Genomic DNA, 69,873 nt, shown 5'->3' with positions numbered 1-69,873 from the left:
GATTAGAGTGGTGCTGGAAAAGCACAGCAGGTCAGGCAGCATCCGAGGAGTAGGAAAATCGATGTTTCAGGCAAAAGTCCTTCATCAGGAGTGAGCCTCCGGGGTGGAGAGATAAATCAGACGGGTGTGGGGCTGGGGAGAAGGTAGCCAAGAGTACAATAGGTGGATGGAGGTGGGGATGAATGTGATAGGTCAGAGGGGAGGGTGGAGTGGATAGTTGGAAAGGAAGATTGACAGGTGGGACAGGTCATGAGTGCGGTGCTGAGCTGGAAGTGGGGTAAGGTGGGGGGAGGGGAAATGAGGAAACTGGTGAAGCCCACATTGATGCCCTGGAGTTGAAGTGTTCCGAGGCGGAAGATGAGGCGTACTTCCTCCAGGCGTCGGGTGGTGAGGGAGTGGCAGTGGAGGAAGCCCAGGATGTCCTCGGCAGAGTGGGAGGGGGAGTTGAAATGTTCGGCCATGGGGCAGTGGGATTGATTGGTGCGCATGTCCTGGAGGTGTATATGGAGGTATACATCACATCATCCGCCGACATTTCTGCCACCTGCAACCCGGACCCCACCACCAGGGATATATTTCACTCCCCACCCCTATCTGCTTTCCTTAAAGACTGTTGCCTCAATGAGTACCTGTTCAGGTCCACAACCCCAAACAGCCCACCCTACCCTCCTGGGACCTTCCCCTGCCACCACAGGAATTGCAAACCCTGTGCCCACATCTTCCCACCCCTCCTCACCTCTGTCCAAGGCCCCAAAGGAGCCTTCTACATCCATCAAAGCTTCACCTGCACTTCCACACATGTCACTTACGGTACTGTTGCTCCCAATGTGGTCTCCTCTACATTGGGGAGACTAGCTGCCTACTCACAGAGCACTTCAGAGAACACCCCCAGGACACCCGCACCAATCAACCCCACCACCCTGTGGCCGAACATTTCATCTTCCCCTCCCACTCCACCGAGGGCATGCAGGTCCTGGGCTACCTCCATTGCCACTCCCTTACCAGCTGACGCCTGGTGGAAAAACTCCTTCCACCTCGTGACCCTTCAACCCCATGGCCTCAATGTGGACTTCACCAGTTTCCTCATTCCCGCCTCCCCCAATCCCAGTTCCAACCTTCCAGATCAGCATTGTCCTCATGACCTGTCTCACCTGTCAATCTTCCTTCCCACCTATCCACTCCATCCTCCTCTCTGACCTTTCACCTTTACCCCACCTCCATCCACCTATTGCACTCTCAGCTACCTTCTCCCCAGCCCCACCGCCCCCTCCTATTTAACTCTTCAACCCAAAGGCTCCCAGCCTCATTCCTAATGAAGAGCTTTTGTCCGAAATGCCGATTTTCCTGCTCCTTCGATGCTGCCTGACCTGCTGTGCTTTTCCAGCACCACTCTAATCTTTACTCTAATCTGCAGTACCCTCTTTCGCCTGCAAGGAGAGGGTGATTTCCTCGACTTGGTTCGATCCAGTGCAAGGTGATGCTGACCTTGGCTGCAGTGACCTGCTGCTCGTGGTTCAGCAACATGAATGTTAGCTACACTCCTTTATAGTGCTTTTTTATGTGGATCACTTGCTGGCTTACTTTAGTTGCTGTTTTTAGTTTATGAACTATCCACTCTATTTTGAACTCCATTCCCTCCTTTTGTTTTGCTTGCTGCCTTTAAATAACCTATTCCCTTTTGACGAATAAAACTACAGTAAATGTGATGGATATCAGTGAGAATGACTCCTAGACTGCTTTATACTGGTTCCTAATACAAAAGAAGACGGTTTTGGCTGATGGAAGTCAATCATTACAATCCCCAAAATCATTTCTGCAGGTGATTCCCAGAGTAGTGCAACTATCTTCACTGCTTAATCAATGGCCTTCCCTCCATCACGAGATCAAAATTAGAGATGTTAGCTGATGATCACACAACGTTCACTATTTGGAACTCTCCAGAAGCTGAAGCAATCTGTGTCCATATGCAGCAAGACCCGAGCAATCCCAAACCCCCTGCAACCAGAAAATGTAAAACCTGCTGGCACATCCCCCACCCTTCCCCAACCTCCTCACCTCCATCCAGGGCCCCAAACAATCTTTCTAGGTGAGACAGTGGTTCACCTGCCTCTCCTCCAACCTTGTTTTCTGTATCCAGTGCTCCTGATGTGGTCTTCTCTACACTGGAAAGACCAAATGTAAACTAAGTGAATGTTTCGCCGACCATCTCAGCTGGGCCTGGAGGGGCTGACCTGACCCCCCATTCACTGTCGCTTCCCACTCCCTTTCCGACATGACCATCTTTGGCCTCCTCCATTACTACAATGAATCAGACCACAGATTAGAAGAACAACACCTCATCTTCTGCTGGACAGCGTATAGCCCAGAGGACTCAACATTAAGTTCTCTAATTTTAAATAACCTCCCTTCCCATCACCCGACTCTCTTCCCAGCCCCTCTCCTCCCTTCCATTCCTCTCTTTGACCCATCCTTCTAGCCACCAACTAGATTCATTCCTCCCATCGACCAACCAGGTCATATCCTCTAGCTATGTTCACCTACCCCCACCTCACCACCCTGCCGCCCCCTCCCTTTTATCTTACACCATACCTAGACTTGAAGAAGGGTTACACCCAAAAGTATTCCTACTTTTTTTATACATTTGTATCTCTGAACAGGTTGATTAATAAATATTTTTATATTTAGAATCCTGTATCATTGTATGGAGTTGTATCTTAGTAGCATGCAGTGAAACAAAAGCTTGATATTACCTGGATTAAACCACTAGATGCATTAACATTTCAGTTGATTCATTCTGTTACTAAAGCTTGTTTGCTTTAAAAATCACTTTTTATGATTGTAGCTAGCTGTGGTAATAGCCTGAATGTTTAGTTGGAGTATCATAAAACATGGATAGTCAGAGTAATTTAAAACTATCTCTGCGTTGAAAGATTAGTATACACCAATTGTATGTGGTCTCCTAGGTAACAATAGAAACATAAACTCATAAGAAGGAGGCTTCAGAATAGAAACCGAGAGAGACAGGAGGGCATCGATATAGTGAGTTATTGAGTTAAGTCTCTCGTGACAAAATAGAATGTAGGAAGACAGTGAAATGGAGCTACCAAAAAAAAGCACACAGAAAAGTAAAAACAAATGAGGAAGTCACAAACAGACATGTTTCCAGGCTGGTATTTTGAAACTGAGATGTACACAAAGAAATAAGCAGTCGTATAGAAGACACATACTGGAAAGTTACAAGCATAGAGACATTACATGCTGTACAGTCACAGGAGGAATGTACATGTATGTCAAAAAGAATACTACAGACAAAAGGTGAGGCACACGTAATCAGAATTACAGCTGGAGAGAAACTCATTATAATAGACAGAGAAAGAGATAAATATCAGAGAAAATGACAAGCTGAGAGAATATTTTTGCAAATTGAGATCCAACCTGAAAGGATCAAAGAATACCCTACAGCTTCAAGCAAAATACTGGACGGAATAAGTGTGTACAAGACAAGAAGCAATCCAGACATTAAAAGGAAAAGGATTATTTCATCCTGCTGTGAGTCCCTTTTCACTGTCGAATAGCATATTTGAAAACTGTTCAATGTTTGTAATAGGAGCATTTTGTGTGTAGGTGAACAAGCTATCTGTATTCAGTTTTGGGGGTGTTATGAAAAAGTGTTTCTTTGTTATATTATTCCTTCACTTTTTCTCAGTTTGTGGTTGCAACAATAGAATGCCAATATTTATTCAAGTATCTGGTGGTAATTGCAATGGAGATAAATCCTTGATGTATCTTTGTGGGCTAGGTGCACATTGATTTCCTGGCGGAGACCATGTAAAAATGTAATATCTAAAAATCTTAAACTCAAGGCTACTTGTTCAGAGTTCAGGTATTTAGGATCTTCTTAGATAACCATTTCTGACAATGTCACTGCATTGATATACCTCCACTCTCATGATTATTGATTTTCTTCTCTCCTTGGACGGTTCTCGCTTGATGTTACGGGTAATTTCTGGAGCCTGCTCAAATGACCAATCTTAACTATGGCTGGCATCATACCTTGTTAATATTTGCTGGTGGATTATACTGTGATAATTGATGGAAGAGAGGAAGTCAAGATTATTTCTCTAAAACGCAACAAAGCCCATATTTGCACCATTAGTTGTACTGGAAACAAGTTTCTTTATTAGAATGCTTATCTCAAGCACATGCCTTTTTGAATTCATTGTAGCTACTCTCGCCTCTTGTTGCCTCGTTAACGGGCAAAAAGGTGACAAGATCCTTATGTCCTTAAAAAACACAATCAGTTGGGCTCTGTCAATGGACTCATTGAACTGCAGCGAAAAGTGTTCACAGTCCTTCAAATTCTGCAGTAGTTGCTGAAAGATGTCTGTGGACGAAGTTCCACACATCATGCTACTGAATTGCCATTATTTCTTCTTTATTCTCAAAGACTTTGAATGTAGAGTTCATGGCCACAATCACTTTTTTAAATTACTTCACCATCTGTGAAGATGGCAAATGTGAAGTGATGCTTCAATGTAGGTCTTATCTTTTGTTGTATGTAGGTTTGTAAACAAATGACTTCAGCTTTCAAATACAGCCTTCAACTCCTCAACTTTCTTTGTTTAAAGCATGCTGTTCAGGGGAAACCTAACTTTGAATTCACTGCATTGTTATGTGGTTTCATTCCAAATACCCACTTCTACTTATCAATATACTCTGGTAACAGAGAAAGCAAATGTTCTTTTGTTTTAAAGTTATGAACAGAAATTTATTTTCATGGAAACTGTATACTTTTTTGTTTTTTTTTAAATGGCCCGGATTCTCCAGGCATTATTATTGCTTTCCCTTGTAGTTTGTAACATCACTCAGCTACTGCTCATACTGCAGGTCAGCCTCTGGATCCATATCTCTAGAACATTCGGAATGTTGCTGCTTTCAACTGTGAGGCACCAGAGGTCACTTCTGTGATTGCAATTTGCTTCAGAGCTCCGGATCTATTTGCATTACTTGGATATTGGATATGGGTTGCAGCAGTGTTCCCCATAATTTGTTTTTTATCCAGCACAGACTTTTTTGATGATAAGATGAAGAACACAAAGCTGCAGGTCTACAGAAAGTGAACAGTGGAGCAGGACTAGCTGAGCTGCTCTTGCAGGGACCTTGCTTGGATATGATGGGCTGAATGGTCACCTATGTTTCTAGTACTGTAATACATTGTTTTCAGTTCCAAGTATATTTCTGATTCATTAGTTTGTATTTCCAACACAAAACTTACATTATCATGCAATGATAGTCCATCTGGACCAAGTAGAAACATGATGATAAAGTCTGTTAAAGCCTGTGCTTTTCTCTAGCTGCACAGCTCCCAAAAGTAGAAGTCATGCAGGGGCATGATGGTTGATGTGTGCACAATGAGGGAATATGGGCAGATGATGAAATCAACTGTCAGACATGCCTAGTGAAGGAACACTGGCAGGCAGTCAGATTGACTATTAGAGACTGCAATAGACCAGTCAATTGCAATCTACAAGTTGGAGAAAATGATGGTGGAGTGCACTTAACTTTCCCTTTTTAGTATTATTCTGCATTCCAAGCATAGTTGATATTTGCCTTCATTTCGCCTGCCTTCTGGTCTCATTTACCATTTTTATGACTTTCTATGACCATTCTTTAGGTTCCCATCTCTGAGAAGCTGGTTTAAACCCTCCCAATCAGTACTGGCGAATTTCCCTGCATGAGAGGGTTGATGTGAACTTGATGGGCTAAGTGGCCTGCTTTTTAACTGTAGGGATTCTATGAATATCAGCCGCAGTCATGTTAAAGTGTGATACATCCAACTTGAGCAGGTCCCACCTGCCCCAGAATTAGTCCCAATCCCTCAGAAATCTGCTATTCTCCTTCCTGGACCAATTTGTTTCCATATTTTTCAATTGATAAATCCTCCTATTCCCATGCTCACTATCGAGGAGAAAGTGAGGTCTGCAGACGCTGGAGATCAAAGCTGAAACTTTATTGCTGGAACAGCACAGCAGGTCAGGCAGCATCTAGGGAACGTCAGCGACCTGCATTCGGACATCCCTAGATGCTGCCTGACCTGCTGTGCTGTTCCAGCAATAAAGTTTCAGCCATGCTCACTATCACATGGCACTGAGAGTAATCCTGAGATGACTGCTCTAGACATTTTACTTTTTAATTTACTTCCTAATTCCCTAAAATCTGCTTTCAGACACTCGATTTCTTCTTCTCTAAGATCAAAAATCAAGCGACATTAAGTTATAGTCAAACAGGTTTATTTGAAATCACAAGCTTTCAGAGTGCTGCTCTTCTATCAGGCATGCAAGGAGTGGTGCTCCGAAAGCCTGAAACATTGACTTAGCTACTACGAGGGCAGTGCCCAAAGCAAGGACTTCTGACTGTGGGTCCTCACAGAGATCTTGCAAAAGCCCTGTCTTTGTAGACTCCCTTGTTCAGAAGATTAACTCTATTTATGTAATTTCTTCTTTATTCATTTGTAGTTTGGGGGATGGGTGCTGACACAGACTGGGGTGGAAGGACTGTAATTCTGACCTTTGTATTCCTTTATTTTCCTACTTTATCCCTAAATTTTGTATTATTCTAATATATTCTGAAGAATCTGTATCTAGGAACCTTTGTACCTAAGATTTTACCATACATGCCAATTTGTAAACCTTTCACTGTACTTGTATGCGTACATGTGACAATCAAGTTAGTTCTAATTCTCAATTTAAATATTCCATACATGGTTCTCTGCCTTGTGGATGCACAGTGTGTCTCCAACCACCACTTTGAGTTCTGGAACCCAGAGGTCAAGCTTACACAGCCACTTATACTACTTGCAGATATATTTGTCTAAGGCACGTGGTACATCCATGACTTCCCACATACTGCAGGCTGTATTCCACTTGACTGAGCTAATCTGCTATACTGTAACTTTAAAAACTCTTTATTACAATTAGAATAAGTGGTGAGTAACCGGTAAGTTATTCTAATCAGTTTCTTTTCCTATACCAAAGTAAAAGCCAAAGCAAAAGAAAGAAAACAAAACATTTCCTTGCCCTCCTGTTTGAACTTCTTTATTGAACAATTCCCACTTTACACTCTACAGAAATGCAGCACAAAGAAAACCCTTCCCTTTTTTTTTATCTCTCAAACAACTGCATTCAAACTCCTGAAAAGGTCTGTTTTAACCAGACAATTTGTTAGCTAGCTGGAACCGCACTCAGAGACCTTGTATATTACTATTGTAAGGCTAGAATAAAACTTAACATCTCTTAACTTAAACAGTATCTTTAGTTAATTGTTAACTTTACACAGAAATTAATGCTCACCAGTTCTCAGTGCAGACCAAAACAATAATAAAGAAGATCTTTTTTAAATAATATTTTTCATTGTTAACATCAGCTAATATGGGAGACAGGAATGGAATTTTGGTAGTCAACACAATTTGGAAATGACATAAAGAGATAAATAAGAGATAAACTGGAGATAAATTCAAATTCAGAGTAAGACGGTGAACTTTTGACCTAGGAAGTTTGGTGGGTTAAAGGAAAAGATAGAATTAATGGAGGCAGTGAATTGGTCTTCAGCTTATTGCTAATGAAATGCATGATGTCTGGAAACTATTGTTGAAGGTGAGGGTGGACATGACAGGATTGTGAGCTTTTTTTGTAAATATTTTTATTGAGAAAAAAGATTTAAAATTTTTTACAAAGTTACAAAATCACTACAAAATAGTATAACAACCTTATAATATAATGACAATAACAAATAAAACTACTACTCTACTCCACAAACCACTGATGAGAGAAAGAATAAAAAAACCTACAAAAACTACAATTCAATGAATAACTAAGAGAAAAAAAATTAAATTAAACCAAGGTAAATTAAGTTATATTCAGTTAAGTTACTGCAGTTAGCACAACCCCACTGAAGCTCCCCACCACCGGGAGCATCAGTAAGCAAACCCGTATTTGTTCAGGATTCTTCCTCCCAGGGGCCCCCGGACCGCCAGACAGAGCCCTCATGACTACACAAAGACCTGACCGATTATAGTCAACAAGTCTGCATCCAAATAATTCAGTTGTGTTTTCTGGTGCACCATACTCATAAGGAAGTCTGGGGAATGTGCTCCATAACTAACCTATGCCAACCCAAAAGTTCTGGGGGATTCTCCGACACCCAGCTCATTAGAATGTTCTTCCTCGCACAGAATTAAAGAATATTAAACAGTTTCTGCCCATGCACGTCCAAAGAGGGGAGATTTGGCAAACCCAAGAGGAGGGACACTGGATCCAATTTAACCTCAGTTCCCCAAGACATCTTCCAAAACACTCGCTATGGCACCCTAATACCTACGAAGCTTGTGGCATGACCGCAAACAATGAGTAAGAGTGCCAATATCTGTTTTACATTTGGGACACGTTGGGGATGCTACTGTCTTATATTTCTCAAGCCGCTCCGGTGCCAAATGAGCCCTGTGGCACACCTTCAGTTGCATAGCCTGCAACCTATTACAAATTGAAATCTTCCTTACGTTCTCCCAAATATCCTCCCACACCTCTGACAAGATTTCTACCCCCAATTTCCGAATCCAGATTCTGCATAGAGTCCTTTGAAACATTACTTCATAACAAGTGATAGAGGGTGCTGACCGAGAGTGTGCCGGGAGACAGGAGCACTCTCCTCTCCATATCTGACTTATAGGGACTAACCATCAATATAGTCTTTTTCTGTAGAAAGTCCCTAACGAAAGAGGTCCCTCCTAGATAGCTCATATTTCTGACTCAGCTGCTCGAAAGGCATCATGACCTCCCTGTTGAATAAATCTCCTAAACAGGAGATGCCTCTAAACTCCCAAAGTTTAAAGCCAGAGTTCAATAACCCAGCCAGAATCCTAACATTCCTACTATGGGAGTGAAAGGGGAAGCTTTTTGTAAGTTGCCCTCACCTTGCCGCATCACTCTCCATGCTTTAACCGTGTTAAGGACAATCGGATTCCTGCAATGGTCCATAACAGTCCTCATCTTGTCCATAGACAACAAATTGATGAGGGGGATTTTGCCTGGGAGACCTCGATATCCCACCAAGTTGGTCACGAGTCTTGGCAGGCCCAGTCAGCCACATAGGATAGTAAGGAACTCAATTGATATTTCTTAAAGTCTGGAAAATCCAAACCTTCCATCCCCTGTGGAAGCTGCAATTTGTCCAGCTTAATAAGAGGCCGCCTATGACACCAGATGAAAGATCTAAGCCAACTTTAAAGCTTCTGTAGTGCTTGCTTTGGCAGCATCAAGGGGAGCATTCACATGGGATACAATAAGCGAGAAAGAACATTCATTTTAACCAGAGCTATTCTACCCAACCAAGATATTGGAAGATCCTCCCAACGCTGAAAGTCCTGCCTTATTTTCTGTAGCAACTGCACAAAATTACCTTTATATAATTGATTGAAGGCTGGGGTGATAAAAATTCCTAAATACAGGAAATCTCCCTCTGACCATCTGAAAGGGAAACGGGTTCCATTCCCAAAATCAGATATTTTTGTAAGGCCCCCCACAGGCATGGCCTCCGACTTCATAAAGTAAATTTTATACCCTGAGAACAAACCAATTTGATTAATCACTTGTATTAAATGGGACACAGATGTCATCGGATCAGTTAAAAAGAGAAGAACATCATCCATATAGAGGATGATCTTATGTCTGCCTGACCCTATCTCCAGGGCAATTATATTGGGATCCCTCCAGATGGCCTCCGCCAGCAGCTAATGGTAAATAATAGTGGCGAGAGAGGGCACCTTTGTCAGCAGCCTCTGCCAACCCTAAAAGTATCTGACCTTATACAATTTGTGAGAACTGTTGCTTTTGGATCACTATATAACACTGCAACCCACCTGGCAAAAACCCCTCCAAGACCAAACTGCTCCAGTACACAAGAGGTACGGCCACTCTACCCGGTCAAACCCTTTCTCTGCACCCAGGGAGACTACCATGCCCAGAATCGAACATTGCTGGCATATCTGGACCATGTTTAATACTTAACTAATGTTGTTGTTAGACCTATGACCCCTGATAAAACCTGTCTGGTTCTCCTTTACAATGATGGGCAAACCCGCTCCAACCTTAACGATAGCATTTTTGAAAGAGTTTTAAAATCCAAGTTCAGTAATGTTATGGGCCTGTATGAAGTGCAATCCTCTGGAGCTTTCCCTTTCTTAAGAATAAGAAAAATATTGCTTCTCTCAGAGAGGATGGGATGCAGTCCTGACTTTATGAGTAGTTGTACATATCCAAGAGTGATCTGGCCAGCATGTCTATAAACTCCTTATAAAAGTCACTTTGAAAACTGTCTGGGCCGGGCGCTTTCCCACTCTGGAACTGCCACACCGCCTCCAATATTTCCTGGATTGTCAAGGGAGCATTCAGAAAGGATGCCTGCTCTGAAGTTATGCCTGGGAGGTCCAGGATCTTAAAAAAGGACTCCATCTTCAAAAATCTGTCCTCACAGTCCTCTGACCGGTACAGCTCCGAGCTTCCTAAATGCTGCATTAATCTTTTTGGCATCGCAAGTAAGATTACCAGCACTTTCTCTGATGGATGTCACAGATTGGGGGGGGCATTCTTCTTTCTGGCCAGGTACACTAGATACCTATCCGGTTTATCACCATACTCAAATAACCTCTGTACTCGCAAAGGAGATTTCCCTTTTTGCTGTCTGGGTGAACGCAGCATTCAAAGTAGCCCTAAGGACTGTAATCCACTCCAATTTGGCTACAGACAGTCTGTCAAAGTAAGCTAACTCAACTGCCTTCAGGCGAGCCTTGAGCAAATGTTGCTGTTCTCCCCTCTGCCGCTTCTGGGCCACTGAGTAAGAAATAATCAAACCCTTGCATAGGCCTTTGCAGTCTCCCAGAGCACCAATGGATTACTGGCCGTAATATCCCAAAAGTTTTTAAATTCCTGTGAAAAATACTCTATTAACTTGATATCTTTCAAGAGGAAAGGGTCCATGCGCCAGTGCTGGGAGCCTATCCTGTTACCACCAGCCTTGACCTCCAAGTACACTGCCGCATGATCGGAAATGGCTACGTTCTCTATTCGGCAAGACAGCACCCAATTCAAACAATTCTGATATAACACTTAAGTGGCTTAGAGAAAAAGGTGAAATCCCTTCCTTCGGGGTGAAGACATTTCCACACGTCCACCAACCTCAGCTCCCTGTTCAGGTCCACCAACTGCCTGGATTGTGGGCACATACCTGCAAGAACCCTAGGCATCCTGCCCACTTCAGGATCAATAAGATGATTAAAGTCTCCCCCTATAATTGTATGACGCATCCCAAAAGCTATCAACCTGGAAAGCATATGTTAAAAATTTGAGGGGATGTGTCAGGGGGCAATATTCATTCAAAATCCCATATTCCTCTCCATGTATTAAAGCTTTAAGAATGATAAACCATCCATATTCATCCTTAATTTGGTCTAACATTTGAAATGGGAGATTCTTCTGGATGAGTATAGCAACCCCTCTACTTTTCAAATTAAAGAATGAGAAAAACACCTGGCCAAATCATCCCTGTTGCAATTTCAAGCGCTCCTTATCGGTTAAATGTGTTTCTTGCAGCAAGGCTACATTGACTCTCTCTTTTCTAAGGCTTGAAAGTATCTTTTTTCTCTTAATTCGTGAATGACTCCCCTTAACATTCCATTTAAATGAATGGCTAGCCATAACCATCTAAAATGGGTGGGTGGCACGGTGGCTCAGTGGTTAGCATTGCAGCTTCACAGCGCCAGGGACCTGGTTTCGATTCCTGCCTCAGGAGTGTGGAGTTTGCACATTCTCCCCGTGTCTGCCTGAGTTTCCTCCGGGTGCTCCGGTTTCCTCCCACAATCTGAAGATGTGCAGCTCAGGTGAATTGGCCATGCTAAATTGCCCATAGTGTTAGGTCCATTAGTCAGAGGGAGATGGGTCTGGGAGGCTTGCTCTACGGAAAGTCGGTGTGGACTTGTTGGGCCAAATGGCCTGTTTCCACTGTAAGGAATCTAAAAAAAAGTCTGTGACCTCCGGGAGGAAAAAACCCACTCATAGTGTGCCAAGTGAAAGCAATAAACAGTTCATATAAATTTTTAAACTACCAAATCAAAACTTCTAACAGCTACTTCTACAACATACCAACAGAAAACACAAATAAAAGGAGACTTTTGCCCTTGCCCACAGGGGGTGCTCATACTACCCACGAACTCCTCCATTGTTCCTTCTAGCTGAAGCCATGCCCCACCCCAGACAACACAAGGTAAGAAAAAATACACACATCTTACAACAAGAAAGTTAAAAGTAGGCACTCAACCCGTCCCATCCATATTGTAATCCTAGGCACTCCTCGTAGAACAGAAATACATAGCCTCTCTAACCCCAACCGCCCCATCCACATCCCATACCAGAAGTCAAAAAACAAAAGGAAATAATAAGAAAAAAAGAACAAAGGATTATGGGAGGGTAGAGAGAAGGGAAAAGAGAGAGAAAAAGAAAAAAGAAACAATTATGACCCCACATATATTTTTAAAAAGCCCCTCGACAACAAGAAAAACCAGGCAAATTACAAGGAAAAACAAAATAAACATTATTGTCCATATTATTCAAGCCAGCCAGTCTATTTTAAAGCATCCAGAAAGTCCTTTGCTTTTTCCAGTGAGTCAAAATTGAATACGGACCCTTCGTGGCTGAAACGTAATATTGCCGGGTGTCTTACAGAATACTGGATATTCAAGTCCCCCAGTTGCCTTTTTACTTCATCAAAGGCCTTCATCTTATGAATCACAACCACAGAAAGGTCTTGGAAAACCATAATTCGTGATCCTTTGTATATCAGAGCCCGTGGATCTTTCCCCAGTGCTCTAGAGGCTTCCAGCATCATTTGCTTATTTCTGTAGTGCTGGAATCGTGTTAGGACCAGGCAGAGGCGCAGGTCCAATCCAGGCCTGCGCACTGCAAACGGATGGGCCCCCTTGACCTGTACCCAGCCTACCTCAATTTCCAGCTTCAGAAACTACAGGAGACATTGCTCCAAGAAGCTGTTGAGCTGGCCTTCCTCCTCCTGAATTGGAAGCCCCACCAGACGGATGTTCTTCCGACGACCTCGATTTTCGATGTCATCAACCTGCCCCTCCGATGCCCATGCCTGCTGTTCCAGGGCCTGGACCTGACCTGCCGAGGATTCCGCTGCGGTTTCGGAGGCCACGGACCATTGCTCCACCTCCCCAACACGCTGCCCGAGATGCTGGATCTCCTGGTCATGTTTCTGCAGCATGACAGAGATCGGTTCAAGCCTGGCCCGGATCTCCTCCATCGCTGAATGGATCTTCTCTCAGAGTTTCACAGACTTCAAGACCAGGCTCTGCTCCGGTCCCCTGGGGCAATTGCGGAGGCTGATGCTGTGGCCATGGGTGTGTCCGTTGTTGCTGGGGAGGGGGAGGGTGCCCTGCTTGCTGCAATCCCTGCGGTCCCTTCCCTTTGGTAATTTTCCTAACTATTTTAAACTGACACTGAAAAATTCTAGGAGTCAAAAATAACTATTTCTACCACTTTGGGTAATAAAGGGAGGATGAGTGCACCACTTTGTCTGGGTTCTGGTGCAGAGCTCAGCAGAGCAGACCTACTGGGTCACCGCCATCTTGAATCCACAGGATTGTAAAATTTAAAAATGCTGCCTACACGAACAAAAAGCAATCAAATAACTGGGCAACTATAAAGTGCCACACTTGGAGAGCCAGCTGGAATCTTCTCTGTCTTCCAGAATTTGTTGTTGTATAGAGTGTGCATGTGTAATGAAAGAACAACCATTCAATTGCAGCTGAGTTCAAACATTAACCTCTCCATTTCATCAACAAGGAACTTAATCAATTGGCCCTAGTGGTATACCACAGAGACTAATTGGGACATTCTTCATATCATTATTATTTTGTCTTATTGGTACTAGGTTTAATCATCATATGTTGTTTTCCTGTAAGTTCCCGTTAATAAATGTGTCTCTTCAATTCCTAACAAACCTTCAGTAATAACTTGTTTGATTGTTGATCAGCTTTAACTAGGATCATTACGAACTAAAATGTGTACTAAGCAAGCTATAGTCATTCAGTTTACTGACCAGGCTAGTGTGACAGGGCTGGTAGCCACGGCAGAGGTGCTATTTCTCAGATGGTATTTTAAAATTGAGGCCATGACTGCTTGATTGGGTGGGCATAACAGATCCTGTGGTGTTATTTCAAAGACATGAGGAGGTTTATCTCCAATAAGCATCAAATAAAACAACCGCCTGTAGTGATCTGTAAAAAAAATAGTTTGGGCACAATTTATATTGGGTGTGATGTTTGGAGACAGCATGATGTAATATTGGGGAAACATTGGATTGTTATTTGATGGCATAATTTGCAGATGAAGCAATTAGTATTAATACCAAAATATTTGGAAGTAGGAAAATGCTGTTGGGTCTAATAGTTTGGATATAGTGTTATATTAAATACAATACTTCAAAAATAACATTGTTATTGTGCGGGATTTTCCATCTTGCGTTGTGAAAGGGACTGTGCTGCACTGAATTATGGAATGTCAGTTTTAAACACCTTATTGGACCTGAGGAAGAGAAACTGGAGGTTCAATATGGTGCATAATTAATTACATTGTTTTCATTTCAGGGGCTCATTATGGCAGTCTTTTTTCCTTTATGTTTCACCGGGAGCCTTCTTTTCAGGAGTATTAAAGACAAGAATGTAACCTTTGTTCTGGACATATCTGAAAGTATGTATTCCAAACTAGAAGCAGTGAAATACTACTTAATCCAGGCCCTGTTCACTCAGGCCTCTGCAATGATTAATAGCAAATTCAACATCATTGCATTCGCTGGCAAGGTAGGTTGTTCAGTAAGTTACTTCTTTAGTTTATTAAGTCAATAAAAGACTTAAGTACAGTTAAGAATAACATTGTAGACATAAATAAATATTTATCTAAATCAATTAGTGTAATTATGTCACTAGTTCATGTTCACCCTAGCATCTTGTGATAGGAAAGGGGGTGTGAGACTGCTTACACCTGCATCATTTATGAGAGGGGATACTTTTCTTTCCCTCCTTTCACATGCTTGTACTTTCCTATTTCAAGCTTGATACTAACCTGTCTCATTGTTATTTAAAATTTATAATGACACCAGGGTTTTTTCCACTTTGAACCTCTCCATTTGCAATTCATCTGATTGCTTCATCTTTTCCTGTTGTACCCATTCTATTCTCACTTTCTATTACATCACATCTATATGTTCCATAAGGTTTCGTTCTTCATCTTCAATGGATCTTGTTCTTTTACTGTGACAATTATTTTACTTAGTTTACTGTATGTTTTCAAGGAATATGCCCTTGAGAGATGAGTGGGTCCATGTACTGAGCTGTGTCTTGTCTTTGTCCTGCAAAAATGATCTCATGTGATTGGATTGTGTTATTGTCAGTCTTCTTCATCCTCCTCTTATCTTCTCTAATTTGTGTTGTTTTCCTTTATGTTTAATTTGATTTTGATTTGGATCCTTGGGTCCAGATTTATCAATACATCTCTCTAAAGCATCTTGAATATCTTCACACGAAAGTGGCCATTCAATCCATTATGCTCTTTAAAAGGGCTATCCAATTATTCAATCTCTTCTGCTCTTTCTTAATAGTATAGCAACTTTTCCTTTCAATTTATAATTTTAATTTTAAATTCACTATTCATCCAAAGAATTCCAGTTTATTCTGCACTTTTTCCTCTGGCATTATGCCAAGAACAAAATTTAATCGAGTTCTCTTCAAATGTTTTGCATTATTTGTACAATATATTTTCTGCAACTTTTCTTTCTAGTTTATTTGGGCCAGTTTCCACATCTTAATAAACTCAGACTTTTCCAGTAAAGGTCTTTACCATTCTCTTTCTTTTTCCATTTTAATTATATTGTCATAACTACATCTTAGATGTTACGTGATCCTTTTGTTGCCTTCCTATATTTTCTACTATTAGAGCCAACAGTGTCTTCTTTGTCATTGAGCTAAAATCTAACCAATCTAACCAGTTGTCCTGAGCACATTTTTGTAATCATTCACCGGGTGTGGTGTCTCTGGACAAGCCAACATTTATTGTCCATTTATAATTGTCCTTGAGAAAGTAGTGGTGATCTGCCTTTTTGAATGCAATAAAGATATTTTAGAGAACAGTTAAGAGCCATTCAGATTTCTATTGGATTTACAAATAGGCCAGAATGGGTAAAGATGTCTGATGTCCTTCATAAACTACTTCAATGTTTTGTTTTCTTATTTCCTAAACCTATTTAGTTAACTGAAATTCCATAGCTATTGTGGAAATAGAGACAAGTTGTCAGTTTAAAAAAAATTGACTGTCTGCATGTCACTCATCCTATACCTGGTCTATTTTCTCAGAAGTTCTCAAGCATTGTAATTAATGTACAATATTTGTAGATAGAGATTTATCTCCATTAGATGGTGCCTAACTTTCAAGTGCTCACTGGGATAGAGAAGAGTACTGGTTATCAAACCTATGCTTCATCAGTTTTAGGACTGAGATCAAAATGTGTAACAGTTTAGCTGAACAACACTTTGGTTTTGGGACTTGAATGTATGAAGACAGGAAATTTTAGAAGGCTGGCATTTTGAATATACTTGCCAACACACTGCACCCCCCCAAAAAAAAACAAAAGACAAGCAAAAGATGAAATTACAAATGGAAAAAAAACATGTAACTGACACCTGAAGTGCAATATATGCAACACATCTGGTGAAAAATCATGGGCTCAATGTAGAGCTATCCACTGGAGCAGAGAATCATGTAGGAGGCCACGTGTCTGAATTCTAACCGCTGGAAATGTGCCCAGATATTAAGTGCGTGGCAGTAAGGTAATGGCATGGAAACGTTGCCCATTGGTAACAGAACCTCACTAAAATGATTCATAGGCCATTAAATATAATTTACATCAGTTTAGGCAATTTAACATCACCTCCCAAATATAATTTAAGCAACATAGCTTTCCCATGCCTTCATTAACCAGCCCAGTTAAAGCTGGTTACTTATAAATAGCTTAAGAATTGCTTTGGCTTCTTGGACAGAAGATACAATTTTGAAGACTTGTTCCCTGTGTAAAAATGTACAGATCTGAAAGACCTGAGGAGTGGTGACTCAGTCAGCATGCTATATGATCCCAGCTGATGGAATCAGGTTCCATAGTAGAACCTGGCTTGATAGATCACAAGTTTTATTCTTCTTTTATGTTTATCATGGAGGTCAGTCGCTGAACATTGTAACACTAAGCTGTCAATATACTTTTAACTGAAGAAAGTTTATTACACAAAAATAATATTCTTTATTAATATTATTATTCCTAATTCCTTCCTGACATCAAATTTGCCCTCACCATAAGATCTGACCATGTCACCCTCACTAATTGACCAGCCACCCATATAATTGGATTCTGTCAGCCGACATGAATGTCAGCCAGATTCCTGATGACTTCCAATCTCACTGGAAATAGCCATAGCAGGAACACTATGTCCATCTCAAAGCTTTCTTAGTGAATTAACACAACCTCTTTTGCTACATTCCTGAAATCTCTCATGGTGATCATTCATGACAATATGTCTTAGTAAATTTCAGTTACAAATTTCATCCGAAAAAATATGTCAGTGTTGAGTAGATGTGTAAAGCCATGCTTATTGCTATCTCTGCCTAAAATCAATGGTTGCTTTGATTTGTCATTCTAAGCTAAATATTTACTCCATTGCATGTGTGTGTTATTCAGCTGCATTGGATAGAGTAAAGTGACCAGACAACATCTTCTCATTAAGTGTCCTGATTTCTCAACAACTTCATATGAATAGATCAAATTTCATTGTTTTCACCTTTTTCATTTGTGTCAAACAGAAAAGCTGGGTCTTGAGGCAGAAAGTCTGCATGAAATGGTGTCATTCTTCCTGTAAACACCCATCACATAGAATTGCATTGCAGGCAGCAGATCGATACCAATGCCCACCACCACTCCCCTAGACCCCAACTGAGTTGCCACTACCTTTTCGGTGCTGATAGTTCCAATGCTGCTGAAACCTTTTAAATGATCTGCAAAATAATGTTGCCAACTCTGGGTGGACATAATCCAGGAGATGACAACACATGATCTTTCATCTTCAATTGTCCTTCCCTCTAGACTCCTTGTCATCAGTTACCCAACATTTCCAACATCACCCATCCTCACCTCCACATGGTTTCACATTGTATCCCAGTTTTGACTTTGGATAATCTGAGCAGGTCACCTGAGGATCAAAAACATCCAATCCACCCCTATGTAAACCAATGCCTGATTAGTTACACAATTAAGGCTTTTGCAAATCTGAGTAACTTAACATATTTTTTTATTTACCTTTTCACTAGGTTGCAAAATACAGTGACAATTTGATTGATTGCAAACTTCAGGCAGTAGAGAAAACTATCCCATGGATCAAATCTTTGGAGTGTCAAACTGGTAGAAACATGCAACGTGCTTTAGCTGTTGCATTAGATGATCCAGCCACAGATGCAGTTTGCCTGATTACAGATGGGATACCTGACATCAACCCGCAAGAAATCTACACTATGTTGACATATGCAGCAAAAGCTCGACCGGTACACACTCTATATGTGATGGGACGTCACAGCAGATCTGAGGCTCATGAGTTCTTGGAAAAGATAGCATGGCAGACTGGTGCTTCCTTTCAAACAGCAAGACTCAACAGAAGTGATTCAACAGAACAAGTGGGTTTGAAAATGTCTAAAATAATGATAGTAAACTGAGGATTTAATACTTGTGGTGTATGGGACTGTCTTTTACCATCTACAATAGCAATCTTTCAATAATTGCATTACAATTAGGGACATGCTAAAATTTGTGTGTAACAAGATAGCTTATTTCCAAATATGTAATAAGGCAGTTCCATCTATTTTAAAAACTTAGGTTTAAGATAAGATCAAAAGATATTAACAGAAGTTTAAATAATTTTGTATTTTGTTTATACTCCCAAATGTTACAGCAAAAGTACTAAAATTAAAATGTAAATAAACAACGTGGGCGGCACGGTGGCACAGTGGTTAGCACTGCTGCCTCACAGCGCCTGAGACCTGGGTTCAATTCCTGCCTCAGGCGACTGACTGTGTGGAGTTTGCACATTCTCCCCGTGTCTGCGTGGGTTTCCTCCGGGTGCTCCGGTTTCCTCCCACAGTCCAAAGATGTGCAGGGTCAGGTGAATTGGCCATGCTAAATTGCCCGTAGTGTTAGGTAAGGGGTAAATGTAGGGGTATGGGTGGGTTTCGCTTCGGCGGGTCGGTGTGGACTTGTTGGGCCGAAGGGCCTGTTTCCACACTGTAATCTAATCTAATCTAATCTAATCTAATATCTTTAAAATTGGACATTCATTCAATAGATCCACATTGACCCTCTGAAGAGCAACCTACCCAGAGCCATTCCCCTACATTTACGCCTAACTAATGCACCTATCACTACAGGCAATTTAGCCTGGCCAATTCACCTGACCTGTACATCTTTGGATTATGGGAGGAAACCCGCACAGACATGGGGAGAATGTGCAATCTCCACACAGACAGTCACCCAAGGTGGGAATTGAACCCTGGTCCCTGGTGCTGTGAGGTAGCTGTGCTAACCACTGAGCTACTATGCTGCCCCAATACTTCTCTTCAAACTGAAATTATTTTCTAGAATTTTCCACTCATGTTTATCATTTTGTGTTAGTTGTGTTTGAGATTCATATGGTTTAACTATTTAAAATACGTTAAAGATATTAAATAATGGCAAAGTGTAAAGTTTCACTTGTGGTACAATTACAACATTTAAGAGGCATCTGGATGGGTATATGAATAGGAAGGGTTTAGAGGAAAATGGGCCAAGTGCTGGCAAATTGGAGTAGGTTATCTGGTCAGCATGAATGAGTTGGACCGAAGGGTCTGTTTCCGTGCTGTACATCTCTATGATCTATATCCTTTTGATCGTTTTATTCTGGGGTTGATGGAGAATTTTCAGTATATTGCTCATAGTTTACTAGATTTTAGGCTAAAGCTTTTGCTTGCACTTGAATATGGTAGTAGAATTCTATGTATGCCACAATCTCATAACTTCATTCCACAGTATCAGTGGAAAATTGCTAAAAAGAAGCCATTATAGTAAAATAATGCATCAACTCTTACATTTTGTTTTGAAGTAACTTTATTTCTGCAGTGAGGATTTCATAACATGGGTCCCAGTGGAAGTCTGTGGAGGCAGAGTGATGGGGTTCTTTACAGAGCACTTAGCACCCTTTCTCATGGACCCTTTCTCACTGTACCTAATCTAATACTGAGAGCTTTCTGTTGTGCTCACTATCTTTTCAATAGGGATTATTTGACATCAATATTTAGGACAACAATGATAGTTATTGTGATGACTACAAAGTCAATACATTTTTAAATATTTATAAGAATAAAAATTGAAAATGATATTACAAGGCTTCCTAACAACAGTCCTGGAAATCTTATCATTTGCAGCTTATTCCAGTCTACCAATTCAACTATTCTGACCCAATGATGATAAACTCTACAGAACCAAATTGCTGCAACTTGGTTGCTACATTGAGTGGAGATCCCTACAGCCCAATCGGGCCATTACATGTGGCTGTGCCTTTCAGGTATGACATTATGAGGAGCAGCATGGTGTTTATATTCTACCCTGAAGAGTTTGCCTTCTTATCAGTTCGAATATCTGATCAGTAACAAAATATTGGAAAAATGTTGATTGCTATCAACAATAACAGCAGCTTGCATTTATGTAGCACCTTAATTGTAGTAAAATGTTCCAAGACACTTGACAATAGTAAATATCAAACATTATCTAACACTGAGCTTGTGATAATGGTTTATTTCTTTAATATATTGTTATTATTTGGAAGTTTGGATTTTAAAGCAGATGAAAAGCAATTTGGGCTTTAACTCTGTGAAGATTACATTTTTATAACAAGTCAGAAAGTCATTTGTGAAGGGGCTTAGATAGCTTGTCAATTATGTGATTAAATTACTACATAAACTTCCTGGGGAGTTAATTGCTGAATTTTTACAATACCAAGTTAAATGATCTGCTCAGAAACAAATGGTCAGGAGTCATTAATAGGTTGAGTTCAGAAAAAAATAAGTCATCCTAACAGGAGGGTAGTTTATAGTTTGTAAGAAGTGAAATAAAATCCAGCTGTCAGGATTAGAAAGAGCTGGTAACCCTTGGTAAGAAGGAAATCTTAAAGTTAAGGTCAGAGATATAATTCTCTGAGGTTGAGTGACTGGAAAGGATTTTGATGGGAACAAGATTTTAGTCTTTCTTTGTTGATGTTTATAGTAAGATCTTTCAAAAGTGTCAAATTATATATAGGTTAGTTTTTATTTCTTTTATGTACTCAAGTTATTTTCTTTTGTTTAAAGAACATTAGTAACCTGTTACAAATACGTTCAGTGACTGGTCACCAGGATAGCCAAACTGCAAAAATGAAACTTATGATGTATTAAGCTAGCTTTCACTCCAGGACTCTGACTTGTCCAATATTACCATTCGCTGGGATTATGACAAGGTGCAAAAGGAGACAGTAAGATGCATGGCCAAAAGCACAATCAAAGTAATAGGGTTGAGCCCATCAGAATGCATTGGACTGTTTAATCTCCTTGAGGATTATGTAGTTGTCTTCATTGCAGCACTACTAGAATTCTGTTTTTTGGATTGATTACTGATCTTCTGACAGTGGAAATCCTGATTGTATTTCACAGTTAGTACTTAATGTAGCCATGACCCAGGGAAGTGGGTTAGGACTGGGATGACTAAAAGGGCTGCTAGAAATTTTGTCCTGCCAGGTCTACAGTTCTCTGAAGAGGGGAATATGCCCCAGTGCCTAACTTTATAGGAGAAGGGAATCATTTACATTGCAAGTATTTGCATTAAGTCAAACACAAAATTTTGGGTATTTTTCAAACAATTGGCTGCACGCAAAAGCATGATCAAAAATTTACATTTCAACTATTATTTTTTAACTAGTTACTGTGTATTCTGTATATATTGTCTGTACCTGTCTTACTTACACAGGCCTCTTCTATGTAGCTGGAGTACATTGCATCCTTGTGATGTGAAGGTTAATACAAAAGGAGATTTAATTGATTCCTATGCGGGAGAGCTGATAAGGGGAGCTCGTGTTTTGGCTCGAAGGGAAAGTGATGGATATTATTACCTGGGAAGACTTGCCCAAGAAGTTAAGGTGCTTGTTTATGATGTTTCTTTGCCTCACCATTGTTATGCACCAGACCAAACTTTTTCAAAATATATCAAAGAGATAGCCAAGACACTAACTTTTATCTAATTTAAAGGCAGGCATAAGGTACTGTGTTCCAGATGTAATTTGATTGGTCCACTATTAAGCTTTGAACAAACCATACATTATTCTTACACCAAAGTCAAAATACAAACAAAAAAAAGTATGGGCATAACCTTAACTCTATTGAAATACTTAACAAAAAAAAACAAATCATTAACCGTTCCAATATATCACCATAAACACACCTCTGGTAAAGGCAAATTCAGCAAAACAGATTGTCTAATGTGCTATCTCTAGTCCAGAGAAAGGAACATCAAAATAAACAATCTAGCAGCAGAGAAACAACTCCAAGTATTAGCTGCAGCGAAGAGAGCTGTATCTCACTCCCAACTGAAATCCCAACTTCAACTTCAACTGAAAGCTAAACTAAAACCTTGGGTTTGTGTGAGCATACATTTTTTTTGTCTAATTAAAAAGAAACACTCCAGGAGCTCAAAGCTATTAACCTGCTGCTTATGAAGCAGACATTCCAGCACCACTGGCAACATCTCTCTGCCAAAACAGCACAGAACAAATCCCTCTTAAAAGCACAGTACTGTCACTCCATGTTGATCATTATTCATGCTCCTGACATTGCAGTCCCTTCCTAGGATCTTGGTTGATATAATGTCTTGTTAAGATTAGACATCGTTTTTCTCATGTGTTCTTGAGATGCAGAATTCCAAACCCTTTCCAGACAGATGGCATGATATTCTTTTACTTTTTTTCCTACATTACACTTTCTAACAACATGACTCTAACTTAGTCCACCTAAATAGTATCCATCAGTAGAACAGTGGGAAAAGGTAGGTGTTCCTTTCAATCTCAGATCAATTTTAGATATTTCAATGTCGTGAGAACTCTCTATTGTATATGGCCAGTGTTGCTTACAATCTGCAAGTTCTTTAGTGCACTTTTGCTCTTTATTTTAAATCTAATGCTAATATTTAGCACTTCTGTTTTTTGATAAAGCTCCTAATTTGCCATTCCAATAGTGGTCAGCGTTTTTTAGTTTTCTGCTATGAGGAAAACTCCATGTTCTCTGCAGAAAAATATACATTGGAGATTTTGATTAACAAAACTGTCAGCTCATGATTAACCTCTGTGACATTTTCAAGCAATTTTTGAATTGGTGCATTATTTACCAGTTAAACCTAAAGATGAGATTTATCTTCTGACAATGCCAGTCAAAGTCTTGAGCCTAGAAAAGAAACCATTGAAACTATGAAATGTTATTCCATCTGCTAATAAATTGTTGACCTGCCCTTTCTTTTCAAATTAACTGCCCCCATTGTCATCTACAGAACCTTTGTGATTAGCCTATAATATGTTTTTAACAAGTAAACATGTATTTTATATTGTTTAAATAACATTGAATCACTCCTCTGAACAACATAATTATTCTGTTACTATTCATTCTGAACTGCCACATTTACCTTTTTATTGAAACTAGAGATTAGAGAAGAAAAAGTATCCTTTAAAGATGAAAATAATGGCCAAACACTATCCATGATGTCTGATGAACTGTTATATTTAGGGATTTCCAAGTCGATTCTTGGTGCAGTTCGACAAAGATAAGAAAATAAAGCGAAAGGCCTACTGTTGCATGCATGAAACTGCCCTTTATGATATCATACACTATGAAGATGCTCGAAGACACGCCATTGGACCTGGATGCAAAGTCTTGGCACCATGGGAGATTGGCATGAACTGTTATGGCCCAGGAACAGTGTTACAAGGAAGGGAGGAACGGGGATTAAATTCAGGTAAAGAATTTCAACAAAACACATAAGAAATATGTATGAAATGAATTTTCTGATAGGTGATTTTTGATTTCAGTAGTATTTTAAACACTATTCCATTTAAGATCCCACATTAAGATAGCAACCATTGTAAAGAAATACCCCACACCAGGCATCACATTTGTTGTTAGAATGAATGAGAGAAAGATTCGCTTTAAAAAATAAGTTTCAATTCCACACCACTTCTTACTTCTTAATTCTTTTTAATCCTGCACCACAAAGACATCTAATGTACCTACTTTGGAAGAAATAGATGGACATAGAACAATTAGTGAAACCTGTCAAAATCTAAACCAATTAGGTTTTGCCATAGTCAACATCAAACAGATATGGAGTCAGCCCTAACATATATTTAAAGTAATACAGACATCTTTAGCATAGGAGACAGCTATTTGGCCCATTGTGTCCAAGCTAGTCAACAAAGATCAGACTACACAAATCCCATTTTCTAGCTCTTGGCCCGTAACATGAGACCTGTAATGCCATGGCAATGCAAATGAATATCTAAATACTGTTTAAAATATTATAACCACTCCTTTAAACAGTATGTTCCAGGCTCCTACCATCCTCTGGGTGAAAACATTTTCTCAACTCTTCTCTTGACTGATTACTGTTTACTTTGAATCTTTGCCCATTGGCTATTGACCCCTTGGCTACCGGAGAAAAAGCTTTCCTATTCACTCTCTTTATGCCCCTCAATCTTACACACTTCTCTGGGACACCCGCACCAATCAACCACACTGTCCTGTGGCCCAACATTTCAACTCCCCCTCCCACTCTGCCGAGGACATGGAGGTCCTGGGCCTCCTTCACCACCGCTCCCTCACCACCCGACGCCTGGAGGAAACTTTCTCCCCACCCCCACCCTCCTCTCATTTATCTCTCCACCCTTCAGGCACTCTGCCTGTATTCCTGATGAAGGGCTTTTGCCCGAAACATCAAGAAAGATTTTACTGCTCCTCGGATGCTGCCTGAACTGCTGTGCTTTTCCAGCACCACTAATCCAAATCACACTTCTATCATGTCTCTCTGAATCTTTGCTGCGTCAAGGAAAACAACCTTTAGCCTATCCAGTCTCTGAACATAGCTCAGACTCTCTAGCCCAGGCAACATCCAGGAATGAAAGCATTCCCTTTGAATTTTGCCTTGGCATCCTTATCATCTGCCCCTCCTTCCCCTCTGTCTACAGCATAAAAACCACCATTTTCCAGCCCCTTTCAGTCCTAAGGAAGAGTCATATCAGATTCATAATGTTAAAACAGTTTCCCTTCCATAGATGCTGCCAGATCTTCTGTGTTTCTCCAACACCTAGCTTTATTTCAGCATCCTACTAAATCTCTGCACACTTTCCAATGCAATCGCATCCTTCCAATGTTGTGACCAGAACTGAGTCCTGTATTCCAGTTGTGATCGAACAACCATTTTATACAGTTCCAGCATAACCTCCCTACCCTTGTATTCTGTACTTCAGCAAATATCCCATATGAATTCCTTACCACCTTGTCTATCTACTCTGCTCCCTTCAGGGATTTGTGGTTATGCAATCCTAAGATCAGACTGCCCTTCAGTATTTTCCAGCACCCTACCATAGTGTCATCCCTTGCCTTTTTAACAAAACAGAAATTGCTGGAAAATCTCAACATGGCTGGCAGCATCTGTGTACAGACATCAGAGTTAACATTTCAAATCCAGTGACCCTTCCTCAGAACTGGAGGTAGCTAGGAAAACGTTGTTTTTTATGCAGGGGATAGGGTAGGAGGAGGGGCTAAGGAGTAAATGATAGGTGGAGATAGAGCCCAAAAAGAGAGAAGAACAGTTGGACAGACAAAGGAATGGAGACTTACCAAAGAGATTGAATAGTTGCTAATGGGAGACTCACTATGGGCAGTGATGATGTCCTTTTTTGTTACATTAATGCTAGTTTCTTTGATTAAAAATTTTGTGTATTCATCATTCCATATTCCTGTATTCTTCTTTATTTTTAACCTGTGAGACAGCAACTGAACAAGTAAATTTATTAGCCATTTTTCCTTTAAACTCCTGTCTCTGGTGCCATTAACATTTCTTTAATATTTTAATTAGATAGAATAATGTCCTGATTGTTTATAATGTAAATCTAAATTAATAATTGCCTTATATTCTATGTTCAGTTTCATTTGAGCTTTTTTCCATGAATAGCTTGCTTAGTGTATTTCCCTTCCCTTAACCTTACTTAAGTCTTTAGTATTTCAAGAATCTATGTAGTATTTTAACTTATTTGCTTAACATACGTAGATGCGCAACCATAGTCCAGCACAACACAACTGACTGAATCTATGATTTGAAAGTTCAATACTGTCAATACAATTCCTTCTGAACCTTCCATGTCATGTATCATCTTCAGAACCTTGTTACTGAATTTAGGACAATTCATTATACAACAATACTTAAGAGTCTCATCTGAGACATCTGTTTACCATTTCCCAAGCATTCTTAGGGTTCATTCTTCAGTTGATAATTCCCCAATTCCTGTTGTCTGTCATAGCTGCCATCCTTTTTGATATAATTCTTTTGTAGATGCTTGCAGCCCATAATGGTATTTTTAGACTATCCAGCCATCATTGAACTTTCCACTTTTTGTGTTGCTACTGAATGCTGCATTTCAGACATTGAAAGCCATTGGAAATGAATGTTTTCCTCGGAAATGTTTAAAAGCTTCTGACATTTGTTCAAAAAGTATATTTTGTCCTGAAAATTTAATTCTGGTTAATAGTTGGAGTCTATCCATGTTAAATGCCTAAGTATAATGCAAATAATTATGCACTAAATTAGCAATCACCAAATAGAAGTTTTTCATTCTTGCATAATGTCTACTAAATTCCATCACCTTTTTCTTACCATCCAGCTTTCTAAATTTATAAAAATCTGACCATGTCTCAATACATATATTAGATTGTTTTCTTATAAATTTCAATAGAATTTCCAAACCTTCTTCAGTGTCCAATTGTTCAGCCTCTAGCTCCAAAAATACTTTACACCTGAATGTACTTCCAATAGGAAACAACAATGCCAAGGTCATACCTTTCTTTTCTCGGTGTAGACATGACCCATATCCACATATCCATTTCATTTTTCCATTCACTTTAAGGTTCAGTTTCAGAGAATGTTGGTTGGAAATCATATCCTGAAACTTAACGCTTCATTTCACCCACTCTCCTCCAAACTACCTTTACTTACAACTTGCAGTTTTAAAGAATTCATAGTTTCCAATCTCAAACTTTAGGCAACCATACTGTATTCCCATTATTAATAGCTTCTGAGCTAATCAGAGAGGTAGAAACCAAGACACACAACTTCACTTTGTGAAGTGAGTTTATTGACTTGCTCAATCTTTTAGTCTCAACCAACTTGATGACCTTGATGCCTCTCGTTTATAAACGCTCAAAGAATTTTAATAATCACCATCTCTTTCTCTTAACCTGAACAATGACATTAACAGACCATAGCAGTGTGATTGAAAGATTAACTCCTAGCTGGGAGTTTTAAGAAGAAGTTGGCATGCCCAGCTCAGCCACAGCCTCCTAAAGTTTGCAGTATATTTATTACCGGATATCTATGCCTGAGGTAGAGTTGATATGCTGAATTCTGTTGACATTTCATATATAGTTTGTCAATTTTCTGCTGTTCTTCTTGGTTCTCCTCAGATAGCTACAGTGCTCTTGAGGCATTGAATCCAGTCCAGAAATGAGACAGAAGTTTAGAGGTTTTATCCTGTACTTATCAGTTCAAATATTCAATGCTTTTGTTGAGGCGAGTCTCCTGTAAGCTTTAAAACCCACTGAACTTTCCCTTTAATTACCAATTGTACATAAAACTGCACACACTATTCTGGTTGTGCACTAACAGATTGTTACGGAATTATCACCATCTCTTTCCGTTTGTTTTGTTCATAAAGGATGCAGGGATAATTTCAGTAATTACGATTCAGTTAATTTAACATTGGTGGGGAAACTTTGAGAAACAATAATCGAGAAATGAAGTAACATGAGTTAATTGAGGAGAGCCAACACAGATTTAAGAGAAATTAACTAATTTGCTGGAATTTTTTTGAGACATTGATGAATGTAATATTGTTAATGTGACTTCTAAAACAGGCCACAAAACAGGCTTGTGAGCAAACTCAGATTTCATCGTATAAAAGATGCAGGAGTAATGCGGATATAAAATTGGCTGACTGATAGGAAATAGACAATAATGGTTAATGGATTTTTTTGGGTTGGCAGAAGATTTGTAGTGGAGTTCCCTAGGGGTCAAGATTGAGACCTTTCCTTTTTCTGCTATGTATTAATGAACTAGACCTTGGTGTATGGTGATAATTTCATCATTTAAATACAGTACAAAGCTTAGAAGAATTATAAACTGAGGGATAGTACAGAGTCCAGAGCTTCAAAAGATCATTGATAAGTTTGTGAAGTAGGTGGATAGGTGGCAGATGAAATTCAATGGAGATAGGTGTGAGGTAATGCACTCTAGTACAAAGAAATGGAGTGATCACATAAAATAGAATTATTCTAAAAGGAGTGCAGGAGCGGAGAGATCTGGGTGTTTGTGTGCATAAGTCATTTCAGGGAGCAGGACAAGTTGAGACAGCAGTTAATAAAGTAAGTAATATCCATGGCTTTATTATTAGAGGTATAGTATGCAGCAACAAGGAGTTTATGCTGAACCTGTGTAAGACACAAGTTAGTCTTCAGCTAGAATATTGTGTGCAGTTCTGGACATCATTCAGAAAGGATATGAATGCACTGGAGGGGGTGCAGAAAAGGTTTATGAGAGTAGTTCCAGGGATAAGAAAACTCAGTTATTAAGCTAGATTGGAGAAGTTGAGGCTGTTTTCTTTGGAGAGAAGGAAGCTAGCAGGAGGTTTGATAGAAGTTTTCAAATTATAAAGCTGAGGACAGAATCGATGAGGAGATGTTGTTCCCATTCTTAAACAGTCAAGGAGAGGAGGGTGCAAATTTAAAGTAATTGCAGAAGAAGCAAATGAGAGGTGACAATAAATGTTTTCTCTCAATGAATAATAGGAATCTGAAGTGCACTGCCTGGAAGAGTGGTGGGGTAGGTTTAATTGAGGCAGTCCAAACAGTATTAGATGATTATTTGAATAGACAAAATGTGCAAGGTTCTGGAGAAAAGCTGATGAATGGTTTAAGTTAAAATATTCTCTGAGAACCCGTGTGGATATGATGGGCCAAAAGACCTCTTTCTGCACTGTAACAATTATGGTTCTGTATTGCTACATATGTGTTCTTCTTTTCAGTCATCTTTCTATTCACCCTGTCATTAACTTTACCTTTATTGTTGTTAACACTTAATCCTCAGTTGAGATATTTTTGCATAAGAAAACAGTTGCAAGTTCAAAGTAACCTGAAGGCAAAACAATAGGAAAAGAACTGAAATCTAATTTTGTTTGTAGATCATGTATGCAGAGAAGTTTTAATAGTGAATTTCTGGAATGGCAGAACAGAGAAAATTCATCCTGGAATAGCTGTATGGATCCCTGTGCTCCAGAGTCAGCGAATCATTTTGGAACTCCAGATGACCACCACAGCTAAACAGAAACTTCTAGAAACTTACCCTGATTATCCACAGATTGTGCCACCCGGGTACCCAGGATTACAGAGTAGTGTGGAGCCTATGCATCATTTCAGGGGCCTTTTTGATTGCCAAGGCATTCATTCTGATTGCAGTCAAGCAGTGTGCTGGATCCCTGATAACCCACCATGTTCATTGAGCCCTGATGGAATATCTCCTGTCATGTCTGTTGCCTCTAGAAGTGGACTCAAAGATGAAAAGGTCCCTGCGATTGACCTGACGAGAAGGAATCTGAATCAGAAAGTAACAGAACAACTCGCTCAACATGATCTACCTGTTCAGTCAAAATCACTAATGATGAAAAAGAAAGGTTTAAATGTAGTATTTGATGGGATGGGAAGCAAGACTTCCCCTGGCAGGACCACTGACAAGACAACTTTAAGGTGTAAATCTGCTAACCTGATTGACATTAACTGGAGTGAGCCTACAACTGGAGGTAGAGCCTTACATGCTGACTGTGGACTGTTTAATCTTCATCAAGGCAAAAAAGACAAAGTGAAAGAAAAGGATATGTGGACATCTGGGAAAAGGATCCCCTCAGTTCCTCTTCAGAAGAAATCTGGTGAGATATTGTTTCATTTCTGAGACTAATGCATTTCATTTATACTTGTAGCATATCCAGCAAGAATCCCATTGGCTATGTACTCTGACAGCTGTTTTTGATGGATCCTTTGATAAATGTTTCTCACAGTTAGATTTAGAGTTGTGTTCACAGTGTTAGAACTCCAATATCATGCCACTTATTAGCATTATCTACAAGAAATGTCAAGTGCATTCTTCATCGCCTGTTGCCATGCATCCAAATGTAAACAGCCCAGTTGATCAGAAATTGATAAAAACTCTTTGCTGATTTGGCCCCAGAAGCCTGTCCAATGCACTCACTTGGTAGGCCTTGATTACAGGTTCAAGCAAGGACTGCAGATGCTGGAAACCAAAGTCTAGGTCAGAGTGGCGCTGGAAAAGCACAGCAGGTCAGGCAGCATCCAGGGAGCAGGAAAATTGACATTTCGGGCAAAAGCCCTTCATCAGGAATAGAGGCAGGGTGCCTGCAGAGTGGAGAGATAAATGAGAGGGGGGTGGGGGTGGGGAGAAAGTAGCATAGAGTACAATAGGTGAATAGGGGTACGGATGAAGGTGATAGGCCTCCTTCTTTAGAGACCGCAATTTCCCTTCCCACGTGGTTAAAGATGCCCTCCAACTCCTCTCGTCCACATCCGGCACCTCCGCTCTCAGACCTCACCCCTCCAACTGTAACAAGGACAGAACCCTTCTGGTGCTCACCTTCTACCCCACCAACCTTCGAACAAACCACATCATCTGAAGACAATTCTGCCACCTCCAAACGGACCCCACCACCAGGGATATATTTCCCACCCCACCCCTTTCCACATTCCGCAAAGACTGTTCCCTCTGTGACTACCTGGTCAGGTCCACGCCCCCTAACAACCCACCCTACGTTCCTGGCACCATCCTCTGTCACCGCAGGAATTGCAAAACCCGTGCCCACTCCTCCTCCCTCAATCCCATCCAAAGCCCCAAAGGAGCCTTCCACATCCATCAAAGTTTTACCTGCACATCCACCAATATCATTTATTGTATCCGTTGCTCCGGAAGCGGTCTCCTCTACACTGGGGAAACTGGATGCCTCCTAGCAGAGCACTTTAGGGAACATCTCCGAGACACCCGCACCAATCAACCACATCGCCCTGTGGCCCAACATTTCAACTCCCCCTCCCACTCTGCCGACCTCCATCCCCACCTCCATTTACCTATTGTACTCTATACTATTTTCTCCCCACCCCCAGCCCCCTCTCATTTATCTCTCCACTGTGCAGGCAACCTGCCTCTATTCCTGATGAAGGGCTTTTGCCCAAAACGTCAATTTTCCTGCTCCTCGGATGCTGCCTGACCTGCTGTGCTTTTCCATCACCACTCTAATCTAAGCCTTGATTAGAGAGCTAGTGCTCCTAGCTGAAACATGTGGGAACCTAATGTAAAATGTAAATTAGGGTCCTAATTAGTTTTAGGACCAAATGTAATTCATATTTGTTACTTGTCTCCATTTCCAGCCTTGCATTCTGCCCAGTTCCAGATTCAGCGTTTCGTAAATTAAATCAGCATTACCCAGTTCAGTACCATTCCTGCCAAGGTGGCCAAATCTGGAGTTCAATCTTCACCACATATTATTCCCTCCCACAACCCTACATCCACAACCCAACCAATTCCTGAAATACAATTCACAGAATACTGAATTATTATGGAGGCCATTCAGCCCATCAGGAAATATACTTGAATTAGAGAGTATGAGCTATAATGAGAGGCTAGAAAAGCACACATTGTTTTCTCTAGAGGGCAGAAGCTGAGGGGAGACTTGATAGAAGTCTATAAAATTATGAGATGCATAGATAGGGTTGACGGTCAGAATCTTTTTATCAGAGTTGAAATGTCTAATACTAGGGGGCATGCCTTTAAGGTGAGCAGAGGAAAGTACAAAGGAGATGTGAAGGGCAGGTTTGTGACATAGAGAATTGTAACAGTCTGGAACGCACTGCCAGGGGAGGTGGTGGAGGAAGCCATGATAGGGGCATTTAAGGGACTTTTAGTTAAGCTTATGAATATGCAAAGAATAAAGGGATATAGACCAAGGGCAGGCAGAAGGGTTTGGTTTAATTGTGCATCATGTTCAGCACAACATCTTAGGCCAAAGGGCGCGTTCCTGTGCTGTACAGTTCTATGTTCTATCTCTGGACTACCTCTCCAAATAAGCATACTTTCTTTGTGCTATTCTTTTGTTTTGTTCCATAACCCGACACTGTTTGATTCAATAAATTTTCTAATGCTCCCGAAAGTGCATTCCCAATCCAAATAAATTGTTATGTGAAAAGGTTTCATCGGCCACTACATTTCCATCTTTTGCAATTTACTTTAAATCCGTGCTCCCTCAATCTTGACCCTTTTGAGTGGTAACAGTTTCTTGCTATTTACTCTGTCCAGACCCCCAGTGAATTTGAAAACTTCGACCAATCTCTTAGCCTTCTCAGTTCTAAGGAAAACAATCCCAGGCTCTCCAATCTACCTTCATATCTCAAGTTCCTTATTCCTCAATGCATTCTTGCAAACCTCCTTCTGCACTCTTTCCAATAGATTTGCACCCTTCCCAAGTATGGCACCCAGACTTGTACACAGTACTTCAGCTGAGATCTAACTGATGTCTTAAAAATATTCAGTTTGACCTCATTGCTCTTACACTCTACATGTTACCTACCTCTACTGCTGTGTATCCACATAAGATTTCCAGTGCTTCCACACAGCAGGGAGCAGGGTTAACACTGGTAGCTTACTCTGATGTAAACTGGGTTCCCTGATGTATTTTATGTCCAAAAACTGATCCCTAATTTGGGACGTTAAGGGTCAATTGTGGATGGACAAAAGGCTACAAATGTTGTGAACCTATTCAGGACGTTGAAAGTTTGGTGGGATGGGACATCCACCTACCACTTTGGCTCCACCTAAATCTTTGGAGTGAAGGATCCCCACCTGTGGTGGCACAATAGAAGCACCTACTCCATTTTACTGTCTAAACTCCACGTCGCATTCTGTCATTCCTAAAAGAGAACTTGAGGACAAAGATGTAAGTTCAAAATATATTTTTTCCTCAAATTGCAACCACAACCTCCACCAATCCTCTACCAAAACTACATTAGAACTTTCCCATAGACATTTGGAATGTTTAGCCTTAAACTCTGTTATCTATGTATTTAATGTAATGAACTTATTTGCTTTCTTCATTTTCCTCTCAAGTACCCTCCAGTCAACAGCACAGGTAGTTAAATCCTTTCCCAGGGTTTCCCACATGTTCTCTGGACATGTGAACCAGAGAGTCATTTTGAAAATGGATGACCAGACTCTGGAGCCTGATTATAGTGGTTCACAGGTGTTCCTTCAGCAACTAAGTCCTGAAAAGATTAATCCTGCTCAGGTATTATTAAACACACTGTCAGCTTGCAGAAGCATTCATTTTAATGTTTTATTTCCCCTTTTCCCCAGCAAGTTTTAATTTCCAATTTTCTGTGCAATGAGTTCCAAACTTGTTGTGGAAGTTGTTTTCCTAGTCACAGCCCCTTTCCCCTCTCATCCACTACCCTGCTCTTCTAATCTCACTATGGTCAGATTATCTTTAAACAACACTTTATTTCCACAGAAGTGTAGGAGAAACTTCTTTCAAACAACACTTGAGACTGCTTGGTTACCATGAGAACAATGTCTATAGAGGGGAAGCATGTCAAGGAAAATTGCTTTCCTGCAGCTCAATGCAACTTGACATTCTTGCATTTCTACCAGGTCAACTGCAAAAGAGGGATCTCAGCCTTACATATCCTATCATTCCACAAATCCCACTGTCTGACATTATAAATTGTGACAATGCTGCTCCTTTATGTTGTCCTTGTTTTTTTTTTCACAGGAGACTCCAGGGGGTCAAGGTTTAAAGGGTTTTAGGGCCAATTTGATTATAGCTAACAGATACTGCCTCTGCCAAAAGGTTTTAAAGTTTTAAAAACACTGGTGCAATAACAGGGGAGTGGCCAGTTCTCCTTGCTCGGCTTTTCTCTGGTTTGGTTTGGTTTTAGCAAGCAGAGTTTTTGAACCTGCTGGACCCAAAGAAGGCAGGTCTGTGCTGATCCTCCCTCTCTCTGACAACTCTCCTGTAAGAACCTGAGTTTGATCTTTCCTTATTTGCCAAGGGGTGTTTATGGGGATTGTTACAAGTGTGTGGAATAGTATCATTTAGTTGGGACAATCTGTTGGGTTCTCGGATTGATTAAGTTATTCTATATTCTGTTCCCTTTTTTGTTTGTGGTTCATTTAGAAATCTTGTAAATAAATGCTGTTTTGTTTAAAACTAAATGTTTTGACCAGCTGCATTCCTTCTGGAATATCCGCTTTATATGTGCTTTAAAAAACTAGCAAAGTTAGGGCCCGGGCTATTTTCTTGAAATATTTTGAGGGGGTCTGGCCTGGTCTGAAGACAAAATGCAACAGCTACATTTACATTCTTACAGTTCCAAGCAAAATCGTCGTACTCCATTTCCTCACTATATCTAATAGCTCCTTACAGGTCTGCTTTGGAACCAACCAATATTGAATCAAACAGATGAGTATTTAGTGATTAGTGACATGCAGCGACCATAGATACTCGCACATATCAGCCTCACTATTTTCTTGTTGAACTTAACAATACCCAGTTATTACCAATATTTAACATTCTTTAAAGAGATTCTTAGATGTAAGATTAAAATTGGTTCAATGATTCACAAAGAAGCAAGTTTCTTTTCACAACAAAAAGAAAATTACTGTGCCACAAAATAATTTGCATTTAGGCTTGTTTTTAAATGTTCATCAAGCTCATGGAAAATAGAAACATAGAAGATAGGAGCAGGAGGAGGCCATTTGGCCCTTTGAGTCTGTTCCACCATTCTTCATGATCATGTCTGATTGTCTAGCTCACCAGCCTCATCCTGTTTGGATGGCTGTTCACCTTGCAGCCCACTAGGACCATCCCATTTGTTAGTGCTTGATTGAAATCTGTGTCTATAGGTAAGACTGTATAATCCATAGTGACATTCAGACCCTCAGAATTAAATATTTTAACAAAATATTATTTATTTCAATTAGTTTAAATTAATAGTTTGATATACTTCCTCTTATTAACAAAAACATAAAATAATTTACAGAGATGCCAGTTTAAAAATAAAACATCTAATGTTAGCGACATTAATATATTATAGAACACTGCTGCAAATTCCAACTAATCTTTCACATGATAAACTTTCGATGCTTTACCCACTCCAAAAAAACGATGTATCATAATGTATGTATTATCTGTCGAAAAGAGATATAAATTGGTGTGAGTTTGCCTCTAGCATGGTGTTTTACCTGATATGGCAATGCTTATGATATCTCCAGTAAGATAAGAAACTGAGCATGGATACTATACTATTGAATAATCCAACAGATGTTTATTATAAGTAGCTCTTATGTACAATTATTAGTGCCTGGGCTAACCTTAAACTATCACATTACACAGAGCAGTATACTTTTCATAGAGTATCATGCTTCAAACAATTTAAGGTAAGAGGAGTATGGGATCTTTATACTTTTAGGTCACATGCTATGATGCAATGATGACATCATGACCGTGTCATTTAAAGGCATAGTGACCATGAAACATAATACATCATTAAATTGCGACTAATTCTTCTTTCTTTTGTTCGTATTTTAACTGTAGAGTAAAAATAAAGAATGGTTTTCTTAAATCCAAGTAGAATAACTAAGTGAATTGCCCAGTGCAATTTTGGTGGTTCTCTACCTACTCAGCTCATGTGTATTCTTCACTTTCCTTCTTCTTTGAAGAAGAATGTGCGGTGTCTCAGAATACTGAGGTAATTGGTTGCCTTCATGTTCACTTCTGAGCTTAGGTTGTGCTGGGATGGTAATCCTTTCTCCATCAATGTAGCAAGAAAATGCAGCAATGCATTGTGAAAATCTTATTTAGTTTCTTGATGATAATGATAATTGATTTTGATAGTAAGTACTGAAGATTCTGCTAGACTCTCTTGAATAGTGGGATAGCAATGTGATATGAGTCACTCATCACTTAGTTTACATATCTTGAAATGATAATGCCAGTAAACTGCAGTCTGTTTTCTGATCTAGGACACAAAAATTGTTAAGTCACTTAACAATAGGAAATTTAGAGAAGTAATTCTTCCACAAGAATGAAATTTTCCCCATCCACTAAGAATAAATCTGTTGCTGTTTTCATTCAAGGAGTGGATGAAAAATTATTTGCATATAGAGGCTCCGTCCACTTCTGGACTGATATGTTTAGCATCTCTCATATGCATGCATGAGTTACTTAATATCTTGATTCATTGCTGGTGTTATGGACCAGACCAAACCCCCTACAAATATATCAAGGAGATGGCCTAGACCCTAACCTTTTTTATTTTTAAGGCAAGTGTAAGGTGTTGTGTTCCAGATGTAATTCACTTGGTTATTCTACTTAGCTTTAAGAAAAACATTCTTTATTTTTACTCTACAGTTAAAATACAAACAAAATAAAGAAGAATTAGTTTAAATTTAAATATTGGAAAGCTTATGTAACTACTAAACAGCAACTGTATAGTAATATAGTAACATCCTATAAACACACCCATGGCAAAGGTGAATTCAGTAAAATAGATTGTCTTACATGCAATCTAGTCCAGGATGAAAGAGCATGAAGAGAAAATTTTGGCAAAGAGAGAGAGAACTCAAGCATTTTACTGTAACAGGGAGAGATGTATGGCAGCTTCAAAAACCCCAACAACTACAGAAAGCTAATCTAAACCCTTGATCTATGGGAGCCTGACTCAAACTCTTCATGCTGCTTGTACTGTACCACCTTTAAAAAAAACCCAAGACCCCACAGGCTGTTTACTTTATTGGTTTGGCTGAGAGGTGTCCACTCAGCACCTCTGTCTTAACCTCCTTTTGCAAAAAAAGGACAAAATACACCTCTTAAAGCCATAGTATTGTTTTACTAAACAGGATATAGATTTGTATGCTAGCTGTTTTATGCATTCAATACGCATGTATCTGTCATGTAACAAACATACATGGTCTTGATGTAATACTTTTGGTATTAGGACTTGCAAATGACTTGTCATGATATCCCAAATTTACCTCTGTACAGCCAAAATGAATTAATTTTTTCAGGTACTTCTTCAGTACTTTCAGGCCATCCTGTAGAATGATCTTCTGTAACTTTTGGTAATGGCTTTACTTCAACAGTTGACAATTGCAAGGCTTAAAATGCAGAGCATAATTCTATCAAACTCTCCTATGTACAGATACTGCATGGAGTTAATATCATTCCTGCTACTTGCCTATAAAGTATTTACATGGAAGATCTTGCATCTAAAACATTTGATTAATTATACCCCAAACATTTCTGGGATTTGTTCCCTTATTATAAATGTCAAATATTAAAATTATCTGTAGCATTTCAGTCCTCATTTCTTTTAGTTACAGCTCTACTTTCATATTGTCACCTGTGACCTGAATCTAAATAGTCTTACTAATTTGTTTCAGGCCCTTTCCTGAAGAAGGGCCTGTGCCCGAAACGTCGAATCTCCTGTTCCCTGGATGCTGCCTGACCTGCTGTGCTGTTCCAGCAATAAAGTTTCAACTTTGATCTCCAGCATCTGCAGACCTCACTTTCTCCTCTTACTAATTTGTTAACATTGTTTTCTCCATTTTCTGTTATGTCACAGATTGCATCCTTTGCACTACAAAACACTGCTGTAAAGGAATAGTTTTCTCGGTATTTTTCTTAGAATTTCTGACAATTGTTCGAGCTGTATATATTTGTACACAAATTTAACTCTGGTCAAATTAGAAGTCATTCCATGCTTGAGACTTTGGCAAATGTCAATAACTTAAGTACCAGCATTGGCTGGGTTGGGGGGGTGGGGGGTTCTAAATGAAATTCCTGCAGTCTTGCCTACTGAATTCCATTATGTACTCTTCAACATTACTGGCATATCTTTCTAAACTTGCCAAAAATCTGATGTTTCATCAGCAGTCAGTAAATCATCTTTTTGATAAATTTTCTTCATGTGAAAAAAGGAAGTTAACATTTTGTCCAAACCTTTATCCATGTTAAAATGATCAGACTCCAATTCCAAAAAGAAACCTTAGCTCTTATCTTGTTCCTGGATGATAACAAAAGTGTTAAGGCTAAACCTTGTTTCCTCTTTGTTAAAGAGGTAATCACAAGTCCTTAAATCTTCCACGGATCATAAGGCTCATTTTCAGAAATCTTTATATTTTGACTCAACAATCTTCTGCTGCTAATGTCCCTCTCAGCTGTTAATTTGAAATTTAAATTTCTCTTTAAAAGTTATGAGTCTTTATGTGAATCACAACACCTTCCAATAGATTCCCAATTCAATTACTTTCTCTTATAGTTTGTCCACAGGTTCATCATTCTCGTGAATAGTCGGATGGTGGGTGTTGGGAGGTGGGGCAGTTGGGGTGATGAGCAGTGGCAGAAATCGGGTAGCGGGGGTCTGTGGGGAGTGGGGATGAGGAGGTAGGTGGGGAGAGAGGTAATGGGAAGAGGTGGCTAAGGGAAGGGTGGGAAGTGGGGTGGGGGGAGTGCGGAAATGTAGGGTGAAGTTTGAGCAGAAACAAGGGTGGAATATTCTCATTTCCGACCTTGGTCAAGGGTTGCAAATCTTTTTATTGGTCTAATTTAAATTTATCGTTTTTTTTCCAATAAGTGGCTTAAGATTTTGTTAATTTCTTCTATGTACTTCCCGTAGCAACTGCCTGATGGACAAACTTCAATCATGAAGCAAATGGAGAAATGGCAAATTGGTGAACAGAAGATGACGGGCAGGAGTAGGAAAAGCATTTGCTAAGAACAGATTATGAGCGACAATGCAAAGGTTGCAGCTTACCTTCTGAACAAGCTGTAATGAGATTTCTGCTATTTTGCCACTCTATAAAATATCAATATCTCTTTGAAGTTCTGCACTATCTCCTCAAATTTTACAATTTTCCCAAGTTTTGTGTCATCCACAAGCTTTTAAAATTGTCTCCTGCACATCAAAATTGTTGATATATTTACATTTATATCTACTAGGAAGAGTAGGGAGGCTCAATGCTGATCGAACTTCCAGCCCCAAACATACTCATTAGTCATTACTCTCAGATTCCAATCTATCAATCAAGTTTGTATTCACATCACTGCTGACCCTTTTATTCCATGACATATAACTTACCTCATAGATTTGTTGTGCAGCATAACATAGAAAACCTTTCGGAAGTCCATGTACATTGCATAATTAGTTTCCATTTCATTAATCTTCTCTGTTACCTCTTCAAAAAACATCAGCTTCATTTTCCCTTCGACATCCATACTAACTCTTTCAAATCAATTCATATTTTTTTCATTTGCTTGTTTACTCTAACTGCAATAACTTTTTATGTGTTTGTTGGGCCATCATTTATTACCCATTTCTAACTGGTCATGAGAAAGTGTTGGTGAGCTGCCTTCTTGAAGCTCTGCAGTCCATTTGCTGTAGCTAGATCCACAATACCATCCGAGGGAGTTCCCAGATTTTGAACCAGCGGCACTGAAGGAATAGCAGTATATTTCCAAGTCTGGATGTTGAGTGGTTTGGAGAAGATCTTGCAGGTGGTGGTGTTCCCATGTATCTGCTGCCTTTGTCATTCTAGATGGTAGAGGTTGTGGGTTTGGAAGGTGCTGTCTTAAGACCTTTGATAAATGTTTGCAATGCATCTTGTAGATGGTACACACTGCTGCTACTGTGCGTCAGTGGTGGAGTCACAAACAATAATGTGGGCTGTTTTGTCCTGGAAGGTGTCAAGCTTCCTGAGTGTTCTTGAAGCTATACTCACCCAGGAAAATGGCATCACACTCCTGATTTAGACCTTATAGATGGTGGGTAGGCTTTAGGGAGTCAGGAAGACAATTACTCACTGCAGCACACTTAGCCTTTGTTCTGCTCTTATAACAACTGTACTTGTAGAACTAGTCCAGTTCAACTTGTAATTAATGATAATCCCCAGGATATTGATAATGAGGGTTTCTGTAATGGTTATGTCATTGAATGTTATGGGGCAATCATTAGGTTCTCTCTTGTTGAAAATGATAACCACTTGGCACTTGTGAAGCCAAAATATTACTTGCCAGTTGTCAGCCCAAGCATGGATGTTGTCCAAGTCTTACTGCATTTGAACATGGACTGCAACAACATCTGAGGTGTTGTGAATGGTGCTGAACATTGTGCAATCATCAGTATATCCAATGTTCAGCACCATTTACAACACCTCAGATTAAAGGAAGGTCTTTGATTAAGCAGCTGAAGATAGTTGGGCCTAGGACACTACCCTGAGGAACTCCAGCAGAGACATCCTGGAACTGAGATAACTGACCTCCAACTGACCACAACTATCTTCCTATGTGCCAGGTATGACTCCAATCATTGGAGAGTTTTCCCTTTGCTGTCCATTTGCTCCAGTTGTGCTAGAGCTCCTTGATGCCACATTGGTCAAATGTGGCTTTGATGTCAAGGGCATTCTCTTGGTAGAGCCCAAACTCAGCATCAGTGAGTATGTTATTGCTAAGCATGTGCTGTTTGATATGACTGTTGATGATTCCACCTTCCATCACTTTATTGATGATAGAGAGTAGACTGATGGGGCAATAATTGGCCAGGTTAGATTTTCCTGCTTTTTGTGCACAGGACATAGGTGGGTAATTTTCCACAATGTTGGGTAGATGCCACTGTTATAACTGTACTGGAACAGCTTGGCTTGGAATACGACAAGTTCTGGAGCACAAGTCTTCAGTACTATTGCCAGATGTTGTCTGGTCCATAGCCTTTACAGTCTCAAGTACCTCCAACTGTTTCTTGCTATCATTTGGAGTGATTCAAATTGGCTGAAGACTGGCATCAGTGATACTGAGGACCTCTCTTTCTAGAAGTTTTCCAACCATCAAAGTTAAACTTACTGGGCTGTAATTGCTGGCCACTCTTTACAAACTTTGAACAAGGGCATCCTGTTTACATCTCTTCAGCACCATCTCCAATCCAGGAATGATTGAAAGATAATTCTGATGTCTGTCATTTCCACACTAACTGTAATATCTTTGGATGCCTGTCATCTGGTTTTGGTGCCTTATTAATTTGAAGTCTCAACATCTTATCCAATATTTTGTCCTTATCAATTTTACACCCTTCTAGTAACTGAGTTTAATTATTATTTCTGCTGATATCATGGCCTGGGCAGCATAGATAAAGACAGATGCAAAATATTCATTTAATAACTCATGCCTCTTGCCTTAAAGTGTAGTTCCCCTTTTTGGTCCTTAGTCAGTCCTACTCTATCTTTCACTACTGATGTGCTGATAGAAGACTTTGGGATTCCTCTTGTTAGCTCCAGTCGTTTTACATAATCTCTCCCATGTATTTAGCTTGGTTGGCTATCTATGACCTGCAATTCTCCTGAATAAAATCTAGAAATGTTTGTCTCTTGCTACCCCTTACACTACCACTATCTTATTCCATATATGGATAATGAAAACCCCCATCATAAGTACTGTCTGTTTACAACTCTGTAATTTCCTTGAAGATTTGTTCCTCTATAGCCTTTCCACAGCTGGTGATCTGTGTGTTACAGTGTGCAATGTAATTGCATCCATCTCTGCAACTTACACTCTCACTACCTGCAACATCCTTGCATCTGTGCAAAAAGAATGAGAGTTAATATTTTGAGTCCAAAGACTCTGCCTTCTTCAGATTTTCAGCATCCACAATATTTTTCTTTTATATTACTACTTTAGACGTCCATCTTGCTAACTTTCTAAACAGCTCTTTAAATTCTGATTGCAGGACCACATCCCCCTTCCGACCTGTGTCATAGATACTAATGAGGGTCGTGATCTCTGGCTTTTTGACCTCCCCAGACAAAAAGTTCTGCAGCTGTTCTGTGTAATCCCTGACCCGAACACCAGGCAGGCAAATCATCCTGGAGTCACATTGATGCCATGATTGCTGAAATACCAGTGTGATCCCCTAACTAAAGAATCCTCAATCAATTCTGCCCTTCCAGTCTTCTTCCTCCCTTCCTGTACAGCTGAGCTACCTGTGATGTCAAGGGCTTGGCTCTTACTGCACTCCTTCAGGAATCCATCACCCTCACTGATATTCAGAATGGAAAACCACTTAGTGAGTGAAACTCTGGGGATTCCTGCACTATCTGCCTGCTTCTCTTGGACTGCCTGGCAATTACCCATTCCCTACTTGCCTGTTTTACCCTTATGTACCGTGTAATCACCTCTCAGAATGTGCTATCCTTATACTTCTCTGGCTCAAGGATGGACCTCAGTGACTCCAGCTGCTGCTCAAGCTCTGAAACATAGAGCTCAAGCTTGTGTAGACTAGCACGGACTCAACCAGGTCACAAGAACCATCTGTGATTTTCCACACGTCATTGGATTGATATCCCATTTGCCCACTGCCCAGCCTCCAATCTTCCCCTAATATGTACTTTTAACTTGCTTGACTTACTGTAACTTTAATTACTTTAACCTTACTCTTACACTATTAGCTACAAGCTGAAGATTAGCAAAATGTGGTATTTCTTTGATCTTATCAACAAATCAGCTCCCTCTCCTGTGCCTACAAATTCTTCCTTCTCTGTGCAAGATTAGAAATTTGTTTTTTCAAAATTACAGAACTGAAACACAGGCCCCAACAGCAACTACTCAACAACCAATCAAGTCACACCTGTGTAATGTCAGTTTTATACAAATTTTTCTTCTCGTGTTTTATCTGGAATCCACTCTCTCTCTCTCTCTTGAGATTTTAGGTGTCTCTGAGTCCTCCTCTTTCCACTCATGTAGTGCTGTTGACTATCTCTGGGCCCTCCTCTTTCTTATTCACCTAAGGAAACCGCTTCCTGATGTAACAACGTGTGTAGTATGTATTATTGTTTTTGGAATTTTGATTGCTTTCAAGCAGATTGATGTGAGTCAGTTAAGAGAAGGTTTTATTAAAAATTTAAAAAAGGCCTGCAACTCATCATGGAGCCGAAAAATTCATCATTGTTTAAAAATATTATGACTGCAGACCTCAGTGAAGTTAATGAAACCATGTTTATACGTTTCAGTGTAGGACACATAGATATTAAGGCCATTAACTTTATTTTCAGTTCAGTTCAGAAAATCAGGGATTGAGTTCAGAAGCAAGGTCTTCAGTTCAGTACAGACGACAACAAAGCTGAGTTCAGAACTTCATTTTAGTTCCTCTCCCAGTAAGAGTTATTCCTGTTCAGTTCAGGAAACCAGCCACCCCGGCAGAAATTTCTAGTTTATGCAGCTTCCAGGTCAGGAGAGTTTGAACTGAAAGCTGCATGTCCTTGGAACCTAGAACATTTAGGCTTACAGATTTGTGAAGAGTTTCAGACAGTAGACTCAGAAAGAAATCATCAAACGGTCTCCCCAGTGCATTTTGAAGAAGCTAGAAAGAAGTCAGTGAAGCAGAAACAGAAACAGTTGAGATGTGGGTGTAATTTCTCTGGGCTTGACACTCTAATGGGTGATATTGTGAAACATGTTGAAACTTTGCTGTGATGTTTTAATATCGTTCTAACTCTAGTGTGTATGTATTTGCAGCTTCGTTTACTTGTTTTTCCTTTAGTGTAATAAACTTACGTTCAATTATTTTAAAAAGGATCTGCAGTCTTGTGTGGATATGTTTCAGTCATTCACCACTAGGTTAATGAACAAAAATATCAAACCTATGATCTAATAAGCCAGTGTTCATTCTGAAATCTTATTTTGTATAGTATTGCCATCAGCTAGGATCGTCACACTAACCACCAATCTTGTTTTATGACAGTGGCCTTTTTCAAGATAAAACTTTCAAAGCAACATTATAACTGCTGCTTCCTGGAGTTGATATTTGAGTAGTAGCATGCATGGGAGTTAGACTGTCTAAAAACTCTGAAGATATAGATCTTCCATGTCCATAAAATCAGTGCTAATGTATTGTTTTAGTTCACCTGACAGCTTTCCTAAAATGTATTCATTCAAATCTAGTGAATCTTGCTTTTTAGCAGAATAAAGAGTTGTTGAAAGATGGCATTATGCAACTGATGCCGTTATCTACCACACTAACCAAATTTGTCATTTCTTCCACTCCTAATCCATGCCTCACAGAAACAATATGGAGACAGAGGTTCAGGAAGGACAAAACGAAATAAGAATTTTTTTTCATAAATGAGATCAGAGAAATGGATGGTCAACTCAGATGGAATTTAAAATCAAAAATGATGAATCACTCAATACAAACATCAAAGCACAAAAAAAGGACAGAGATCTTGGAGAAAAGTTCACAAGGTGGGTTTTGGGTTCTGATAAGGAATGAGAATTTTGAAGAAGGTGAAAGGTGTGGAACAAAGTGAAGTATTCAGAACAGGACAAGCCAGAGTAGTGGGAGAGATCAAAGTGTCATTAAAAGACTTTTTGTCATTTACATAAATGATTTGGATGCGAGCATAAGAGGTATAGTTAGTAAGTTTGCAGATGACACCAAAATTGAGGTGTAGTGGACAGCGAAGAAAGTTACCTCAGATTACAACAGGATCTTGATCAGATGGGTCAATGGGCTGAGAAGTGGTAGATGGAGTTTAATTCAGGTAAATGTGAGGTACTGCATTTTGGGAAAGCAAATCTTAGCAGGACTTATACACTTAATGGTAAGGTCCTAGGGAGTGTTGCTGAACAAAGAGACCTTGGATGCAGGTTCATTGCTCCATGAAAGTGGAGTTGCAGGTAGATAGGATAGTGAAGAAGGCGTTTGGTATGCTCTCTTTTATTGGTCAGAGTATTGAGTACAGGATATTGGTTAGGCCACTGTTGGAATATTGCATGCATTTCTGGTTTCCTTCCTATCGGAAAGATGTTGTGAAACTTGACAGGGTTCAGAAATGATTTACCAGGGTTAGAGGATTTGAGCTAGAGGGAGAGGTTTAACAGGCTAGGGCTGTTTTCCCTGGAATGTCAGAGGCTGAGGGGGTGACCTTATAGAGGTTTACAAAATTATGAGGGGCATGGATAGGATAAATAGACAAAGTCTTTTCCCTGGGGTCGGGGAATCCAAAACTAGAGGGCACAGGTTTAGGGTGAGAGGGGAAAGATATAAAAGGGACCCAAGGGGCAACCTTTTCACGCAGAGGGTGGTAAGTGTATGGAATGAGCTGCCAGGGGAAGTGGTGGAGTCTGGTACAATTGCAACATTCAAGAGGCATTTGGTTGGGTATATGAATATGGTTTAGAGGGATATGAGCCGGGTGCTGGCAGGGGGGACTAGGTTGGGTTGGGATATCTGGTCGGCCTGGACAGGTTGGACCGAACGGCCTGTTTCCATGCTATACATCTCTATGACTCTATGTGCCATATGACCACCAATCAAAAGGCAAGTGAAAATATTCAGTCAGGAGTAATCCATTTCCACCCATCAGCCAAGTTTCACCTAAATTCAAAATGTTCATATAATCATCCACAATAGCTGCTGTAGTAAACAAGGCCCTGTTTTTGATAGAGTGGGCATTTGATAAGAAAATGTAAAGGGTCTGATTGTACATCAGCTATCATCAACCATGGAGGCAATGATAGGTGAAGTGTGATGACAGGAAGCTAAGCATCCAAGTTACACATGAAATGGAAAGATTGGAACGCAAGGATATTTGGTGTTGTAGTTGGTGATGAGCCAGTGCTGGGGGTATAATTGGGCCCTCTGGAGGATGGAGAGGCAAAGAGAAGATCATTGTGCATTTAGCTAAGAATTAGAGCAAAAAAGCAGAGAAACACTAATCAGCTAAGGAAATTCAGGGGAAAAAAAGCTCGAGGAGAAATGAAGACTGGAATGGCTAGGTGACCAAAAAAACCCCAATAAAACAGTTTTCTACCCTGTGGATTGTAAATGATTTGAAAAGGTTTTGTGTTGCAGTCATGACTTTATAATTTGTTTTGCTGCATACACACAAATACTTGTGCAAATCTCAAAACAAATTATGATACAAATATTTCAACTCCATCAAAATGAAGGGTGAGTTATTCCTGATGTCTTAGGCAATCTGTATTGCTCAAATCAGTATCACAAATGGGGCAGCACGGTGGTTAGCACTGCTGCCTCACAGCGCCAGAGACCCGGGTTCAATTCCCACCTCAGGCGACTGACTGTGTGGAGTTTGCACATTCTCCCCGTGTCTGTGTGGGTTTCCTCCGGGTGCTCCGGTTTCCTCCCACAGTCCAAAGATGTGCAGGTTAGGTGAATTGGCCATACTAAATTGCCCGTAGTGTTCGGTAAGGGGTAAATATAGGGGTATGGGTGGGTTTCGCTTCGGCGGGTCGGTGTGGACTTGTTGGGCCGAAGGGCCTGTTTCCACATTGTAACCTAATCTAAAAAAAAAGTATGGATTATCAGGTCATTGCTGTTCATGGGAGTTTCATGTGTGCAAACTGGCTGCTGCTCTTCCTACATTACAGTAGTAACTGTACTTCAACAGTAGTTCTTTGGCTAAAGTCATGAAAGATGCTATACATTTGTAAGCACTATTTCTTTCTCTCTTTAAAAAAACACGAGGCATACTACAGTTAAAATTAGAGACATAAGAAATGGTTGAGTTTTAGCATTTTATTAGGTTGTTGTATAAATCTCTGCAGCATGGTACACACTGTACCAACTTCTTAACACCCCCCCCCCCACTCCCTGATTCAAATCACCACGATTGAAAGCTACATTTGTTCAGTTTGTTGGTGCAGTATAATAAAATCAATATATCCAAGAAGTCTATTTGTACACACACATAATCTTGCATTTTCATTTTGTTTACACTGTCACAAGGGCTCAACAGTCTGATTATACACAAATAACTCCACAAATGGATTTTTATTGGACTTGGCATCATCCTGTAGTTAAATCTCTACTCTTGCATTGGTCAAAGTTGAATAGGTGCAGATCTCTGGTAAAGGTGCTCTCTCTCCTTTCATGTGTAAGGGTGGTCATAATGCAATGCCACAGTTCGAGAACATCATTACAAATTTTGGGTGTTCTTCAGTAGCGCAGGTCTGGCCACTTCCAGAAAGTCCAGCTTGGGATCCAGAGAATGACTGAGGCTCTCCAAGACCATGAAGGCAAAAATGATGGAGACCAGGTTACTTTCCACCTTGACCTGGAGTTGAGGGAAGAAGTGCAAACAAAGATGCAGTCACATTTTAATTGATCAAAAACATGGATTTCCACATGTCATCAAACTCAGAGTTTCACTTTACCTTGTGTGCAAACAGTGTCTCCAAAACCTGAGACAGTAAACCTGCAACATGGAGCTGAGAAAATAAGAGGGGAAAAAAACATTTAAAATTGATCAGCCAACAAATAAACATCTTTCCTTCTTCCTCATCAACTGGTACCATCAGCCCACTTTCCATTCTATCTGACAGCAATCTAGGTGATTAAAATAAACCACACAACTGTAGTATTTCATGGAGTCACTTCACCTGGGGACAAATATGTAGAAATCACCATTATGACGACAAATACATTAACTGGATATTTCTATTAAACCTTTGAATATCTTTACAATGAACATTTCCTGCATGACAATGCTGAATTATATCAGTATTATTATAATGCGGCCTTAACTAAGGAATGTCAATGTGCTAATACCTCTCCCAGAGAATCTGTCTTCTTCCTGGCTTCACTGAAGAGATTTTTTATTTCAGATTTAAAAAGTTGTATGTCCGGACATTCATTGGTTCTAGACCGAGTCAGGAGTAATTCTGCAACTTGTTCTCCCTGAAAATAAAACAGCGTGCAGTATTACACAATATGAAGCCAAAATCCAGGTAAATTTAGTACACCTATCTTTGTTGACATGCAATTTGACCACCTACGCCCAACACACTGCTTCTCTGGATAAAAACTCAAATTAAGAATGAGGAAAGCAGAAATATAGCTTTAAAAATGAATAGGAAACTAACCTGGATGCAACGACCTAAAGAGGAAAGCTTAATGAATACAAGGTACTGAACAGTCACCATGGTTACTAAGTACAAAATCAAATACACAATTCAACTGTTAAATACTTAGTGGTAGAATTAATTAAATGACTTTGATATCACTACTAAACCCCATCAGCAAGTATCAATAAAATTGATCAAAATCAGTTAATCTCAGCAAGAAGCAGCTTTTAACTTTGTCTGGACCAAGAAAGGGCCATGAGGCCCACAGAGCCACTCAGTGAAGAATACCTTAATCCTTAAAGGAATGCACTCTCATAAGCAAATGATAAATGAATTTATGCCTTCCTGTTAACTAATGCTCTATGTCACCAATATCACATGTAGGGTAGGGTTGGAATGTACAGCTTCTAATTTTGGCAGAGCATGATATCCAATATATTTACTCAGGATGTGTCTCATGATTTGATATCCAAATATTACAATTTTATGTTAAATGTTTGCAGGAGGAAACTGAAAATTCTACATTAAAGTGGATTGAAGTAATAATTTTTTTGTCATATGTAAAAAGCAAACTTGAAATTCTCAAGTTAGATCAAAAGTAAAGTAAAATAAAAACACACGATTACGAGAGTTGATTGACCTACATTTTGCAGCACTTCCCTTATCTGGTCTTTTGGGGATGGAATGGTACATACAGAGGAAGAAGAATTCACATACTCTTACCTGCCCTTCAATTAAAGCAGTGAAGACAGCCTTGAAATTATGCACGTCAGATGGATGGAGTTCAGTAACAATGCCAGTATCTAGAAGAATAAGCTTTAATGGGCATTGGGAATGATGCACATTAACAATTAGCGTATCACATAAGTCTACAATCGTCGTCTTGTCATCATTTTGTAAATCAAATTGATTAGCCCCCTGGATGAAAATATTTCTCGAGTGAAGGTCTCCATGAATAAAGTTATCCACAAACACCTATGGAGAAAAATAATATTTCAACAGGGAACACTGTCACAATAACACAGAAAACTAAACGTCTTTTTCAGAATCATTAATTTGCTGTACTTGAAAAAGTACAGCACCTGATGTAGATCATTCAAAGATGTAGTTCACCATTCTCCTCCTGCATCTCTTCCCCAATTCCATTTTCGCTGAACTCCTCCTATTCATCACATCCCCTCCTTTTCTTCCTCTCATAAATCACTTTATTCACCACCTGATAAAGAGGCAGCACCTCAAAACCTAGTGCTTCCAAATAAACCTGTTGGACTATAACCCGGTGTTGTGTGATTTTTAACTTTTTACTTGAAAAAGACTGTTATCACAATTTGAGTCAAAACAATGTTCCTTCTATCAGTTGGCTCTCTCTTCCTTGAGACTGTGTTTATTTATGACCCAACACTAGGGAAGCACTTCTGGCACATGTTAGTGCCAGTCACTGATTAAAGTAACAGGTGCTTCGAAATGTTTTCTGTCACTTTGAAAGTAATTATAATTGTCTTCTTAATAACAAAACCAGTAATGGAAAAAATGCAGCTACGTCAAAGAGCAACCCTTTTCGAGTCTAGTCAAATAGTCAATACAAGCTCAACTCAAGCAGTCAATACAAGATACCTAGGAATGACAGTCTTTCTACAGCAACCAATTAGTCTTCTGAACTGGGGAGTTTCAGCATTGGTAAAAATCAATAAAATAAATTTTTTTAAAAAATATTGATTGCAGGGCTTGTAACAATGATTCTCAGATTAGGAGACCAATTATCTGCCAATAAACTTGCCAATTTGTGTAGGAACTAAGTTGCAGTGTTAAACGTCCTTTTTGCATCATTAAACTGTTTGACAGCAAAGTGACATGGATCCACCAACTTGTATGCACAGAGGCAGCAGTGAGGGCTGAGAACAAACACAACTGTTCTTGATGCCTTTACTTCCACAGGACCACTTATTGCACTATACTTCCTTTAAGACCCGAGATCATATCCTTCCCTGGTTTCTGTTCTCTCATTGACACTAACAGCAAATTTGCATCAGTTTTTCTTTATGATCACATAGCAACTTCTCTGAGCCTTAGCTGCTTCACTCTACTCATTACTTCTTTTCCCTGTGACTCTGCATCAATGCCCCATTGTTTCCTATGCTTTTCATAATCTCATACACTTTCTCTGTTTGTCTTGCCCCAAACAGCTTCTTCCCCTCCACCAATCCCCAGGTTTGCTTACCTGCCCTGCTCTCACCCTATCTCCTCACTCATCCATACCCTTTATCAACCCATTCCCCAACTTGGCTCATCATTCTCCTCCTGCATCTCTTCCCCAATTTCATTTTCTCTGAACCCCTCCTATTAATCACATTCCCTCCTTTTCTTCCGCTCATAATCCCTTTTATTCACACCTTATCACCTAACTATCCAACAATCACTCATTCAATAGGTCTGTGAGCGGCCTTGAATTCCCATGTCCAGTGCCACTGGAGATTGACTATTTGTTATTTTAAAATTGGACATTGTTATTCCTAAAACACCATAAGCACCCAACTTGATATCAACACCCTGTGGCTCACCATAAGCAACACAATAAGAGACATTATTAGAATGTATTAAACTGCTGAGTCTGTTTGATTTGTGTTTCTCTTAACTATGACACTTGGTACGGTGTCTACAATCAATTACATAGAAGTCTGCAGTTTATCTCAATCACTAGTGTGGTGGTGGTAATGCCTGCTGTGCTTTCTTCTGATTGTACTGTAACCTTTGATATACAAGAATACAAGAGTAGATGAGTCATTGAAGCAAGAGGGAAGGGAAGAATCGGTACAGAGTAAGGAAGGCAAAAACAGAGTATGGTCTAAGGGAAAGGATGGGAAGCAATGAGGGTGATGTGGAATAACAAATGAAGGACATTATATGTTACTTTGCTTCCACTGCATCCTACACCTGTTGTACATTAAAGAAATGTTCAGTTTACTCCGATTAATTTTGAGCAATACAAAAATTTTATATTAAGCACACAAACACATTAATTAATAAAAAGGTGTTGCATTCTCCCAACATGTTACGCAGTGAGTCAAACAGACCACAAAAAAAAAATCCAGTTTAACTTCAGGCCTGTTCTGGTGGAAATGATTCAGTTGGTCTTACAGTTCCCGAGCTAGGGACAAAAAGGAAAATCAATTGAGGTGTTTCTTAAAAGAAAACACTTGTATGTTAACGGACAAGCGCTGATTTTGTGATGCCACTGTTAAACAACCTGGCAACACTCAATTAAAACAAAGATCTGCAGATGCTGGAGATCTGAAATGAAAACAGAAATTTCTGGAGAAACTCAGCAGGTCTGGCAGCATCTGTGGAGAGAAAACAGAGTTACTTTTTGAGTTTGGTGACTCTTCATTAGAAGAGTGGTAATACGCAATGCCCAGTTACAGATACAAAAAGGAGGGTAATTACTTATCGCAGCGTGAGTCAGTAACGTTAAGTCAGGTAAAGTGTTGTGCTTGGAAAATGCTTAATGGGTTATTATTATTGGGACACAGGTGCAGCTCTCTGTACAGTCTGTTTTCACATATGCAAGTGTAATTGTCTGGTCCAATTAATCAGTACTTCTCATATTCTCCCTTTACATACTGTTGAACAACATACTAAATATTTTGTGGACCCTGTCCTCACATCATTTTCAGAACCTGTGACCATTTGCCCTGAGTTACCATCTTCAGCAGCATCTCCACCCCAACTCTTGCCAACTTCTGTTTCAATACGCAAGGTACATCCTTTGCCAAGTACATTGAGATGGGTTCATTCTCCTAAACACAAAGAACACAGAAAAGTTAGACTCTCACTGTCCCTTGTGATGGTATAAAGTAGCATTTAATTAAATGTTGAGTGTTCTGAATTCCCTGTCCAGACTCTAAAATATCAGTTTATTCATCAAACAGTTGTTTTGTATGCGATATTGAGCCAGTGCTATTACTGCTGCATAAAACTTACACATTCCCAGTGTAAATAAAGGATGATGTGAAATATAAAATAAGATTCTGTAGTAACCATGCGCTGAGGGGACAGAGAATGATGGTGGAGGGGTGCTTTTTGAACTGGAGGTCTTTCACCAGCAGTTTTCCATAGGAATCAGTTCTGGGTTCTCTTTTGTTTGTCATTTATATAAATGATTTGCATAAGAATATATAAGAGGCATGGTTAGTATGTTTGTGGATGACACCAAAATTGGTGGCATAGTAAACAGTGAAGAAGGTTTTCTAAGATAACAAAGGGATCTTGATGAAAGAGGTCAATGGGCTGAAAAACAGCAGATGGAGTTTAATCTGGATAAATGCGAGGCATTTCATTTTCGTACAACAAACATGGGTAGGACTTATACAATTAATGGTAGGGTCTTGGGTAGTGTTGTAGAACAGAGGGACTTAAGGGTGCAGATATATAATTCTTTGAAGTGTGTCACATATAGACAGGGTGGTTAAAAACACGTTTGGCACACTCACCTTATTGCTCAGTCATTTGAGTATAGGAGGTGGGAAGTCATGTTGAGGTTGTACAGGACATTAGTGAAGCCTCTTCTGGAACACTGTGTCCAGTTCTGGTCACCCAGTTATAGAAAGTATATTACTAAGTTGGAGAGGGTTCAGAAGAGAGTTACCAGGATGTTGCTGGGTATGGAAGATTTCAGTTATAAAGAAAGACTGGATAGGCTGGACTTTTTCACTGGAGTGCAGGAAGTTCAGAAGTGACCTGATAGAAGTTTATAAATTAATGAGAGATATAGATAGAGTTAATGGTAGTTGTCTTTTCCCTAGGATGGAGGATTTCAAGACGAGGAGTCACATTTTTAAGGTGAGAGGAGAGAGATTTTAAAAAAGACAGGAGAGGCAAATTTTTTCAGAACATGTTTTGCGTGTGAAATGAATTTCCTAAGGAAGTGATGAATGTGGTACAATTACATTTAAAAGACATTTGGATAGCTACATGAATAGAAAAGGTTTAGAGGGATATAGACCAAGAGCAGGCAGTTGGGGCTAGTTTAGTTTGGGATTATGTTTGACATGGACTGGTTGGACCTAAGGGTCCGTTTCTGTGCTGTATGACTATGACTCTAAAGCACACATCTGTCTTAGAACGTAGAGGAGAAATGCTCCCTACAAACTTACCGTACAGCTACCTATACATTCTCCAACGCACAAGATGACAGGACTGCAAGAACTAGAAAACGTTATTGACCTCAGTTGGTTTATCCTTTTTTTTGGAGAGACATTGCCCATCTTTGTCTTTCTGGGCAGCATAAGCTCCCTCTTTCCAAAGAGAAACTGCTGCTCAGAATAATTTTCCAATCAGTCATGAAAAGCCAATAGGCCTGCCAGAATGATACTTTAAAAATTATTTTTTAAAAAGAATCATAATATATTGGGGTAAATGTTAACCTTACTGTACCGTGGCAATCTGAGAGCACCCCACCCTCACGTTCATTACAAGCAGCTTGAAACTTAATTCGATTGAAACCAATGGAATGATAATTAAGGTGGGGTGGGGTCACAAAGTGCTCCATTACAACAAGCTCTCCTCTCCTCATTGTTTGATCACGCAGCATTGCCCTTTGATGTGAAGGGCATTGCTTGTCACTGGCCACTTGGGTGTTTCTTTGCTTCCAGGTGGTGGAAATTGAATAAAACTTTGTGCACCTTGTGTCTTTCACTGTGTCTCACACCTGCGCACACACACACACACACACACACACACACACACACACACACACACAACATGGGTGCTGGGGAAAAAATAAGCACTACCGCAGTTAAGCAGTATTGTGGGAAAAGAAAAAAAGAAATAGGAAAAGAAAAAGCTCTCCTCTCCTCCAGATTACCTTCCACGCTGTGAACACGATGTAAGTTTACCATACACGACACTTCCAGAACTACACTGTGTTCAAAGAGTTTTTCGATATTTCCTTAACCCATTCTAAATACCAGCTCATACTACTTCTACTGTCTCAGGTGTACTTTTTCTAAGCATTTGACAATATTTATTTTAATTGCTCCAGTTTCTTACAGGCCTGTATGTTCATGAATACAAATACATTCAACTTCATATTACTCAGTTGTCTAGGAATAATAGGTCCATTCTAAAGGTTGTTGAGAGATAATTATTTGGAAGCTCTGTTTTGCAGTTAAACTCATGTATCTTATTTCTGAGGCAAAGATTAGTACGTGCTAGGATTTGTAGTTAATGCATTCTGAAGAAGAGAAAAATTTTAAGGACCACCACTTCTAGGACCTCTTAAGTTTCACCTGTGTTATGGCCTGGTAATAAAACTGAATTTCAGTCTATTGGGAAACTGAGGCCATTTCAATCTTATCTTACCAACCTCTGTTAATTAATATGTTTTTGTGTAAAATTACAGCAGATTAAATGATGTCACTTAAATTTGATATGCTTGCAATATTAAGAATTCTCAGGAAAGACTAGAATTTTTGAACAAACACGCCTGTATGCACTTTAATCACATTCCTAACCAGATGTTTTAAAAATTCAATTTATCTAGCATGTTACCATTTCATGTAATTTCCAAGTTCTTCCATGCAAGTAATCTTTTTTTGGGCTATTATATTAGGTGTCATTTCACACATGATCAGCTGCTAACTACTAGTGTTCCAAGGAGAAATCATTTTTACAACCATCAGCTTCCTTCAAGAGCTTTATTAGCTTTGATGTTCTACTGTAGTCTTTCAATTGTCATTTAATTGACATAACTTCATTCTTTTGAACTGCAATAGATTCGAGACTGGGTGAACAAATTGCAAAGAATATTCCTGCAGTATGTGTCAATAAACGGCTAGTGATGTAATTGTCATATGTTCATTTATCCATTTACATTCGACATTAGATGCAAAATCAAAAGTAGGCCATTCAACCCATCCAGTCTGATCTGCCATTCAATGAAATTTTGGCTGATTTGATAAATCTCAATTCCACTTTCCTATCTTTTCTCCATATCCCTTGAGTTACTTAATGATTAAAAATCTGCACATCTCAGCCTTGAATATACTATGATTTGAAGGAGCCGGTGTTGGACTGGGGTGGACAAAGTTAAAGATCACCAACACCAGGTTATAGTCCAACAGGTTTATTTGGAATCACTAGTCTTCGAAGCGCTGCTTCTTCATCAGGTGGTTATGGAGCAGAATCATAAGACACAGACTTTTTAGCAACAGGATTGCAGCGCCATGGAATGTAATATTAAAAGCTAGATTTGTTTAATATTACATTCCATGGCATTCAATCCTGTTGCTATAAAGTCTGTGTCTTATGTTCTGCTCCATAACCACCTGAAGAAGCAGTGCTTTGAAAGTTTGTGATTCCAAATAAACCCGTTGGACTTTAACCTGGTGTTGAGTGATTTTTAACTTTGAATGTACTAAATGGCCTAGCCTTGAAAGCCCACTGCAGTCAAGAATTCCACAGATTTGGAATCCTCTGGAGGAAACAAAGATCTTCTCATCTTTGACATAAATGTGTGACACCTTATTCTGATATAATGCCCTCTGGTCCTAGAATTTCCAATAAGGGGAAACAATCTTTCCACACTTAGCCTGTCAAGTTTCCGAATAACCTTACAGATTTCGGGAAAAAACCTCTCATTCATCTATATTACAATGAGTAAAGGCACAATCTAATCAACTTCTCCTCATAGACAGTCCCTCTATATCTGGTATCCGTCTATCTGGTTTGCCACTAATCCCAATACATCTTCCCTTAAATAAGGGGGACAAAACTGTTCACTCTATTCCAGCTGTGATCTGACTAGAATGGAATTAAGTCAAAATTCATCTTTTCTCCTGCAGTTAAATTCTCATATCTATTGCTTTTATGTTTCACTGTTGTGGTGTCTCCATAGTCTTACCAGACCATAGAGGCTTCTCTTATTAAAGAGAAGCGACTGGTGGTGATTTAATCTGAGGGCCACCAGACCTCAGGCGAGTGAAGAGATTGAGGAGGAGAGTCCTTCATGGTAACCTCAAACTGGTGATGGGAATTGAACCCCACACTGTTAGCATCACACTGCTCTGCAATACGACAATCCAACCAACTGAGCTAAACCAATTCCCATGTTTTACAATGGCAATCAAATTAAAATCCTGTTTCACCCTGTTCCAACAACAAATTTCAGCAACAACTTGTAGTTTAAAAAAATACCTCAAATGTTTCAACCAGAATTGTTCTTGTGACAAACGGCCTAAGAGGTATTGGAAACTTGACTGATTCCATATTCTGAAAATTCTCTCGGAACTTCTCCATATTCTTTGCTTCATGGCGCAAGTCAATCTGTCGGGTAATGCCAGGAAACAGTGTTTAGTTTAGATAAATGCTGTCTGAGTTGAACTATAGAAGGAAGTAATTTCTCACTAACTAACCCAAAAACTTATAAAAAAAAAAATCACAAGATAGTTTTTAACCTGAGACAAATCATTAAGATTAAAAAGAGAAAATTTTAAATTCCATTAAAGAAAATTACAGGAAGAAATATTATTATTAGATTTTTTTTATTATTAGATTCCCTATAGTGTGGAAACAGGCCTTTCGGCCCAACCAGTCCACACCAACCCTCTGAAGAGTAACCCACCTCTGACTAACACTGTGGGCAATTTAAAATGGCAAATTCACCTGAACTGCACATCTCTGGACTGTGGGAGGAGACCAGAGCAGCCAGAGGAAACTCACATAGACACGGGGAGAATGTGCTAACTCCACACAGAATTGAACCTGGGACCCTGGAGCTGTGAGGCAGCAGTGCTAACCACTGAGCCATCATGCTGGGAAAGCAAGCACTAATTCTACACTGTTAATTCGAGGTTTTGTTCTCCATTTGTACTTATTCTATAGTATTGCTACAAAATTAGTCAGAGTTTACAATGATTAACATCAAATGTAGCCAATCTCACATAACTACAGCATTTACAAAACAGCAGGCAAAACAGCTAATCGCAGTTCCAGTTAAGTTCTTTAAGTGCTTAAAATTAAGTGATTGACTGTCAACCCATGAGTAGGTCTCTCTGAGAGAAAATACTTTACAGTTAACTGTATGATTAAAATAAGCATTTTCTTCTGAATTATTTCTGCTTTTGTGAAGTAGGTCTTATGGTTACACTTGTTTTCAGTTGGAACAGGAATGCAGGATGATGAGTCCAATGGAGTTCACTAAATGTTTGCTGATCTGATTGATCACTGCTAGTTACTTGCCAGCCTAGAATTGATATTTATTATTATCGGATAATTTGAGATTGCTAAGCAGTTGAAAAATGTAAACTTTATCATTGCTCAGTTCACTGCTGCTGAATCATTCATCATTTTAATAAGTTGACACAGTCATGTTTATTGCTGGAACAGCACAGCAGGTCAGGCAGCATCCAGGGAACAGGAGATTCGACGCTTCCTGAGGAAGGGCCTGTGCCCGAAGCGTCGAATCTCCTGTTCCCTGGATGCTGCCTGACCTGCTGTGCTGTTCCAGCAATAAAGTTTCAACTTTGATCTCCAGCATCTGCAGACCTCACTTTCGCCTCACAGTCATGTTTAGTCAATGATGTATACAATTATTTCACTTTAGTTTCAGAAGTACTAATTTACACAGGCTGACGTAACACCGACTATTAGCCATTTTAGTCGTAAGAACTTTAAAAAATATAATATGACGTCGGTATTTCTTTTACTAAGAAGATTTCTGAAAAGTACTTGAATTGCAAATAAGATGGAAAAGAACATCCATCTCCTCCAATTAACACACTCTCCTGCCTCCTCCCTCACAAAGCCACCTGTCCAATCTTTCAGAAAGGCCATGGTCAAAAGCAGACTTAGTTAATTTGTGTCCTCACCAGTCGTTTCATGACCTCTTCAAATTCTCCTATTACTTCAGTCAACCTCAGCCACTTCAGACCCGGCAGGAGATTGAGAACCCAGCTTGTTGCTTTCATCAGCATCAGATCCATATTGACTCGATGGGTTATCCCAGGATGCATCACCTACAAACAGAAATAGTAGATGTGAACCTTTGCAAACTGTCTTACTCTGCAGTCTCATATTATAAAATCCAAATGGGACGAAATGAATATCATCTCTTTCTGTTAATTGTAAATTATCGCCAGAAAACAGTTTGGAGAACTTAGCCATGGTTGCAGAAATGCCTAAAATGTAATATTAATTGACACAGACATACAGGCAGACTCAAAGATGGCCTTGTATGAAATGAAAAGGTCATGCTGGTTTGCTTTATTGACACTGGTGATTAGGGCACATTGATCCTACAAACAGGAGGACAAGTGCGCAGCATGCTGACTTAATCTGAGACCTGCTTGTGAAATAAGTGAGGAGTATAACAAGTTGAGCAGTTGAAAAATGCTGCTGAAGCTTTTTGTCTTGCACTCATCAGACAGAATCAGAAGAATACCATATCTGAAAGGGAACAATGATTTATATTGCATGAAGAGAGGTTCTGATTGATTAGCAGAGGCATTGTTAAGAAGAATCTATTGTAAAAAATTAAATGCTAAACTCTTGTTAAATTCAAATCAGGCAAGTTGTCACTAATTGGTCAAGACATTGCTTTGGGTAATACACCAGGAAACAACTATCTCCAAAGGTTTTGTTATAGCACCTTCCAGCATGCACACAAATGAACCTGACAGATAATTATAAAATTGGTTAGAACATAGAACAATACAGCGCAGAACAGGCCCTTTGGCCCTCCATGTTGCGTCGACTTGTGAACTATTCTCAGCTCGTTCCCCCTACACCATCCCATCATCATCCATGTGCTTAACATAATTGGGATTTTTTAGCCATTGATGTCCAATTGTAGAATTACCACCTCTAATGTTGGATACCAAATTCCAGCATTTAAAATACATTGGAACAGTGGTTAAATTCACCATGAAAGCACCCAAATACCTGGAGGGAAACAAAATCAATCATATGTTGACCAATTCCAGTAAATAAGCCAGAGTCTGTGAATTGTTATTTCTCCAAAGATCCTGTGTTTCTCATGCTCCTCCAATCACCAGTTCCCACTTTCTCACTCTTGCTGCTTCTCAAGAGACAGAATATATCATTGCAGGAGCAGTAAAGTAGGAAAATCTTGGTTTGGAGGAGCTGGTCTGACCAGACGCACAGCCTGCAGAAGACTTTGACAAGGTGACAGCACGCCCGGGTAACTGTCACTCACTCAACTTGAAGGAAGTACGTGCCCATTAGGCTGGCCCCAAATTTCACCACTGATTGAGGGTGACAGGTTCATTGGCTGAAACTCAGGCCTATCAGGGGCAGGGATGCTGAGCAAAAATATCAACCAGACTGGAGAGCTTATAAAGTTGCTGGCCAGCTCAGCATCATTCTTCCTAAAGTTACTTTAGCATTTTCTTTTGTTTTCACAAGCAAACATTGGTGAGCTTGAACATTGTACATTGAACATGGTCTATAATCACATTTACCTTCTATAATTATCTTCATGTCAGCAACGAACCTCCTTCATTCATGTTTCTTTGGAGTTGTAAATTAAAATTTGAAAATCTTAATCTTGACCTTTATTTTGCATTGCTTTCTGATGATTTTAAGTTATGCATGATCAAATATTAACTTAAAGTGTAAAGGAAAATAATTGTTTTGACATACTATGTAACATTCTGTGCAGGGTGTTCGAGTGTGGGGAGGTGAAGCAGAATGGCAGCTGAGTGAAAAGGAACATGTGTGTTGAGATATTCAATTTTTTAAAATTAACATCAATATCTTAAGTTAGAGATTCCAAGTTAAACAATTTTATATATACGAATACAATCTTTAATAACTTTCCTTTCTTGTTGATAGAAAAAAACACCTAAAACCACACATATAGAAGGCAATGTTACTTTGTGACTGCATTAACTAAAGGGTCTAAATCACTCTAAAGGAGTGTGGGAATGAACAAGGTGCAACTGAAAACTAACAGGTAGACCCCAAAAATGAAAAGTAGCCATGTTAAAAAATCACAAGCAGCCCTTGGAAATATATATTTAGACCACTGCTATGTTCTGAGTTTTGCAAGTATGGAATAGTTGAGTATCGTTAATGCTCTGCTTGTTGCAAACAAACAAATGGACATGCTATTTAATATAATCCATCAGTCGTTGGGACACTATGGCCCACATATCTGGTATCACACTGTCACTGAAACTTATATACAATGGATCCCCTCCCTGTACCCACAGAGGATAGATTCCAAGACCTACCACAGAAGCACGAAACAACGGATAGGAGCGAGCCCATTCATTTCAATGGTAAATTTACCTTCCCGACAGTCTCCTGGTCCCTTGTTCTGGAAGGTTCCCCATAATATAGTCGGGCTGCAGTAAACCATGGATAACTGAAACCATGGAAAATAATTCCGCTGATACAGGGGTTGCACTGTATTTACTTATTTGTGTAGTAGGCAAAAAAATAATATTTGGATTGATGGCAACTCCTGATTGTAAAGAATAACACTCCTGTTGAAACTATTTAGCAGCAGCCTGGAACATCAACTTTTCTTGGATAATCCAGAATATTCCATAATAATCAGAGATAGACAATAGTAAAATGGATGATATGCTCCATTAACACAATGCTGCCACCAAGTCAAAAAGATATTCTACCTACTACTGTTACAATATGGAGTAAACCCCTCTGCTAATTTAAACCAGACACACAGAAAAGCTCACCTCACCTCGTAATCTGTTAAATTTTGAGTGACAAAGAACTACCCCAAATATCACTATTTAAAGAAAAAAAATTAACAATTTTATTCTTTCAGTCCAAAAGAGAATATTAGACAATGACTATTTACAACTCCTTTCTCTTAAACCTATCTTTTGCCTCCCACTCTACAATACTGGTCTGATAAAAAAAACTCTAATTAAGATTTACAAAAAAAAAATCACATTTCAAAACCAGCCAGCTGTGTCTATTCTCCTTTGTAGATTTTCCTGGGTCATCTTTTCTTTGGTTTTTTTGCTGCGCAAATTTCTTACAGACAGGTACCTTTTAGAGAGCTATTCTTCTAGCAGTCTGTTGATGCTTAGCTGCTCTTTGCTGTTCTGGCCAACTGTTCAAAATACCTGATTTCATATACCCCCAAAACATCAGACCATCTCATTGGTTTGATGTCTTCAAAACATTAAAATTCAAACTCGATTGTATTTTGGTATCTTGGGGCATAATGTAAACTGATTTGCCGAATTTGAATTTGTTGAGTAACATAGCAACCCAGCTCCAGCTATTTGTTTCACAGCCAAATGTTACATTTTAAAATTGTTCAGCACACTCTGCTTTCAGTCAGTCCTTGCCAGCTTTCACTCTCTTTTAAAGGTACGGTACACCTATAACTTCATAACAATATACAATGTGGTATATGAATTTCAATGAATGTGATGCTAAGCAAATGGGCCATAGGTTCCAATGACCGCATCAAACCTTTTGGGCGTTAGCAACAGACAATATAATGACCATACTCAAACCCAACTTGTGTTTGTCTAAAACATTGGAATCAACGTATAAGTATACAACTGGATGGCATTTGGCAAACAATTCTGTTTGTACAAGGATTACAGTAACAACCAATTTAAGATTAACAGTTGGGCTTGCACTGTAGCTCACTTACACTTGCTAGAAGGTACACATACTTATTTGCAGAGTACTGTCCTTTGCAATTAAGAAGAACTGAGCAATTTCCAACTAAATAAAAGATTGGAGATAGCCATTCCCTCATGGCTTGACTAATCAACATTTACTTGCTTGGATTTAAACAAAAGCTTGGACGTTAAGTGTTCCCTGGTGCACTGTCTACGGCAATGTCTTTACCAATCATAGTTCATATGCCAACTCTCTTCTTATGCAGTATGAATTATCACTTCTTTTGAAGCCTGGCATTCTTACAAAGCTGATCTGATGAACACAAGTTGAAGAACTAGAATAATGTCTCCCTTTTCTCAGCAATACTCAGGGTTTGGATTACCAAGTGACCATTATGTCTAATTATCTTGATGCAGGCATTGTACACAAAAATGACAAAAGTTATTCTTTTCATGAACTATCTTCTACTCCATGGCAAAATGAAAACATAAATATCTAGCCTTAGAACTCTTTTCATTCGCACCAGCACCCTAATACAGCTGCACACATATATAAACACACCAATAATAACCTAACGTTCATATTTAATTTTTAAGCACTAAAAATGGCTTCTACAGGAAAAAAACTAAACTTGAAAGGTTATTTATAGCACATGTGTAGTCTTCTGTAAAATGTAATACCTTGATAGCCACTGGAATGAGTGTTATTGGTTCAGGGTGATGGTATATCTTTCTACCCTCCAGTTCTGGTATTCCAGCAGATTCCTCAGCAGTTTCAACCCCATTTTCTGGGTCATTATGGTCAACTTTCTTGGTCTGATCTTGAAAATCATTCTGTTTTTTACCAAATATGTAATGAAATATGCCTTGAAGCCCAAATACCTCCCAGGCTTCAAAGTGGTCCTCTTTTTCAAAACTTTCAACAAGTTTCTGAAATTCAGAGTTATTAATGTTCCTTGGATCAGTGTAAGCTCTGTAGACTTGAGCAATGCAGCCCGATCTGATGGGTTTCTTATTTTCAAACTGAAATATATTACTCCAGCCCTCTCCAAAGGCCCTTTTCATACTATATTCTGTGTAGTGCCACGGATGTGGTACACCATGGACATGAAGTCTGGAGAGCTTATCACAGAACTCTGCTGAGAAGAGATCCCTCCTGGTGCTGAGCCACTGACCAAGTTTAATGTAAGTAGGACCTGCAGCTTCAATGGATCTCAAAAGCAAATTACACCAGAAAGTACCAAAACTGGAAGATGCAAGACAAACTGGATACAGCAGCAACAAAGGTCCAAACCTCAACAGCAGAATCACAGCTCGAACAGCCACTTGAACAGTTAAACGAAGCTTCCAGAATAGATCTTTCAAAAATGAGTGTTTAGCTTTTGAATTTGGCCAATGTAACACTTTTGCTTCCATAGTGACCGCCTTTTGGGAATTTGCAACTGATGATGCTCCCAGACCTAGATAAGCAAGAGTAAGTTTGGGAAAATACTTCAATCTGAAAGACGCTTTCAAAGCAGGTCTGCCTGATATCAGGACAGTGATGTTCGACATAGGTTTGAACATCACTGAACGTATCCTGCAACTGAAGGAAAATGCAGCCATCATAGTGAAGGGATACAGAAACCAGACAGGATTTACTGATGTTGAACCTGGGAAAGCCAGGCTAATTTCTACCCTTATCTTCCATGTGGTCCAATGCAGACCTGCAAAAATATTGCTCTGTCTTGCAGTTCAGTTATAAACAGCAAACTGCAGTCTCAATCTCACAGCAGCCAGTCTCTATCTCACAGCAGCCAGTCTCTTCATTGCCAAGGGAGAATGCAGCAGATTCACGCGATGATGAACGCCTCAGTGAGCTCTCTCCAGCATTAACGAAGCACAGGTAATGAATGATTCTCCGAGGCTGCTGTCTTACCAGCACCTTGTCTCTTATAGTGTGCAATTCTCTCCTCTTTCTTTTCCTGATCCTTCCACACTGTCATTCCATATCAGGGACTCCCTCCTGCCTGGACCTGGAGACCCCCCCAGCGTTAATACACCTGAACCGAGCCGATCCGAGCCGAGCCGACCAGATCCTCTCTCTCGGCGACAATGAACAAAAACAACCCTCCTCCCGGAGACCAGGGCACTGCGCACGCGCACCCGGCCGGCTCTCCACCATCTCTCCTTCTATTGGTGCCACGGGGTACAATCCCCTTCCATCCTCCTATTGGTCATTGTCCGTTTAACCCGCCTCTCCCCCCTGCTATTGGACAGTCATCAGGCCGATCCCATTCTATTGGTCAATTTCTTCAGGTCCCTGCCCCCTCCGCCCTCGTATTGGTCTGTCTCCTGACACCCCGCCCCTACGCTTCTGTCTCTGTGGTGTGGAGGAGCCAGTGTTGGACTGGGCTGGACCAAGTTCAAAATCACACAACACCAGGTTATAGTCCAACAAGTTTATTTGGAAGTCCAAGGTTTGGGAGCACTGCTCCTTCATCAAGGTAGCTAATGGGACAGGATTATAGGACACAGAATTTATAATTAAAGATAAAAGTGTCATACAACTTATGCAACTGCCAGGTCAAAGTGGAGAGGATCTCCAAAATGATTGTGCATATAGACCATACACATCAAATTTCTGCAGAAATGCAAGAAAGCAGGAAAGATTCCGAAACGACTACAGATCACGAACCCACTCAAGATGACCTACAACACAGGCTATGCTGAGAGACTTTTGCCATCACACCTCTCGCACACTCCTCAATCATTTAGTACATGAATTCTATAGCAGACATAATAACCTTGAAATTGAGATAGAGTCCATATTCTGAGCTTGCACACAAGATACATCAGGAGGACCAGTTCCAAAAACGCACATCCCAGATGGCCTCCTTCTTCAAGGACCGCAATTTCCCCCCCCGACGTGGTCGACGATGCCCTCCACCGCATCTCTTCCACTTCCCGATCCTCCGCCCTTGAACCCCGCCCCTCCAACCGCCACCAGGACAGAACCCCACTGGTCCTCACCTACCACCCCACTAACCTCCATGTACAGCGCACCATCCGCCGTCATTTCCGCCACCTCCAAACGGACCCCACCACCAAGGATATATTTCCCTCCCCCCCCCTATCAGCATTCCGTAAAGACCACTCCCTCCGTGACTCCCTCGTCAGATCCACACCCCCCACCAACCCAACCTCCACTCCCCGCACCTTCCCCTGCAACCGCAGGAGGTGCAAGACTTGCGCCCACACCTCCCCCCTCACCACCCTCCAAGGCCCCAAAGGAAACTTCCATATCCGCCACAAATTCACCTGCACCTCCACACACATCATCTATTGCATCCTCTGCACCCGATGTGGCCTCCTCTATATTGGGGAGACAGGCCGCCTACTTGCGGAGCGATTCAGAGAGCACCTCTGGGCCACCCGGACGAACCAACCCAACCAACCTGTAGCACACCATTTCAACTCCCCCTCCCACTCTACCGAGGATATGCAGGTCATTGGACACATCCACCGCCAACCCACAACAACGACGGTTGGAGGAAGAACGCCTCATCTTCCGGCCCCAAGTCCCTCCTCCCTATCTTTTATCTTAGCCTGCTGGACCAACTTTCCTCATTCCTGAAGAAGGGCTAATGCCCGAAACGTCGATTCTCCTGTTCCCTAGATGCTGCCTGACCTGCTGCGCCTTTCCAGCAACACATTTCCATCTCTGATCTCCAGCATCTGCAGACCTCACTTTCTCCACAAGATACATCAATATAGTTACGAGACATTGCCAAGCAGACAAGGCGATGGAACTACACCACCTACATGCACACCAAGAACAAGAAACTGGAGAAACTTGGCATCACCACCAGCAGTAGCCAAGCATCCCCTGGCACCAATTGAAAACAGTACCACCATGGGGATATTAATCATCAACTTATCGGACCACACCCTTCAACCAAAGAGATTGAAGTTCTCAGCTAAGTGTTCAATTTTTGCCCCGCCTCCCATGGATCCCATTGGTCTTGTGGCAGACACAGAGGAATTCATCAGATGAATGAGACTTTGGTAATTCTTCCAAGATATCAGCACCAAGCCCAATGAGACAACTGATGAACAGAACAGTTGTCAGAGAGCGACCAAAGAAGGAGTTGATTTGGACTCCTCTGGAGGGCTGCTGCTCTGGGCTTGACATGTATGCACAAACCATCAGGAATTGTGTAAATGCCAGATTCATCATTCACACTCACAAGGTAGAGCAAAACGTCTCCCAATCACAACGTAATGCTACCTATGCTCTCAAGACCAATCGCAACAGTGTCATCAAACCAGCAGAAAAAGGAAGGGCCATCGTCATACAGAATATAGTGGACTACTGCAAGGAAGTGTACTGACAACTGAACAACTAGGAACACTGCAGGCAACTACTAGCCAATCCGACCAAAGAACACAGCAGTGAACTAAATAGATTGATCAAGACTTTTTATCCAGTCCTTCAGAGTACCCTACGCACTCTCATCCCACGTACCTCTCACATAGGGGACTTCTACTGCTTTCCAAAGATACAGAAAGTCAACACACCTGGAATTCCCATCATATCAGGCAATGGGACCTTGTGTGAGAACCTGTATCAGCGCCACCTCATGCTCCCACAAGGAGGTTGAACAGGTCATCAACTTTACCAACACCTCCACCCTGACCTCAAATTCACCTGGACCATTTTGGAAACAACCCTCCCTTTCCTGGACCTCTCCATCACTCCATTCCTGAAGAAGGGCTAATGCCCGAAACGTCGATTCTCCTGTTCCCTAGATGCTGCCTGACCTGCTGCGTTTTTCCAGCAACACATTTCCATCTCTCCATCACTCTGTTGACCGACTAACCACAGACATATACTACAATCAGAGAACATCTCTGGGACACGCGCACCCACCAACCCCACTGCCCTGTGGCTGAACACTTCAACTTCCCCTCCACTCCATCAAGGGTATGCAGGTCCTGGGTATCCTCCACTGCCAGACTATTACCACCGGACGCCTAAAGGAGGAATGTCTCAAATTCCACCTTGGGACCCTGCAAACACATCCTGCAAAATGTGGATTTCAACAGCTTCCTCATCCCCTCCCTCCACATTATCCCAGTCCCAAGCCTCCAACTCAGCACCGCCTTCCGGACCCGTCCATCACTCCCCCCTCTGACCTATCACCTTCTCCCTCACCTCCATCCACCTATCGCTTTCCCAGTTACCTTCCCCCCAACCCCACCCCCTCCCTTTTATCTCTCAGCCCTGACCTACAAGCCTCATTCCTGATGAAGGGCTTCTGTCCAAAACATCAATTCTGCTGCTCCTCGGATGCTACCTGACCTGCTGTGCTTTTTCAAGACTTTTTCATCCACACCCTTGAATGTGTGAGAACCTCTCTGGCTATGTCGAGGGCATCTTGAAACCCATTGTGCAGGGCACCTCCAGCTTCTGTTGTGACACTACAGATTTCTTACAAAACCTCAGCACCCACGGGGCCAACCGAACCAGGAACATTCTTGTCACAGTGGATATTTCGGCACTCTGCACCAGCATCCCCCACATCGACAGCATCGCTGCAACAGCCTCAGTACTCAATACCAACAACTGCCAATCTCCGAGCACCATCCTACAATTCATTTGCTTCATCCCCGACCATAACATCGTCACTTTTGACAACCAGTTCTTCATCCAGACACACTGAACAGCCATGGGCACCAACTTTACACCCCAAAATGACAACATTTTCAAGTTTAAACGAGACCTCCAACCAACACTATAAACCAGATATATTGATAAGATTTTCTTCCTCTGGTCCCATGGTGAGGAGTCAATGAAACAACTACAGTGATATCAACAAGTTTCATCCAACTACCAGACTCACCATGAACTACTCTTAGAATCAGTCTCATTCCTGGACACATGCATTTCCATTAAGGATGGCCACCTCAGTACCTCACTCAACCAAAGCCCACGGATAACCTCATAATGTTGCACTTCTCAGCCTTCCAACCTATTAAAACATATTAGGGGGATCCAAAACAGCGGTGATCCAGGAAGATCACATTGCAGAGCTCCACACTGCATTGCAAGTGTGACAAAGTCCTAGCACACCCTACCCGGACCTATCGTGGAATCCCAAGAAACTGTAAGACAGCAACTTAACATGGTTTTTGCCATCCAGGAATGCTGAAGTAGGGAGTAGGTACGTCCGAGACTGGGTCCGCAGTCCAGCCTGTGGGATCCTCGGACTCTATTTCCTACCAGATCCTAGTGAAGGAGCTTGCAAGATCTCGCGAGATGTTGGGCAAGCAGATAGAGGAGAAGCTGGCCCCGATCTCTATCATGCTGCAGAAGCATGAACAGCAGCTGGGAGACCTGGAGAAAAGGACAGATGAAGTAGAATACAGAGTCACAGTGATGGAAGCTGATAACGGTTCCTCCAAGAATAGGATCCAGAGTTGATCGGGTTGATGACCTCGAGCACAGGAGCAGGAGAAAAAATAATCGGATCATTGGTCTGCCAGAAGGTAAGGAAAGTGAGCAGCTGGTGGAACTTATTGAGGACTGGTTGCCGAAATTCCTTAACTTGGAGGCTGGAATGAGAGGTTTGAAGATTGAGAGGGCTTGTCGGGTCACGGTGCAGAGGTCAGGTCTGGACCAACATCTTCATTCTATCTTGGTGCAGTTTCATCACTATAGGGATAAGGAGCGAATCGTGGAAGCTTTCAGAATCCAGGGCAAGAATACAAAGGCCCTAGTTTACGAGGGCTCTAAGATCATGTTCTTCCAGGACTTCTCAGTAGTGGTGATCCGGAAAAGAAACTCCAATGACAGCGTCAAGAGAAGACTGAGGGAACTCGGGATTCAGTACTCTCTGAGATATCCAGCAGTGCTTCAGATCACCTTAGATGGATCTGTACATCTCTTTGACACATTGGAGAAGGCAAGAGACTTTGTGGACAAATTAACTTAATCTGAACAATTCAGTACGTACAAATAGGAGTGTTGTTTGGGTATGTCTCTCTTTTTCTTTAAAAAATAAGGAAGTCCGGTCATGGCTCTTTTTTTCCTTTTTTCATTTCTGGTAATAATCTGGTCTAAACTATGTTCGGGCAGTTGGGATGTGTGCTTTCAATTTCTAATTTAAGTTGTACCAAAGGATGGGTGGGGTACTTTTTTTTTCAAAATTTCTTTGTTCACATCGCTATTCCATGGTGTATTTTCTTTCTTTTCTGCTTGTGTTTGCAGTGCAGCTCTAGCTAGGAGGAGGGAAAATGGTTGGGATGCCTAGATGCCTACTTATGGGCAGTTTATGCCCAGTTCAGGTATTTAAATGCCCTGACTGCAGTATTGGCAGCGGGATGGGAAGTTGGGTTCTGAGATGTGTAAATGCCCCTTTTGGGCGGGGGTGAGTTCCTCTATTCAGCATCATTGGCACTCTATATTTTGGTTTGTTTTTTGCTTTTTGTTGCATATAGTTTTTGAAAGCTTTGTAGGTTTGTTAACTGTAGTGGTTTTAGTTTATGTTGTTTTATATGTTAGATGGATCTTGCGACACTAAGGCTCGGCGATTTGTAATCCGAGTTCCTCCTCACTGGAATTTAAATGTTACTGCAGAAGGTTATGGCTAATGACTTGATTAAATGGTATACCTGGAACATCAAGGGGAGTCACTCACCAATTAAAAGGAAGAAGGTACTTTCGAGTCTTAGAAAGGAAAAGATGGATATTGATTCATTACAGGAGACACACTTGGA

At 40.3% G+C, this 69,873-nt stretch overlaps 2 protein-coding genes across 3 annotated transcripts; one reads left to right on the top strand and one right to left on the bottom strand.

The window, feature by feature from the left end:
• Positions 1-18,510: 18,510 nt before the first annotated feature.
• On the top strand, positions 18,511-40,129 carry LOC122559376. 2 transcript variants are annotated; one of them, XM_043708828.1, is made up of 6 exons: positions 18,511-18,830; positions 20,610-20,749; positions 22,198-22,351; positions 23,985-24,213; positions 29,705-30,445; positions 39,252-40,129. In XM_043708828.1, the coding sequence occupies exons 1-6, from the start codon at positions 18,570-18,572 to the stop codon at positions 39,260-39,262; spliced, it is 1,536 nt and encodes a 511-aa protein (XP_043564763.1). In that variant the 5' UTR covers positions 18,511-18,569; the 3' UTR covers positions 39,263-40,129. The 2 variants fall into 2 exon arrangements, with proteins under 2 accessions (XP_043564763.1, XP_043564762.1); XM_043708827.1 differs by having other exon boundaries at positions 22,183-22,351.
• A 7,022-nt stretch (positions 40,130-47,151) lies between these two features.
• adck2 (aarF domain containing kinase 2) lies at positions 47,152-64,278 on the bottom strand. The gene is made up of 8 exons (XM_043709389.1): positions 62,794-64,278; positions 58,351-58,497; positions 56,678-56,806; positions 52,186-52,281; positions 49,211-49,462; positions 48,192-48,320; positions 47,798-47,851; positions 47,152-47,697 (listed from the first exon to the last, which is right to left on the bottom strand). Exons 1-8 carry the CDS (start codon positions 63,718-63,720, stop codon positions 47,560-47,562), a joined length of 1,872 nt encoding a protein of 623 aa, XP_043565324.1. The 5' UTR covers positions 63,721-64,278; the 3' UTR covers positions 47,152-47,559.
• Positions 64,279-69,873: the final 5,595 nt, after the last annotated feature.

The sequence above is a fragment of the Chiloscyllium plagiosum genome, chromosome 19 (assembly GCF_004010195.1).
Source record: "Chiloscyllium plagiosum isolate BGI_BamShark_2017 chromosome 19, ASM401019v2, whole genome shotgun sequence".
In the NCBI taxonomy this organism is placed as follows: domain Eukaryota; kingdom Metazoa; phylum Chordata; class Chondrichthyes; order Orectolobiformes; family Hemiscylliidae; genus Chiloscyllium; species Chiloscyllium plagiosum.
This window is presented reverse-complemented; position numbering and strand designations above follow the sequence as displayed.

Coding starts and splice junctions, on each gene's coding strand:
- LOC122559376 (XM_043708827.1), top strand. CDS start 18,570: ATGCAACGTGCTTTAGCTGTTGCATTAGATGATCCAGCCACAGATGCA. Junction 18,831..20,609: donor GAAGTGATTCAACAGAACAA/GTGGGTTTGAAA, acceptor TATCATTTGCAG/CTTATTCCAGTCTACCAATT. Junction 22,352..23,984: donor GACTTGCCCAAGAAGTTAAG/GTGCTTGTTTAT, acceptor TGTTATATTTAG/GGATTTCCAAGTCGATTCTT.
- adck2 (XM_043709389.1), bottom strand. CDS start 63,720: ATGATGGCTGCATTTTCCTTCAGTTGCAGGATACGTTCAGTGATGTTC. Junction 49,463..52,185: donor TGGAGATGCTGCTGAAGATG/GTAACTCAGGGC, acceptor TTTTCTCCATAG/GTGTTTGTGGATAACTTTAT. Junction 47,698..47,797: donor AGACACTGTTTGCACACAAG/GTAAAGTGAAAC, acceptor CCTCAACTCCAG/GTCAAGGTGGAAAGTAACCT.